The following is a 63,437-nucleotide window of genomic DNA, read 5'->3' on the forward strand; positions in this document are numbered from 1 at the left end:
CGTGCTTAGGTCCCGAGTAACAAAAATGCAGACAAAGAAATCAGAAATTATCTTGAGTACAGTTTATCCTACATTTGACTTAAATACACAACTTTTAGGAATTTGCTAATATTTGATGGCGTATTCCTTAGTGTTTGCCATACTCACAGATTCCCAAGAATACTCACACGATTAGCCATTTCTGCATGTAGAAATGCCATATAGTGTATTTACACACATAGTTAATTACAACCATTATATGACATGGACCAGATACATGTTCACAGGTGACAATTTTATATCGTAGGAACTATACCTGGTTCGTAGACTCTACATATGTACACAAAGAGCATTAAAATCTCAAGCAAAGAGTGCACTGCAGCAAAGTCTGCATGCCAATAAAGGGCGGGGCGTACTGTACAAAGGAGCAACATCTAAAGTGCTGACTGCTAGCTGAAGTTCATTGGCCACCCTATTATACACATTCAAATTGCTAAAAAGTAAAGAGTCTATACATTTTCTTTCAATAAAAAAGAGATAGATCATATGTGGACTTATAGCCTCAGGGACAATTTGCCTGATATTTGGGCAACACAGCATAATCAAGTTGATTGTGTGGCCTCAATCCCTTCAATAAAAAACATTGACAAATTGGCAAAGTCTATATTGAGGGCTGTGTCAGTGGGTTTCATGGACTCAATAATAGCATGCCTACATTTCCGCACCCCAAGGCTTAGTAACTGTTTCCTCAAATGCAATGCCTAATTTGTAAATAAAAACGTGCCGATGCCCGAAGCTCTCCTCTTACATGCGCGGCTGCTGCAATTAAATGTGCGAGCACTGAATGCTGAGACAGTTTGATCCTGCAGCCTTCTCGGGCCTCTTTAATCTATTTACAGGCACTCCCTGCCCCTTCAGCTCACTCTTGCAGCTTTCTGCTTTCTCCCTTTGTGACGCTTTTTCGTGTTTCTCTTCCTTCGTCTTTCCCATATGTGTAATTTGCTTGCAGTAAATATTTGAGGCAGAAAAATAAGTGCCGGCCCTCAAAAATAAGTGCTGTGCCCCGCACCGGAAACCACTGTCTCAAATTAAGTACTGCTCAAATGACATCTCTGATCGAACAGGAGTATCGGACAAATGCACAGAATATGTATGGCTGTTCTTAGTCTTCCCAAACAACCTACATATTATGGGGTCTGTTGTTCGAAGCCAGGGTGGTAGACTGTTCAATGTCAGTAAGGCACCAAGCCTGTACTGAAGAAACTTGCGTTGTATAAAATGTGAGTAGCAGGTCAACAGATAGGGCCACAAAAAAAGAATAGTTGTTTAAGACTTGTCAGGAACCAGCGAGCTTAGCTTGGTCCCTTCCATCCTCCAACAGGGAGATGAAGTTGAACTGTGTGTTTATCAATCTTTTGAATTCCTTTCCTGGGCAGGCTGTAGCCCAAATATTTGTGACTTGTAGCGGCTGTAAACAGGCCTCTATGTATTCCTTATAGTGTGAATCTATGGGAGCGACGCTAGGCTCTGGTCAAAACAGTTGGTCGAGTGTCTCTTCCTTAGCACCTTTGAAACGATGGCACGCCTATGGGAAAGCGCCTCCTCTCACCAAGTGTTGTTTAGGAAGTCCGAATTCTAGTCGTACCTGCGCTCTGGAGGAAAATCCTGGGAGATCAAAGACAAGTCGATATATTTTAGCACTGAGACATTCCAACATCTGCAAGTCTCTCCCTCTCAAAACGTCACTCCTGTAAAACAGGGTAGGGACCAGTTTAGTGCTTATAACTTGTATTAAGGGGTCATAAGTCGAGCCTTTCAGAGATTTTGAAAGCAGACAAAAGACATGGTTAGGAGACCCTGGCTTGGCATTTATGAGTACTGTATGTTGTTTAAGGGACCACTTACGATCGACGATGAGCCCGAAATATTTGTGATCTCTTTCGATTGAACCAGCTTCCCATTAATACTCCAGGCTCTGGGTTTTTTTTTGTCCTGCCTATTTTGGTTTTATTTACATTAATTTCACTTTACCTAGAAATTGTATAGGTTTGGAATACTTTCAGTAATCTTTGGATCTTATACAAGTTTTACTCATTAATAACAGATCATCAATGTTAGGTGATTTTAAACCAGTTTGCCCCCCGTTTTGGGTAGATGGGTGTTCAAGTTCACCTTCTGCAACAAGTCCGAAGTAAACAGGTTAAAAACTAATGGAGCTAAAACACATCCCTGCTTCAGCCCAGACTGGGTAGACATGTATGTTCCTAGATAGCCTGATCCCATCACCTATCTTAACCTGCAACAAGGTTTCCATGTACAAAATGTTCATGGCCTTCAATAAGGTCAGGGGAATACCCCACTCGTCTAGCTTCCGCCACAGCGGCTCTCTTGGTAAGCTGTCAAACGCCCCTTTGAAGTCTACAAAGCATGTGTAGAGTACAGTTTTTGAATAAATGTGTTGTCCATGCAGATTGGATTGGGCAATGTCCCTTTACGTAGATGTAAGTCACTCTGATTCCAGGGAGCCACTGGGAGTTCTGATGACCACTTTTGTAGACCTTGTAACAGTAGGTGGGTGAAATACTTGGCCTAATTATGCAAAAGGGCTATTATACAGTAATTGCCATGTTGGCCTTTTTGCCTTGCTTGTAGATGGGATGGATTAGCGATCCCTTCCACAAACCAGAGACTTCTCTACTTCCTTCAACAGCCTTGTAAACCAGACATGGGTTGGCTGTCCAGAGGTCAACATGAGCTTTAAAGAAGGCCTGCTGGAGGCAGTTAGGGTCTGCTGCTACACTGGTTTTGGCTTTCTTGATCACCTTCACGAGTTGTTCTTTGGAGTAGGTGAGCTGAACTCCTATCTCAGTGTGATTTGCGAGAACTGCCTCAGTCGCTGAAGCGTCTGTTCCCTCTGCATTTGAGTGAACCTTCACTTGCAAGCTTAAGTGCATTCTTGGGGAGGTTCTTCGAGTGGGCCTGAAATGTATCAACCGTCAGACATGCATTCTTAATGTCAAGGGCTGAACACAGAGGTGGTATGTTGAGACAGATCATGGGCACTAGGTCTGACTGTAAAGGAGCTTGAAAGACCAACTGCTGTGGAGATTCCCACCCAGTGCCAAGTATGCATGCACAACCTTGAGGCCTGTTAACTGTGAATGACCGTGCACTGAAGTGGTTAGAGTCTAAGCGCTGGTATTTTAGCACTTCACAAAAATCAGCACCTTACTCGTCAGTATTCAGGAAGCAATGTTTGTACTTTTAGCTGCGGTGTTGTGATTTTGGGGGATACCCATAAACAAGGATAACTTCAGTGTTAAGAATTACTGGAAGCAATGCCTGATGTCTTGGCAGTCATTCTTCTGAGTCCCAGGTATTTGACTTGGGAGTTTCCCATGTGGAAATTCATGCGGTCCAGCTGTCCCGCGTGGCTGGTGTCAATTATTAGTGAATGTTTGCTGTCAGGCTCCCCGTTTAGTGAATTGGTTGATATCACTCTAGTGGCCTCAGTTGGTTTGAACTGCTTTGGTGGCGTCAAACCAATTTGTTTCAGTCAGTATTTTACTGATTACGTCCAAATGTCAATGTTTGTTCCCTCGCACTTCATTGGTAGACGCCCACAAACCTATACTCTGTGGGTCCAGCAAAAACAATGTCATAATTGGCCTAATGTTTTTTTTTTTTGACTGGGGGCAGCTAGGTTCGACATTTTGGAGTGGAGTGGCGTAACACACAAGGATGCCCCAAACCCCTGCAAAGTGAGATGAGGGGCTCCTGAGCCATCCATATCTCCCAGGTATTTATTGGCTTGTGTTTCTTTGGGGGGGTGGGGAGAGGGGCTGCACTGACCTGCATTGCACCCCTGATTTGGGAGAGGCTGAAAGAGCGGGCCGATTGAAGTGGCGAGGCAACTGTTGCTCGTGCTCTATTCCAAGCACGGAAATTGTCCCCACTTTCAAGCACTTTAAGGTAGTAAAATAGAGCCAACATTAGGTGCGGAAGCCACAAGAGGTCTGTGCGCCCGGTGCTACCGCTCCTGCTGCACCGTTGATAGATGCGACCCTCGTCTCTTGAGTACCTCTGGAATGGAAGCGTTTTGACGTTTAGTTGTATGTCGTTGCCGTTCAGCCTGGGTCAGCAGGGCGTGTGTGGCTGTAGTGACATTCATCTGCACTCCACATCACTCCCAGGTGGGCTGCGGGGCTAAGGTCGGGAGGGAGGGGGGAAAGCCGTTCAACGTTTTTAGCTTCTTTCCAGCGGGACTCAAAATCCCCAAGGATCTAAAATCTCTTTTGAGTGACGTCAGAGGCTCCGAAATCCGTTCACCGTGAGTGATTGGTGTAAAAAGTTTCAACGCATGGGAGACATGAGAGGATTTATCACCCTCTCGGTTACAGCTCTAACTAAAAATAGCAAATGCTGGCTCGGCTGTAAAAGGCGTAACATTGTACTAGCGCTCACGATAGCCGCCGCTCCTAAAGTCAATGCATTGCTACTTCTCGTGTTTTCAACTTACTGCCTCGCGGGAAAGTAATTACGGAAAAAGATAGAACAATGTGCGCTGCCTTAACTTTTCCCCTAATTTACAGCCTGTTTACATTAAGGGTCCTTCAGTTCTCTTCCCAGCAGCGTGGACCCCCTGCCCCCACCCTTCAGGCCTCAGAGGTGCCGATAAGGGAACAATGGGAGCCGGGCCAGGCAGCCTGACTGCCTTCGGTCAGTGTGCGCCAACCAGACAACAATGTGGCCCATCGTAAAACTGCCCCAAACAAGCTCTCGAGCTCAGATAAACGGCCCAAAGTGTGGATTTGTTGACTTCGACGAGGGGCACGGTTGTGCGGCGCATTGTCTGCAGTGTGTTACTAGCGCAGATGCAATACTGTGCGCTTTGTTATACTGTCACATGTATCTCGAATGCTCATTAAGCGCAAAATAAGTACACAATGACATAATGTGCGCCAGTTCACCTGTAGACTATAACATTGGTAATAATGAATGTTTGGATGCGAAGTGTGTGCTCTGCAGTAGAAAGAGACCTGGTGGTGTAAAGATCACAAACGGCTCTGATTTACCCCCAAACATTTACACTCAGCACCTGCAGCCTTGTACCCTTGAATCAAAGCACAACCAGACAGATGGATAGGGCGTGTACCCAAAACCAAGGTGCTCTCTGGATCCCAGGAGAAGGGGATCACCATCATCCAGGCCTTGTATTTCAGTCAACATCTCCTAGGGTGACCAGATTTTGAAAAACAAAAACCAGGACATTTTGCAAACATAGAAGTAGGATCTCATGGCAACGGGCCCACTTGATAGTAATGATGGCCATTAATCGTGCTGTGCCCAGACATGTCAGTGGAGTAAAGGCATGCCTTTATTCGCATGTTCCTCCGCTCCACTGTTAGAACGAGCATTGGCAAAGCCAATAGGTCTCGTCTATGCAAGTTATTGACTTTGCTAATGTGGTTTGGCCATGTTGTTCACCAACGTGGCTGCTGTTCAGCATGGCTAAATGTTAGTGGCATAAAAGAGAGCGGTGGGGAGTGTTGTAGAGTGGAATGGCGAAGAGTGGAGTAGAGCGTTGTAGAGTGGAATGACAGAGAGTGTTATATATTGGAGTGGCATAGTGTGGAGTCGCTTGGAGTGGTATACACTGGAATGGCATAGAGTAGAGTGGACAGGTGTGTAGTGCATTGGCATACACTGTTGCAGAGTATAGTGGCGTAGAGTTCAGTGGCATTGAATTCAGCATTGTACAGTGTAGCGTCGTAGAATGCAGTGACGTAGATTAGAGTTGTGCACAGTAGAGTACAGTGGTACAGAGTGCAGTGGCGTAGAGTGGAGCAGAGTAGAGTGGCGCAGAGTAGAATGGCGCATAGTACAGTAGAGCAGAGTAGAGTAGCATAGAGTGCAGTGAAATAGAGTGCAGTGGCCTAAAGCACAGTGGCCTAAAGTGGTGCCCAGTGGAGTGGTGTAGAGTTGAGTGATGCAGAGGGAAGATGCGCAGAGTCGAATGCAGTGGTGCAGAGTGCAGAGTAGAGTTGAGTGGTTTAGAGTGCAGTGGCGTAGAGTGGCGCAGAGTAGTGTGGTGTAGAGTAGAAAATAGTGCCATAGAGTGCCATAGGATTGAGTGTAGTGGTGTAGAGTGGAGTAGTGCAGTGTAGAGTGGCACAGAGTTCAGTGGCAGAGAGTGTAGTGTCGCAGAGTACAGGGGTCAGAGTGCAGTGATGTAAAGTGGAATAGAGTGACATAGAGAGCAGTGTTTAGAGTACATTAATGCAGAGGAGAGTGCAGTGGTGTAGAGTGCAGTAACAAAACAAAAAAAACAAGCGGTCTCGTATATGTAAGCTATTGGCTTTGTTACTGTTTTTAGCCATGTTGCGCAGCAGCACGGTTCCGTGCAACGTGGGTGAAAGTTTAAAAAAAGCTGTATGTGGCCTACGTTGGCCACGTCATAACGCTTTTGTTGAAAATGTTTGTAGAAGGGTGGAACGGGAGGCATCTTGGAGGGCGTGCAACATAGAGGGTGTAGATGGCTTTTGCCTCACCCTCCACCAGCAATTAAAAAATGCAATGCAACATGGCTAAAAGCATTGACAAAGCCAATTGGTTACATAGGTGAGGCCTATTGGCTTTGCCAATGCTTTTTTTCTGGCAGTGCAAGGGGGCAAGCAACACTGTGGAAGGGGGCAAACAAGAATGTGGGACAGGGTGAGAGGGGACAATCAACAATGTGGGGATGTATATTCTCAGTTTACTTCTGTGAGCTTAAAGCCAATTTATTTGTTCGTGTCAGTGTCATTTAAAAATCCTTGCTTGTATGTGGTCAGTCCTATCTTTTTGTCCCTCATTTTCCTCTCCGAAAGAGCAGTGCCCCCAGTACTTGAACCCTTACACTTATCCCATTGTAGCATCTGTTTGGGACTACTTTTACGTTTCTCTCAGAGCGCTAGATGTTTTCAGTCGCTCTGAGGTCTGTTTCTGTAAGCAGAGCTGTAAATCATGTTCTTCTCTGATTACATGTGCTGTGCATTCAAAGACAGCAGTGCCAATGCTCCAATAAACCTGAGCTTTTCATCGGAGTCAGTATATTTCTTTCATTATAACACAAATCTTAAAAGGCTGTTTTCTGAGGACGCCTGTTTCCGCCCCTCCCCTCCGCCGTTTTCAGCAAAGATACACCCCATGCCACTGTCAGCGTTACGCACGGCACATCGCATATATCTGCTGAACCATTTCAGGTGGTGCAGCTGCTATGGGGCCAGAGATGAGGGGCCAGAAGCTGGAGTAAGTATGTGCAGGATACACGGTTGAGGCGCGACGGAGTAAAATGCCAGCTTTTCATTTTAAACCAGACACCTAGCATGTTTTGTTTACAGCATGTTTTCAGCCCTGCCTGTTCTCTCTCCCTTTCACTGTCTCCCTTTTCTCCCCCGCCCTCCCCCCAGCCTCTTCCTCTGTAGTCTCAGCTACACCTGCCCTCCCTCGCCATTCGTCTACACGACACGGCACCTACTCTCCCATCCCTCCTCCTCCCTACCCTCCTCTCTCTCCATGTTCACACTGCCAGCGCAGCTCCTGTGATCCATCGATTCCCGAGCCCTCACTCCAGCCAAAGAACTGGGCGAGCAGGCAAGCGTAAGGCTGAAGTGCACGCCCCCTCATGATTTAAGTAAGGTGCACAAATCATGCCCACTTGTTTTTCCTGTTACTGTTTTACCCTCCCACTCGCTATTTCTCTGTGTGCTGTCCACTTTGCCTCACCCTTTACCCTCCATCCTTTCTTGCCCATCACTGAGACCGCATCTGGTTTCCTATCCTCGATCGCAACAAACTGTGTTCCCATACTCAGGGCTTGAAGTGGGATGAAAAAACTGGGGGCCTCTCAAAGGGGTGTGGATGATATAATTATGGGCGTGGCTTAAAAACACGTAAGTTACAAATCTATGCTTAGCATAGTGTGCCTCCCAACTGGTATTTTTGCTGCTTTTTTTGTCATTGCATCCAGGTATATAATACAACAAGTAAGCAGGGCCAACTTTAGCGGCGGTGGCACCTGGTGCAGCAATCTTTTTTGGTGCCCCCCCATTCCATGACCACCTTCTCGGATTCCCTCAATACTGCCAGGCAAAAGTACCCCTCATCTTTCCATAGCCCCTCTCACATACATTTCATTCGGTTTAATGCGCTTGTAAAGGCTGACTTTACTAATTCAGTCAGCTATCCACATAAAACATAGTTCTGAACTTTGCAGCAGGCAGTTTAACCATCTGCGCTACTTTATATCGAGTCAAAACTGCCACTGGACAAAACTCCACTCTCTCTCTAGCAAGAACATAAATCACAAGAGTTACCTTGGCATTTTATTTGCTTCCTGAAGGCTGGATGCACAAGGAACTTTTCAGCAGGTGCTTTTAAATCACAAGTTTCGTAAGTCAATGCTAAACACAGTGCCCCCCCCCATCCAAGTCAGCACCCTGTGCGGTCGCACCGCCGTAAAGCCGGCCCTGCAAGTAACATTACACCTACAGAAGCCAGGACTATTGGCTTTGTCAGTGGTTGTTAGTTGCAGGGTTGATCTATTTATCTGGCAAGAAAAGTCTAGTTATGCATTTACAACGGCAATAGCTCTAACTCTCGCAAATGCAAGACATATTGCATTGCAAATGCTTGTTGTGTTGTTGGCTCAGGCTTAGCTAACAACAGGCAGGGAGTTTGAATCAGTCCTGGCATTTCATGAAAAACAGGCTAATCATCCTGCAAGCAGTAGGGTCATGCCTATGCATTGAAAGTGCAACTACAAATTCCAGTAAAGTGGAGGTGGCCGATAAAAATGGACTTGCTAAAAGTGGCATCATAATATGGGACACGTTGACAGCACTGAAAAGGAATTCCCCCAGGTACTAGCTCTCGACCTGCTAGCCTGACCAGTTACACAACTTCCTGATAATTAGCTGTTTTAGTGTGGCCACTCCCGTTTTGCATTGCTTTAGGGCTCTCTTTAGTAGATTCGACAACCACTGTAGCCCATTTGAAAATTTGTAAAGTCCCTTTACTTGTGTGACCTGATGCAGAGTGCAAGCTGTCAATCTATACATCGAAGCGACCATGGACCGTAAGATGGAGGCTAGTCTCTGTGATTTTGTTGTGTACAGTTGTTGAGAACCTGATTTCTGTGCCGTTTCTGAACACGTGGTTGAATGATCTCGGCATACCTGTTGTTGTCTATCCATCTATTCATCTATTCATTATATCGGTATGAGTAACCATCATAGCAGTCGTGTTCACTTAGTGAAATTCACATTGATGTTTTGTGCATTCTTTGGATAACAAATAAACGTTCAAAATGTTTATATAATTATCCACATTAAACCCTAAGTGTGTTTGTATGTATGTGGGCAGTTGTAGAGTGCAAACTGAGCCAGGGCAGTGTATGGCTGTACTCGGCCAGTGGCCAACAGAACAGTCCTCGGTCATTTACACTGTGTGAGGGGCTCCAGTAGTCAGTAAAGGGTCGGGGCCTTCTAAGATGCCAAAGTGTAGTGTACTTCGAAGAGGGGTGTCTCCATCTCTCCTTAATCGGAGAAGGGCTGTGGCAGTTCTTATACTTACAAGGATGCTGTACCACACTCAGGGTGCATAGACAGAGAAGTGCTGCTTTCTGGTATTTAATTATAAAATTCTTTGTCTCCAATCTGGCAGTGTCATTGCTGTGGGTGTGTCATGATCTGGTAGAGATAATTAATGTGGGTGCCAAGTAGGCAGAGGTGCCATTCATGGTCGCCTTGTAAACGATGAAGCTGGTCCTGAAGGAGATGCATCCATGTTAGGGGAGCCAGTGGAAGTATGTCAGGGAGGGGGTGAGAAGGCTGAATTTTCACAAGGCAGAAGTCTTCCAGTTTGCCTTTATCTTTGTGGACATTATATTTTTCTATGGAGATTCTCAGCTGGCACTGTAGCTGACACTTCCTGGCTGCAAAGCTGCTGGAGAAGTGAGAGGGGCAACTGAGCTACCCAAATGTGTGTTATGGACACACTTTAGAAAGGCGTTAAATAGAGACCGAAGATGGTTCCTCATGGGCTAATGTTACTTTCAGTTGTGATGATAAAGAATGGTGACTTCTTAAAGGGATAACGAGGACTACAGGATTGTGCAGGACCATCAGCAGTCCCAATTCTGTTCCAGTTATCAGTGCCCTACGACACCGTAGACTTCAATATACGCCTCAGGCACCTAAGGGAAGGTTTAGGTAAATTGAAAAAGATCTGGATTAGATTAACTCCTTTCTCTCTTACTGAAGTCAGCAAATTACAATCCACCCCATCAGGTCCTTGTGACGTTACAAGGTTCCCAACTGCTCATAGCTATCTCTGCACCTCTCAAGCATCCTCTGACTTGAGTGATTGTAAAACATACTCTTCAGTTCAAAATGTATGTCAGTGAAATCAAGCTCCGACATAAGAAGAGATAGCTATTTAACCCAAACAAAGATCCTTGTGCTGCAAGACACAAACAGAAATATCATACGTTTCTTCGGGACACAAGCCCTAAGAGGGTGACCACGTCCTGGTGCGGATAAGACCTACAATGTGTCTCATTGCTTTCAATTCAAATTGATCAAAAATATATATACAGATAATCTGTCTTGTCTATAAGGTCCAAATGAAGTGACATAAAAAGTGAGAAAAGAAAGAATTAACAAACAAAGTGAGAATAATATAAGGGAGGGAAAAAGAAAGAACAAACATTTTCAATGCAATGGGCCTTGCGTTTGCTCAAGTTACAGCTGTTGGTGTTGTAAATCCCTAATCGGACTTTTCTTGCCACACAAACTGAAAATCAAAAGTAAAACAGCTGACATAAGCGAGCTGATTCAAAGTGCTGGCGTGAGTGCGAAGAGAGAGGCACAATGAGAAAGAAGTTTGTTCACAGTCAAAGTTATCAACAAAAGTGCAAATATCCATGTAACAGGGTCGATGGCCAAGGCGGTAACAAAACCGCCCTAAGGAGGGCAAACGTAAAGCAGTTACCAATGAAAACAAAGGAATTTTGAAAGGCAAGCCCATGAACGAGCCATAGTGCGCTTGCACACTTCTGTGCTCAACCTAAAAAAGGAAAAAGAGAAATTACCCTACAGGCCCTGGCAAAAGCACACGCTCTGGACAGGATTGCTACAATGTCATCATAGATACTCTCCCACCACCAAAGACACACAATTCAGGCAAACTCCATACTAGTAAGGTCCTGATCATATATCTAACTCCAGCTCTGTTGCTGCCTTATACTTTGTCCCTGACTGGCACTTTCCCTAAACCTGCATGGTATGGCAAAGGGAGCCCGTGATACTGCAATGTATATACCCTGAATTCACTAAAACTGAGTGAGTGGTATCACACACTCCTTTATTCATGATGATACAGAATAAAAGCATCAATCTGGACTACAGTTCATTAGTCAACTCACAAAGATATCAACATGCTTCAGCACATCCTAAGGCACTTCTTGTGCTTTCATGAGGGCCTTGAAAGTGATAGAAAGAAATATTACTAAAAAGCCTTTGTGATTATCACAGTGCCTTGCTTCCAAATATTGCAATCCACCTCTGCAATCTGTGCACAACAAAGTTCAATTTGACCATAAAATCATGTTCCTCACACCACACATGTAATTTCTAGATAATTTCCCTTTAATAGTAAGTGTCCCTTCCCAAATTTTTATGATCACTAAATATATACGTCACATACTGAGTGTGCATGCAGAAATTTTTAGATCCAAAAACGTTGCCTCCCGTTTACTGTGTACCCAGGAGATGCCTGTGTTATTCATTAATTTATGTACAAATTGTGTAATTTATTCCTCAGGGCCAGATCACATGTAGTTTTCAGTAAGGGCAATCTTGGCACTAAAAATCCTTTCCAGTTCATGGACAAGACACAAGACAGAGTTTCTGAACATCTAGCAATGAAGCACATTGTAGGTCTTACCAGCAATGGGGACATTATAGGTGCAAAAACTTGTAAAAACACATTCCATTCCGTATTCTGTTTAGTTTGTAGTATAAATACCCGGGGAGTAACCTGGAGTGTGTAGTTTCTACCCTCCTCTGAGCTATGAATGCTTCAAAGTGTGTAGTACACAAAAAGTGATGGATGGAATGTTTTAATTATTCACAGCCACTGGCAATCACTTGTGGCAGCATCCCAATCCATCGCTATTTGCACACCATGCTTGCTCAGTTTCGACCTACCCATACGCAAATAAGTATTGACCCTGCTCCTATAGGAACAGTAGAGCCCGAACTGTCAGGCCAAGTCCTTCCTGAACCAGAACACAGGCAACCCAGGACTGGCTTTGCTGTTTCCTGGAGGCTACTCGACGTCTCCCAGTCAGGATTCCGCAAGAACCACAACACCGAGACCGCCCTTATCACCTGCACTGACGACATCATAAGCAGACTCGACAAAAGAGAAACCGTCGCCCTCATCCTCCTTGACCTTCCTGCAGCCTTCGACACCGTCTGCCACCACACCCTTTGCACATGCCTCTCCGACGCCGGAATTCACCACAGAGCCCTGGACTGGCTCACCTCTCTCCTCTCTGGAAGAACCCAGAGAGTCAGCCTTCCCTCATTCCTGTCCAAAGCCACCAAGACCATTTGTGGAGTTCCCCAGGGATCCTCACTCAGCCCCACCCTCTTCAATGTCTACATGGCTCCGCTCGCCAACATCGTCTGATCCCACAGCCTCAACATCGCCTCCTACGCAGACGACACTCAGCTCATCCTCTCTCTCACGAAGGACCCTGCAGCCGCCAAGAACAACCTCCACACCCGACTCCACGCCTTCACCAGCTGGATGAAAGAAAGCCACCTCAAGTTAAACTCGGAGAAAACTGAGATCATCATCTTCGGCCCCAACAGATCGGCATGGGACGACTCCTGGTGGCCTGCCACCTTGGGGTCGGCTCCAAAGCCCACCACCCACGCACGCAACCTCGGCTTCGTACTGGACTCTTCTCTCTCCATGACTCAGCAAGTCAACGCCATGACATCCTCATGTTACAACACCTTTCGCATGCTCCGCAAGACCTTCAGATTGATCCCCATGGAAACCAGAAAAACAGTCACACACGCCCTCGTCAGCAGTAGACTGGACTACCGCAACACCCTCTACGCGGGAACAATGGCCAAGCTCCAGAAGAAACTCCAGCGCATCCAGAATGACTCAGCACGGCTCATCTTCAACCTCCCTCGACACAACCACATCTCAGCCCACCTCAGAGATCTCCACTGGCTCCCTGTCAACAAAAGGATCATCTTCAAGCTCCTGATCCACCCTCACAAAGCTCTCCACAACGCTGGACCAGCCTATCTTAACGAGCGTCTCAACTTCCACATCCCTACATGCCAACTCCGCTCTGCCAACCTCACCCTTACTACCGTCCTCCGCATTCACCGCACCACGTCTGGCGGTAGATCCCTCTCCCACCTTGCCGGTCTGACCCAGGACCTCCTGACCTTCAGGAAGCACCTCAAGACCTGGCTCTTCGAGGAGTAGAACCCCCGCCCCCCAGCGCCTTGAGACCCTGCTGGGAGAGTAGCACGCTTAACAAATCACTGATTTATTGATTGGTTATTAGGTACACTCCCCACACACCCCCTAAGCCCTCAGAGTTCAAGTTTAGTGTGGATGAAAACTTTCACCATCTTGAAAATTCCTGAAGTGGGTGTGGTTGGCCCAAGAACCTTTACCCCAAGCGCTAGGGAATGCCTAATATTCATTCCCACCCACAAGGTTGTGTCTGGTGTAAATGTGGCATCTCTAGGTACCCACTTGAGAACACTCCAGGACCTGCGGAACAACAGAAGAGAGCAGGACCAGTTGTGTGTGATGTGAGAGGATCCCATTGCATAGCGTGTGCCCAAGAGTCATCCCTGCCCAGTAGTATATGGCAGGCATAAATGCGGCATCTCCAGGCACCCACTTCAGAGTAGTACCAGACCTGAGAAAGGCCAGAAAAGGACTGAACTTGCTGTCTGCGACCCGAGAAGAGCGCTGAAAGATTGGACTGCTCTCACTTGTACCAAGGACAAAGAAGTGGGCTGCAAGGATCATAAGGCTGACCTCCTGATAAAGTTACAGGGATGCATCAAGCTACAAGAGGCCTTTTCCTGCAACTGGACCTTTGGTCTCTTCCTGACACCCGGTGAGTCGCTAAGTGCCTCCCTGAGCTCTGGAGATGTTTTAAAAATATGCTCCTGTGGTGGATTGGGACTTAAAAGACTATAGTCAGAAAGTAAAACCTTTGACCAGGACAAACCTGGTTGGTGTATCCGACCTGCACTTGATCGTGGTCACAATCAAATTGCGTCTAGTTTCTGGTTTACCACTACCATTGACTATCATTGGCACTTTATGCTTCTTGCCACTATTCCTACTTAAAAGTTTAAAAATTCATATCTGTTGTTCTCTTTATTGGATTTTCAGATTGATGTCATTTTGATTAGCAAATCTTACTCTATTTTCTTATTCTGTCTGCGATTTTCATTGTGTTGCATTTCAACTTTATTACTGTTGTGCTACTGCATTAATACTTTACACATTGCCCTAGGTCAAGCCTCTCTGCTCTGTGCCAGGAGGTTGAACTCAGGTTCATTTAGTGTCTTTGAGGCTTCACCCTGATAGGGTTTGTGAATGATCCTTGAGGTGGGTAGTCACCCACCTCAAATAATGATCCAATTTCTTACAACGGGCTAAAAAAGCTATTAGAATTTCTTTGCATTGCACTTAGAAGAGACTTTGGTGTGTAAAAGGGATAAATAATGTATGTTTGTGGTATTTTTATAATGCAATCTTAGCCAAAAGGCAGTGGACCTCTGTACAGAGCCCAAGACAAGCATGAAGTCAGTGAGCACTAACGGAGGGGTAGCTTGGTTGTGAACAGTTAATGCCCTGTGATGTAGTGTTCTTTAAAGAGCTGTCTTCAACTCTTTCTTAAATTGGAGCAGGGTTGGGGCCGTCCTAATGTATACAGGAATGTTGTAAAAGATCCTGGGTGATGCTAGATATAGTGGCTTGCAGTTTCTATATAGGGGCAGGGACACATACCATACAATTGTTATTTAATGGGTCCAGAAATTGTTTTTCAAGTCTAGTCAAATCAAGTTATGATTATTTTGCATATCCCCTACAAAACCATAGATACACAGCAAGCAAAACCTCTTGCATGCATATCATAAGGAAAAACGTTTTCAAATGTCTCCATTCTGCCCAGTGAAGTAACAAAGGCACCTGCATCCCCCGCGGTGCATGAGGGGGCCTGAGCTCCATGGGAGCCTCCTGACACAGCAGACTGGCCTAAGAGCCCCTGAGTGAGTTTGGAGAGGACCCCTCCATGTACTCAAGTTTTGTTATTCCACTGATTGTGCCACTGCATCCAAAAGTTAAAAAACGTAACAATTATCAAATATTATAAAGCAAGGCGACTGATAAATACCACTCTGAGGTACTGCAGCATTGCCTTATTGACCAGACGACTATTAGATACCCGAAGATAACACATTTCTGGAGGTGTCTGTTTTATACATTACCACTAGCCTCTTAGTTTAACTTTTGCTTGCACCCTTTACCATCAGACCAAGCACTTAGTGGCATATTTAACCCCTTCAATGCCAGGCCTTTTCCCCCTCAGGTGCCAAGCCTTTTTTTGGCTGTTTGGGGCAGTTCACGCTTAGGCCCTCATAACTTTTTGTCCACATAAGCTACCCACACCAAATATGCATCTTTTTTTTCCAACATCCTAGGGATTCTAGAGGTACCCAGACTTTGAGAGTTCCCCTGAGGAGACCAAGAAATTAGCCAAAATACAGTGAAAATTTAGTTTTTTTTTTTTAAATGGGGGAAAAGGACTGCAGAAGAAGGCTTGTGGTTTTTCCCTGAAAATGGCATCAACAAAGGGTTTGTGGTGCGAAAATCACCATCTTCCCAGCTTTCAGGAACAGGCAGACTTGAATCAGAAAACCCAATTTTTCAACCCAATTTTGGCATTTTACTAGGACATATCCCATTTTTAGTATTTTTTGTGCTTTCAGCCTCCTTCCAGTTAGTGACAGAAATGGGTGTGAAACCAATGCTGGATCTCAGAAAGCTAAACATTTCTGAAAAGTAGACGAAATTCTGAATTCAGCAACAGGGAATTTGTGTAGATCCTACAAGGGTTTCCTACAGAAAAGAACAGCTGAAATAAAATAATATTGAAATTGAGGTGAAAAAATCAGCCATTTTTCTCCACATGGTACTCTGTAACGTTTGTCAGATTTTTGAAAGCAATATACTGTTACATCTGCTGGCCTCTTGTGGTTGCAGGGATATATAGGGCTTGTAGGTTAATCAAGAACCGTAGGTACCCAGAACCAATAAATGAGCTGCACCTTGCAATGGGTTTTCATTCTATACCGGATATGCATCAACTCATTTGCTGAAATATAAAAAGTGAAAAATAGGTATCAAGAAAACCTTTGTATTTCCAAAATGGGCACAAGATAAGGTGTTGAGAAGCAGTGATTATTTGCACATCTCTGAATTCTGGGGTGCCCATACTAGCATGTGAATTACAGGGCATTTCTCAAATAGACGTCTTTTTTACACACCGTCTTAAATTTGGAAGGAAAAAATTTAGAGAAAAACAAGGGGAAATAACACTTGTTTTTGCTATTCTGTGTTCCCCCAAGTCTCCCGATAAAAATGGTACCTCACTTGTGTAGGTAGACCTAATGCTCGCGACAGGAAACGCAACATGGACACATCACATTTTTACATTGAAATCTGACATGTTTTGTGCAAAGTGCATAGGTGTAGATTTTGGCCTCTAGCTCAGCCGGCACCTAGGGAAACCTACAAAACCTGCACATTTTTGAAAACTAGACACCCAGGGGAATCCAAGATGAGGTGACTTGTGGGGCTCTCACCAGGTTCTGGTACCCAGAATCTTTTACAAACCTCAAAATTTGGCCAAAAACACTTTTTCCTCACATTTCGGTGACAGAAAGTTCTTGAATCTGAGATGAGCCACAAATTTCCTTCCACCCACCATTCCCCCAAGTCTACTGATAAAAATGGTATCTCACTTGCATGGGTAGGCCTAGCGCCTGCAACAGGAAATGCCCCAAAACACAACGTGGACACATTACATTCTCCCAAAGAAAACAGACCTGTTGTTTGCAAAGTGCCTAGCTGTGGATTTTGGCCTCTAGCTCAGCCGACACCCAGGGAAACCTACCAAACCTGCACACTTTTGAAAACTAGACACCTAGGGGAATCCAAGATGGGGTGACTTGTGGGGGCTCTCACCAGGATCTGTTACACAGACTCCTTTGCAAACCTCAAAATGTGGCCAAAAAACACTTTTTCCTCACATTTCGGTGACAGAAAGTTCTGGAAATTTGAGAGGAGCCACAAATTTCCTTCCACCCAGCATTCCCCCAAGTCTCCTGATAAAAACTGGTACCTTACTTGTGTGGGTAGGCCTAGTGCCCGTGAAAGGAAATGCCCCAAAACACTATGGCCCTCATTCTGACCTTGGCGGTCTTTTCGCAAGACCGCTGAGTTACCGCCGCGGTGAAGACCGCCGACCGCGGCGGTGTGCCGCTGTGCGCATTCTGACCGCTGGGAGCGTTCCGCCGGAAAACCGCCAGCAGCCACACTGGCGGTCGGCGGGAAAGTGGAGACTGGTCAACCTCCACCGCCACGCCAGCAGAACACCGCCCACAGAATTACGACCCACATTTCTGTGTGGCGGTCTTCTGTTGGCGGTCTTCTGTTGGCGGTCACGTCCCTATGGCTCCCGTCGCCTCCCGGAGGACCAACGCACAAGGTAAGTTGATCGTCCGTGAGGGGAGGGGGTGGGGGGTGTTGTGTGATGTGGGCGTGCATGGGGGTGTGCGTGTGAGTGTGTAGAGGGGGTGTGTGAGTGCGTGTATGCGGGCGGGGGGTGCTGCTGTGTCTATGGGTAATGTGTGCTGTTCGGCAGGTGCGCATGTCGGCATGTATGTGTGCGGGTATGTGTCCCCGTTGTGTATGTGTGTGTAGGGGGTGTGTATATGTGCATGTTGGGGGTGTGTGCATGTCGGGGTACATGTATGTGCATGTCGGGGTGGGGGTGGGGAGGGGGTTCGTACCACCTCTGGGGGGTGGCAGGGGGGTGGAGGGTGTGGGGGGAGGACTCGGGTGGGTAGTGGGGGGTGGGGGAGACCCCTATCAGTGCCAGGGAAGGAATTCCCTGGCCCCGATAGTGCTTACCGCCATGGTTCGCACGGCGGTTCCCGCCCGCAAGAAACCGCGGCGGTAGGCAGGGTCATAATACCCTTGGCGGTCTTGGGACGACCGCCGGGCCGGAGTGCGCAAACTCCAGCCCCGCGGTCATGACCGCCGTGGCGGTCGGAGTGGAGAAGTAGCGGTCGGTCGCGGCGGGGACCGCCGCGGTCAGAATGCCATTTTTAATACCGCCGGTCTGTTCGCGGTCCGACCGCCGTCTCTCCGCCGACCGCCAGGGTCAGAATGAGGGCCTATGTGGACATATCACATTTTCCCAAAGAAAACAGAGCTGTTTTTTGTAAAGTGCCAAGCTGTGGGATTTGGCCTCTAGCTCAGCCGGCACCTAGGGAAGCCTACCAAACCTGTGCATTTTTTAAAGCTAAATACCCAGGAGAATCGAGGATGGGGTGACTTGTGGGGCTCTCACCAGGTTCTATTACCCAGAATCCTTTGCAAACCTCAAATTTTAGCCAAAAAAACAAGTTTTCCTCACATTTCGGTGAAACGCCACGGGGGGCAGGAGGGGTTGGGGTGAAGGGAAAGTGATTCCCCTACCATCCCTGCAGTGGGGGCGCCGAGGTGAGGCTCATGGGGGGAGCGCTAGCCAGTCCAAGGATGTAAAGGTTACATCCTTGGTGCCTCAGTGCCACAGCCAAGGGCGTAACCGCTACGTCCTTGGCTGCCAAGGGGTTAGCAAAGAGTTGCGTTGCTCTTACACCAAGCAATGGGGCACAATAGCGATGCAACTCTTAAGTTAGATTTATCAAGCCTCGCAAGGCCACCTTGCATGGGATTGCTTGGCTTGATAAATCTAGAGTAACGCAATGCAGCACAATCCCAGCACACACAGAAAAAGGATAATGCCTCTCAGGATTATTTTTGTGCAGAAAGGTGCAATCACACTTACAACGCAGGCACCATGTTGCAAGGGTGACTGCGTTGGCGCTAGGACACACATTGTGAACCAGCGCAGGGAAAAGACTTGAATGCAGCGTACAATGTTAATTACAGCTCTTTCCAGCCCTTTCCCTATCATCAGGGCAACAAGGTGACTTGCTGTGCTGCGCTGCATGATGTTTTGTTAAATACGCCCCTTTTTCCTTGCCATAGCATGTTGGGGACAGAGAAACAAAACATGGCTGTCACCCTTGGTTTGATCAGTACAACTGTAGCAATACCTGGCCCTCTCAAAGGAAGTATTCCATTTTCACATGAAGGTATTTAAGGGTAAATACAAATGCAAATTTGATATTCAAAGTTCTCATTAATGTAAGTTTAATTTCGTCCAGGTAAATATCAAATTTAGGTGTGCACATCCTTTGACATATATACATGGGTCAATGAACCCTCTTGTATACAGCATCCATTTTAGGACATCCTCATTCCTCACTCCTCATCCCTACTTCTCATCCATCATACATCATCCCTACTGCTCATCCATCATCCCTGCTTCTCTTGCATCATCCCTGCTTCTCACCCATCATACATCATCCCTACTTCTCATCCATCAACCCTACATCTTATCCTTATTTCTCATCCATCATCCCTACTTCTCATCCATCATCCCTACTTCTCATCCATCATACAGCATCCCTACTTCGCATCCATCACCCCTACTTTTCTTCCATTATCCCTGATTCTCATACATCCATCTTTTCCATCATCCATACTTCTCTTCCATCATTCCTACTTCTCATGCCTCAGCCATCATCCCTACTCCTCATCCATCATCCCTACACCTCATTCCTCATCCCTCAGTCATACCAACACATTTTCAGTTTTGTGAAACACACCTTTACACTGATTGGTTGGCAACAGCCAATCGGAGTTATGAGAGAGAGTTGTTGATAATTTCCATTTTATTTGCAAGAGTGGTATTGGCTAATTTGTAATCGTGGGTGGAAGAAAAAAACACCATTTCTCCTTGTCAAAGCCGGATTGAGGAGAAAGACCAATACTGTGGATCAGTCATTTAGGTTTTTAGAAAAATATATATCACTTAGCCTGACATAGTTGTAAGTGGTATTTGTCGATCTTCTACGTGGTTTTGCTAACATCCCCAGGTGCCTTATTTGGGTATCCATGGTGAAGCAGGCATTTCACCAGTTGTATGAAAGCTGTGGTAAAACCATAAAACAATATTTATGCTTTTGAGCAGTGGGGGCCTGATTGCAAACATTCCTCCGCACATGCGCTATGGTTGCTCACTCATTTTATGTGTCAGCACTATCTCTTAGTATCGGAGATCCCTTTAGAAAAGGAAGACGATATGGCATTATGATCAGGGCTGTTGACTTTGGAACAAGGGAACCAGGTCTGAGTCCCAGAGTCGGCTCAACATCCTGTAATTCTAGGTACATCACTTAATCTCCTAGTGACTAAAAAAAATAAGCACTGGCAAAGCCAATAGGTCTCACCTATGGGAACAATGGGTTTGCCAATGGTTTTAGTGATTCTTTGCAGCATGGCTAAATTAAAAAAAAAATCTTTTTATTTACTTATCCAGGTTGGGCTGGTAATTCTTTTAAAAAAAAGGTAGTACCAAGGCATTTTTTAAGTGGGTGGTAGAAGTAACAAGGAGAGCAGGTGTTAAAACAACATGGAGGAAGTGGGTGGGCGAAAGGATCATGGAAGACAGGATTGAAAGCAACACGTGGGGTGGCAGAAGTACACAACACAAGGACAGAGAGCAAGGTGGAGCCTGGGGAAACAGAAGCAAATGGGTGAGAGAAAGAGAGCACAAAGTGAAACATGGGACAATGGCACAGGTGAGAAAGTAATGTGGAGTGAAATCACACAAGGGCAAGCACAGCACCCAGGGGCATCGAGGCACATGGGCGACAGCAACATGGCGCTTGGTGGAGGGGTGAACAGAAGTACAAGAGGAAGACAGCTGGAAAATGCATGCACTCTCATGGAGTGTTGAACCAAAAAGAAAAAGGTGTGCCTGAAAAGTAAGCAGCGTTATTTTGTAGACGTAGATTATCACCAATGAGTTTATCCAGGTGCTGGAGCAGGAGTATAGGTCTGGCTGTGCTCCTAGTTGAACAGCCAGGCTTCAGCTTCTTCTGGAAGATGAGGAGTGAACTGGTGGCCCTGATGTGTCTAGGAAGTTTGTTACAACTGCACGCCCTTCTGTTTTGCTTCTGCAGATGCAAGGGGTTTGTGCACAGGAGCGAGAGGTGGAGTGTAGCTGTCTGGAGGGTTGGTAGAGTTGGAGTCAGTCATTGAGGTAGGATGGTCTGCATTGTGGAGAGCTTTGTGGGTGTGGATGAGAAGTTTGAATATGCAGCATTTCTGGATGGGTAGCCAGTGTGATTCCACAAGGTGGGTAGTAAAATCTGTGCTTCTAGGAAGAGTCTGGTGACGGTGTTCTAGATGGTTTGCAGTCTTTGCATGAGTTAGTTGGAGATGCCGACATAGAGTATGAGGACACAAGTAATGATGCCAAGAAGAAGAAGGAAAGCCCACACAACCAGTGTTTGAAGTATTTGTAGGCTGCTTTATAAAGATTATTTAGTAGGGTGGTGGTGGCAGTTAGGGTAGTGGTTGGTAGCTGATGGTGTTGCTAAGGTAGGGTAGTGGTTAGGGTGGTTGTGGTGATGGTTCAGTGTGGGGCTAAGAGAGTGGTGTTTAGTATGGTGGTGGTGGTTAGGATGGTGCTTGTAGGGTGATGGTGGTAGGGTGGTGTGTGTTGGAGGTACAGTGGTGAGGCTGGAGGTGTAGGTTAGGGTAGCAGTGGTTATCGTAGTGGTTGGGGTGGTTAAGATGGTGGTAAGGGTGGTAGTAGGGTGGTGATGATGGATGGTGGTACTAGGGTAGTATTCATGGTTTGGGTGATGGTGGTTACGGTGTTGGATAGTGTGGTAGTGGTTAGGGTAGGGTGATTGTGGTTAGGAAAAAGCAGTGGTGGTTAAGGTGGTCGTTGTGATGGTGGTAGGGTGGTGGTGGTTAGGGTGATGGTGTTTAGGGTGTAGGTGGTTAGAGTGTGGGTGGTAGGGTGGTGTTACAGTGGTAGGGTAGTGGTAGTATGGTGGTGGAAGGGTGAGGTTAAGGTGGTTTGGGGTGGTGGTGGGGTGGTTTGGTGGTGGTAAGGTAGTATGTGGTGGTGGCAAGGTGATGTATTGGTGGTAGATCCGATGTAATGTAAGTGGTTCTCATGTAATCTGCTCCAGTGCAACTGGACTGAGTTTGCACTATTTAAAAAATGCATAGCTGACAAGCAAGCTCTTATTTCTATAGGTCTGCCAAGACTTTATCTATGCCCGGAGCCTTCCCATTTTTTGGTCTATTGATTGCTACTATAGCATCCAGGAGTGTAAAGGACTCTAAGGCCCATATTTATACTTTTTGATGCAAAACTGTGCAAACGCAGTTTTGCGTAAAAAATTTTAATGCCGGCTAACACCATTTCATTGCGCCACCCGGGTGTCAAATTTATACTTTGACGCACGGCGGCACAATCCACTGGTGAGAGTCATTTTTTTTTTACCCAAACCAATGCGCCACGTCGGAAAGAAAAACAACGTTAACGCGGCAAAAATGACTTTAATCGAGTTTACGACGGCGCAAACACTGCAAAATGTGCAAAGGTGCCCCAAAATGGATTCCAGAGGCTATGAGAGAATCCAGGAAAATGACAACCGACCAGGAACTAGCCAGGAGGAGCCACACAAGACCCAGGAGAGGGAAAAGAAGAAAAGGAAGTGTCGGTTCAGTGCAGAGGAGCATGAAATACGGGTGAAAGAGGTGACGGAACAACAGCACCAACTGTTTGTCACTTCTAAATTGCCAATTGGTAGGAGAGAGGCAATTTGGCAACAAATTGTCGATAAGATCAACAGTGTGGCAGAAGTACAGAGAACAGTCACTGAGTGCAAGAAACGCTGGCATGACTGGAAGCGCAGGACCGAGGAAAAGATGGCCAGGAACAGGAAGGCAGCACTGCAGACTGGAGGTGGGAGTCCAGCACCGCAGGAGGCCCTGGACCACATGGAGGAGATGGTGTCAGCCATCATCCCTGAGGAGATTGTCACAGGGATTCAAGGACAGGACAGCGCAGACTACCAGGAAACAACACAGATGCAGGGTAAGTGGCATGGGGAACTAAAATACCTAATTGTAAACTGCAAGCGGGGGGCGTACCTACTACACAATGCATGTAAGCCATGATAATCAGGTAGTGGAAAGGGCAAAGGGGCATGGCACGGGGGCATGGGCTATGCAGGGCAAACCTGGGGCACAGCAAACACTACACCAACAACCTTTGCATGGGGGTACTCTGCCATGCCAAGGATGTTGGAAAAGCAAAGCCAGTCCAGGAGGGTAGGGTACAATGTAAAACTGGCATGTTGTCACACGACAGCTGGTATTGTCGCTACACGAACTAGGGCTCAATTAACAGTCTCAGGCCATATCTGCAAGTGGAATTTAACATTGACAACAGTTGCCACTACCGCCTCTGCGTGTGTGCAGGTCAAGTAGCTAATGGCAGTCACGTGCCCATGGATCAAACACACCCAAATTAGAGGGTTCAGGATGACAACGTTATCAATCCCCTGTAATCAATATAAATAGGCTAATCCTGTCAAATGTTAATGTCCATAGTCGCTACAAACATCAGGCATTGTCATAAACATTATGAGGTACACAGCAGTAATGTGATACCCATGCTGCACATGTCAGGGTCTACCCTGTGCCTGGGCCACAATACAACATCTCAAGTGTCATAGTACTAAGACAACAGCATTGAGGGGGAGGACATATGTTTCCGGCTAGTGAAACACACCCGCACAGTCAGAAGAGGAATTGGAACACTGCTAAGACCATCAGTGCAATCCAATGTAGCACACATTCCCCAACATCAACATTACACACTACCAATGCTGACACCTGTATTGTGCCATGCCAATGCTATACGTAGTATATGCTAGGTCTCAGCAACATATAGCTGGATATGAAATATCTGAGACTGGGTCAGTTCCAGATTGTTAAGTGTGGTGCAAGTGCCATCAGAACACCCACAGCCATTGCAAGGCCACACCATTATAATGGAAGTAGACGCAGGGTTGGATAGGACAAGAAGGTGGCAACATACAATTTAGGCAGAACCTACACCTAGAGAATGTGATGCAGACATTTCTCCAAACTGCCCACACTACATGTGACATGCAGGTGGGGCATAGGCCTGGGAGAATGCTAATATTGATGACAGTAACAATGAACAGGAACCATGATCCCTATGTGCAACTAACAGGAAGTCAGGAAACTCACATTACAAATGCCACAACACAGACACACTAATTGTACAATATCTCATTGCAGAGGACGAAGGCTCTCCTGGGGATATGCCTATCCTGGACTTCCCTGATGACATGGATGACGAGCTGACAAACATCAGTCAGCAGACCCTCCAAGATGTCCTTGGAACCCTCCAGACCCCACCTTCAGTCGCAAGGAGGAGCACAGAAGTAGCAGCCATCACAGAGGAACCACCCACCACCCCAATTGTACAACCTGCCAGCTCCAACCCAGCTGAGGACTCTGACGACACTGGCACCAGCTTTGAGAGGATTGTAGTTGGAGTACAGCGGGAGCTGGCCAAGGAGGTGCGGTGGGGATGCAAAATATGGCAGCCAGCCTAGAGGGGGTGCGTTTGTGCATGATGTCATCTGCAGAACAGGCAGCAGCCATGCAAGGGCAAACATCTATCTTGCAAGAACTTCAACAAAGTGTGAAGGAAATCAGCACAGCAGTAAGGGAGTTGCCACAACATCTCGCGCACCAAACCTTTCACTGCATGCACTAATGCAATATTGACCCCCCTCAGGGCCGACCTGGCTGCCTACCACAGTGATGTAGCTGCTATACTTAGGAACTAGCAGCTCTTTGCTGCAGTACTGCCCTTAATAGCCCCACAGTTGGCAGCTACCGGGATTTCTGACTCCACGTCTTTAAACACTGAAGTGTGTGTTGCCCCTTCAAGCCCACCACCACCAAGGGCAGAGGAGGCGACACACACATCAGAAGATGAAGATGTGGAACAGATTACCTTCACCCGTAAGAGTACCCGGTAGCACCAGTCCATGCCAAATGAGCACTTATAACCAAGGTCCTGTGCTTTGTAATATGCAGGTCTTGCAACAGCTGCTCACATGCACTGTTCTCCAGCCCACTGTTTACGTTAACACTATGCTCTGTGATTGTCTCTCACTACCTCATTGGCAATTCATGTTCCTTTGCACTGTATGACACTTCACCCCAGCATGTCCAATGACATGGCCTTTTGCACTTGTGTAGTATCACAATAGAAGGCGTCACACTAATGGACTCACAATCCTGGACTATATAAATATAGCACTACAGCACTTTAAAATAAATAGCACTTACACAACCACTTTGTCTCTGTGTAATGTGACACATCAACCGTGTAGGAGATTAGTGATGTTTGCCTCATGTCAATGGCCATAGAATGTCAATACAACTGCCTTGAAAGATTGTGGGCAGATATATATGCACTGGGGTCTGGATTGTACCATCATCTGCCCTTCCTGAGGGTTATTTCTGAAGTAAATAGAAAAATTACAGCATAATGCGATGGACAGAATAAGTCTGCTTCGAGGGATGTCTAAGCAGAAAATCAATGTCTTCAAATTTGTCTTCTAGACAATCTTTGGGTATGTGACATTTGATTCAAAATGTCATCACACACACACCATACAGCAGGAATGGATGTGTACGAGTGTATGGACAAATAAGTAACCTGGCAGTATAATGTAAGGAATGATAGGTGTGAGTTTTGTATACTATACTACATAAGATTATACCATCATTCACCTTATCAGGGTTCACGTGAACATCAGGCTGAAGGCAGACGTACCACAGTGTCCCAGAGACAAAATCTGGTCTAAAAGTATGACAGATTGAAAACATACATCCAAACTTAACAACACATTGGGAACCATAGTAACCTTGAGTAGTGGGTGCAATGGATGGCAAATGCATAGAGAAGTAGCTATAGTGTAGCTGCCAATGTGGCAGCTCAATTGGGATTTGAATGCACGATGGAACACAAATGCAAATACTAAATTGACACTGTTCACCCATGCCAAGGCCCTGATCCCAAGCATATGACACATACTGTAAAGGAGTACCTATATATTTATTTAACTGTAAAAAAGGATAATAAAACTAGGGGAAACACCTCAACTAACCTAACCTATCCTAACTACACATTACCCACAACTGGCCCTAACTACCCTAAGCTAAACTTACTTATCACATTTAACTAAACAGTCTGAACATCAACCCCTCCAGCCCCCTTGTATGACGGAACACATGGAGGACAACATTTACTAACCTAACCACATACTATCTTATCCTAAACAATGATATATTTTTTTGTATTTTTTTATATATTTGTTGTATTTGTTTATTTTTTAATACACAAAACCCCAACATCATCCCCCACCCACCCACAAAAAAACACTAAGCCCCCTAAACCCACTAAATATAAGAACCAGGAAAGAGGAGGGAGGGGAGGGAATAATGGCTGAGGTCCAATAGTTATAAGTTTGCCCTCCGCATGATCTTTTTTATCCCACCACTCTCTTGTTAATCTGGGACACCTCCTGCTGCAGCCTGTCCATTCTGCGCAACATCCATTGTATGTCACGTTGCATGTTCCTAAAATCAACATTGTCAACGACTGCAGCAGGGGTGGTCTGTGTGCCAGTTGTGTAGGGTTGTGCTGTTGCCGGTGCCATTCTTGGAGGGGGAGGTGCAGGGGCTGCTGTCAGTGGTCCAGGAACGGATGATGTTGATGGACCTGCAGTGGTGGCTGTCATCCTTGGTGCCACTTGGGTCGGAGTGGTGGTGCTGGTGGTGGTGGCTGTTGTAGACAGGAATGGGCCCCCTTGGTCAAATGCCATCCAGACCCCTGTGGCTCTCTCATGGCGATAATGCCGTGCCATGTGGCAGAACCCAGACTCAACATCCAGAATGTGGTGGTAACACATCGCCCTCCTCTGGAATTCGTGGATCTGATTGACATCCATATTGGCTGCTGTGAAAAAAGATGAAACCAAACATTAGTTACATATTTGTGTGATACAGCTATTGATGATATTAAAAAAAAATCATCAAAATTAGCTTAAACAGGCCAAATCACAGTACAGATCACAGATTGTCCCTGAGGAAGTACATGCCAATGCAGCCTACAGATGTCCTATCTAACAGCATAGCAATGCTTTAAAAGAGGTGTACCTACTTAAATGATCTAAGCATCATTGTTCTGCCATTAGTCACATAACAAATGCTGCAAGTCCTCCACATGTGACAGGCCAACTAATGACTATCTTCTGGATGACAAGCAAGGGCCACAAGATCTGTGATTTGTAAATGGAATTCCCAGGATGGTATGCAGTTGCTAATCATGAGTGGGTATCCTAGGTTGGAACAAATGAATTTCTGAATTACATGTATGTGTACTACACTTGGATCCTCAGACCTAGGTACACATATTTCATAACCCTAAGCCTGTGCCTCAGGGGGGATGGATATGCAACACATACTTTCAAACATCAAGGACAGCCAGGAAGCTTTGGACAGCTGTCCATGGGTTTAGTCAGTCCACCACAGGTAAGGAGGGTGTCCTACTAGGGTAGACACAAATATTGTACAATCACATCCACATTTACGTTCCTAATTGCGGACAATTGTCAACATCATTTGATATCACCAATACCTGTCCTACAACAAGCACATAGATGCAAACACCCATCTTGGCTCGAGCTGCATGCACACCTATGACGTTGTACTCAAGTGCCACATAAACGTAGCACAACATGTGAAGCTAGATGCTGCTAGGAAGTCAAACATACAGTCCTAGATGTTCATTAGTTAACAGGGAGGCTCAAGTCTGTGGGTAATACTTCAGCATCCCTGCTCAGTGTGATTCAGGGTATGACTTGCTGACTAAATCATGAAAATGGCTACCTCCAAATTATTCATTACAAGAACTGTAACAACAAATGTCACACTGCTCACCTGCCCATGCCTACAGCGCTGCACTACAATCCCAAATGATGACTTTACGTCACTGATTGTCCAGCTAAATATGGGAAAAAAGTCAAACTCCAGTCAAGTCACATATCAGATCGTGTGCCAGCACATCATACCTTGCTATGTGTCCAACACAGAGGAGTCAATCACACAACAGCTGCAAACACAACACAGAACTGAAATATCAACACTTACTGGAAATGTCTGGGTCCGAAAATTGAGCCACTTCTCCAATTGTGTAGGGGGCAGGTCCACCTGCAAAGCATGGAAGGGCGAAATGTGCTGAATGTCTGTGCACTGTACAACACTTTGAAGAAAAAAATTACTGTGTGTGACATTATATCTGATAGTCCAGCCCCTCTGGCATGATTACACTCCAACAGACATACCACTGCAGACATGTATTGACCCTGTCACTGCAGTGAGTGATACACACAAATATGCACACATGCAATAGCCCTAACAATCATGTGGTGACAAACATGAGTCCTCAATTGGTTGCAGATTAATTTATAGAGGGTATTCCATTTATTCATTTGTTGTTATGAGAGACATGCAAAGCCACGTTCCTGGTGCACTGCAATACCAGTCACTCAGGTACTGTGGCTTGTGCATCAAGGGACAATCAGTTACTGTGTGATTCTCATGTGGGTTGAGTTTAGCTCATGAATTATTATGCTTTCCTTGGTCCATTACATGTGGGCCTGTGTTGTCTGTAGGTTACATATGCTACATTGACAGTGTACCCTGAGCCAGATATGCCCCCTATGACACCATAATGGCAGGGAACCTGTGTCTTACTTGATGACAATCTGATGCTACACATGGATTGGCCATTTATCTAAATTAATACAACAAAGAAATATATGCTGACAGTGTCTATTTTGGTCATCTGTGACAGAATGCATGGGCACAGGTGTAGTCATTGCACCTGAAATGTGTCACTCATTCCCCTGTGTACCCATATCGGGTATTGGAATTCACAGTTAGCCACATTCATCATCTTACATTAGCCAAGTTGGGTGATCTGCGGGTATACAACAAACTGACACTGTCCCATTATTGAAACATGGTTCAGCAAATATCCTGCTGTGGCAATCTTGATGATGAAGGTTTCAATTTGTATGCACCTTGGGAATGGAAGCAGTCAAAGGAATGCTGGTCTTCTGATCTTAGCATACACCCATGTCTGTGATAGCCTTCATACTGGAAAGTTAGCTGTTGTATATATGCTGCACTAGATCAGCAGGGGTGTACCAAACGTAAAGTAGCAAAGTATTTGGGCACTTTATATGTATGATGGAATCGGTCAGGGGTCCCTTTCAAAACATCATGCAAGGAATAAATTGTGACCAGGCAATCACAAACTTCAGGTTTCCCATGATGACCCAATAACTTATGAGAATTGCATGGTTTTAAAGTAACACAGATGACAAGTGCATCAGCTCTGTTTCAGCTATTGTGCCCAAGGCAAATTAAAACACACAGGAACAATGAACAGAGGGCCAGATATTTTTTGTATTCCTCAATTTGTAGCATTTGCTTCATGGTTTACTCTACAGCTATGGAAAGTAGCACCCAAACGTTTAGATATGAACCCGTGTGTATATTACTTTGGCATCCATTTCTAATTTAATTGAGGCACAAACCAAGTCAAAGTATCAGCCTAAGATATCACCAGAGGTTAGGAAGAACTTTGTACGTATGGCCAGGAATACAGTTCAGACATGTATTTCAAATAATTGGGGACCACATTAATTCCTAGCTTGAGAAATACATCTCTTTCCTGGTACACTCACAGATCATGAATAAAACATATGTTTGAGCCGCATTACTATTATCTATTGACACCAAAGCGGCACTAATTTACAAGATCAATTTGTGTTTTGTAAGTTTGTACAGCTGTTGCGTCAACAAATGATGGTAATGTGTAGCAAATATTGTATAAATTAGGGCCACTGTATATTTAACTTGCATTCCACATGCCAAAAACATTGCATGCAGCATATCAACAAATCTGCTACTGTCACTACAGAGCATTTCAATGTGCACATTACTCTGAATTGTACTCACCAACAAGGCCACCAATCACCACACCCAGGTGGTCTTGCTCTCTGGCAACAAGGTCAGCCAGCGATGCTTGAGTTGGTGCTTGTTGCGCGGTGTGTTGAAAATTCTCCTCAGATGGTACAGCACCTTGGACCACCTGAGCCTCCTCGCCTCCATGTGATACCCCTGTATCACCCTGCCACCAGCCTTAATCATCAGGGGGAGGAAGTGGCACACCAGCCAAATGAATGCCCCTAGCTCCTCCTTACCCATTCTCCCCAGAAGTGGCCTACCCAACATGACCAAAATAATAGTTAACGGAAAAGGTACAGAGGAAAATACAGGGAAAGGAGGGAGGAAAATGAAAGTTAAGTAACCCACAAACAGCCCAACAATCCCCAAACTAACAATACCCACTACACACTCCCACCAGTACAAAGACAAAATTAGACAACAAATATGACAAAAACACACTTACATTGAACAACTGAGACAATTACTAAAACAACAGATGACAAATTGGATGGGACACAGGAGACAAAAGCACAATTTGGACAGACAAAACTCTCAGCACAGCCACACAGTCTAGAAAAATCACAGACTGCAAAGTCAAAGTGAAAGTACATCGACTGTACCATTTCTGTAAACAGGATATCCTATTACATCACATCCTGTCTCAAATGTGGTGCATTTTTATTATGATGCGTCAAAATTTTATGATGCTTACGGGCTGTGCGTCAATTTTTTTTATGCAAATGCTTCAAAATTCCCCCGCATTCACAGTTCCAGATATTTTTCATTGGTATCCAATTACATGGGGTACAGCGTAGGAATTACCGCTCGGGCCCAATGGATGTATAATGGCTGTGAGTGTCATTTTTCAACGCAAATGCAGCAAATTTTGAAGCGTCTTTTTTGATGCGTTTGCATCAAAATATCTGTCTTTAACTGTGTTTGTGTCATTTCTCTCATTTTTAACATACATGAAAGCTGTAACTGTACAGAGATGGGCTGTCTGCGTCTGCATTGTAAGTTCCAGTGTTTGGGCACATGTTGCAGACCACACTACTGCGGACCATAATACTCATGTTGGTGTACCGGATGAGCACTCTTCACTGGCGTAACAGCTACCCAAACATTTTAAAAAAAAATTGGTATTACCTAGTTTGAGCAGGTGGTGTGTCAATAGAGGATAGCAAGACTACACAACTTAATACATTCACTCGTGGCCTCTGTGTTTATGTCTGTGAATTGGCTATTTCAATTGTTGTTGGGCCTCTGTGTGAACGTCACAAGACGTGCTTTCCTTAATGTGCTTTTATGCATTTTCTGTAAATGTGGCTAACCATCAGTTGCTATTCAGTGTGGAAATGAGTCAGGATATGTGTTTGTCATACACGTAGCATCTAATGCTGTGTGAGCTTCCCTGACTTTTGTGACAAAACATTGCCCATGACAAACTATGCACAGGATTGCTAGAGTACGGTTGATAATGGCAATGTTACAAGAGTAAGCCATCACATCTACTGGAATGTTGGATACCACTTCCTGGTAACTTGTTTGTATACTACCCATGAGTCAGGCATTTGAAAATGCTATGTAGGTACAGTGTCCCAAAACCAATCCAAAAATGTAATGTCACTCCACAGTTTGAGTCATATAAATGACTTATGTTTCTCTTGTGGCAGTGGAGGACCAGCAGACCAAGCTGCATGTGTTCACATATTTCCAGTGGTTAATTGCACAAAGGTGTCCAGTTCAAGTGTGTGGCCATGTGTACCCGGTGTCATTATTGTCCTCCATGTTGTCACAGTTACGTGCAGGTATAGTCATGAGTCTGTGGAGTCATTTCCTGCATTAACAGAGTATCCTTCAAAGCAGAATTGACCGAAAGCCAAAGAGGAATTGACAACACACATGGGGATAGTCCAGCTATGGCACTGCAGAAGTTTTATGAGGCTGACAGCAGGGCAACCTTGGTATGCTCACAAACTTAATGGATCAGTAAATAGAAACCGGCAGGTTTCATCACAACATTTGTACACAGGGTGGCCTCTAAAATTCCCCTGCAACAGGGAACATCAGTGCTTCTGTGCTGATTAATCTCACAGCTAGTCCCCAGGCAAGCACCATCATTGGGTTGCAGCCAATGTGAATCTGTGTGTGGACCGTCAGGGCACAAATATGTTTTGTCCTTTCATGCACATTAGCAAACATTGTTTGTTGTGCTGGAGGCACCATACCCAATCCATGCATACAACCATGGTACACTGTCACAGTTTGTCACTCATGCATACATGAAACCCAGACCATGGATAGGGCGGGAATTAGACTATTTGAATACATGTCCCAGACCACGATACGATAAGTAAACTGATTACACTATACAATCTATTTGAGGATTCATCGTAGACCTACCAGGCACAATACCCCATGAGGAAAGTGAGGGCATGGAAAGCAACTATGAGACAAATGTAGCCACAGGGAACCTTTATGGTAACACAAAGACAGGAACCAATCAGGCTAACAGGATGCAGCCTCTGTCGGGAACTAACATGAACATGGCAAATGCACAGTGAGCAGACTCTGACTGGGAAAAGCTGGAACAACACTGTGGAAAATAATAACTGCATTTGTGCTGTGGGCTGCAATGTTACACAATAACCCAAGGCCTGTGTTACACAAGTGATTTATACGGCAATGCGCAACAAGGATATAGATAAAATAGCAGCTTCTAAGCTGTTCCAGGCAGCAGCAATGGCAGTGCAGGTTCGAATGTCTGGTCTGCATGGAAGTGCTCACAGGTGTGTGCAGCTTCAGTCTCTCACAAGTCCTGTAGGTGAGAATCAAGTTCACAGGGCCAACAGTACCTTTCACATGGGAAGCAATGGACAGGTGATTACAGGTCCTACAGACTACCAGGCAGTGCATTATTGGACCTGAAGTCCATGCAGAGAGATGAACTAGGACTATGGCATGCCATACTAAAGAGGGAAACACACTGGACTCAGAATGTGAATCTGGGTGTGTGTAGATAAAGGATTATCAGGCGTACAAATAGTCCAGTTACAGGGCCCCCTAGAGAAAGGTGGGGAGAGACTGAAAATATGCCTGGGGCAGGACTTAAAACCTGGGATGGCTTGCGCAGGGCATGTCTTGTGAGCAATGCTTGTCATACCTGGGGCACTCGTGCTATCCATTTGCAAATTAAATGGACGCCTTGTCACACATGCTCCTTGCAGAGATAGCTGATGTCACACTTACTGCTGTCAAGGGTCTGGTCATACATTCCTGTTACCAGTGCAATAGCACATCCACTGCCTCATGCATGAAGCAGTTTTTTAACTTATGATTGATGGTGTCTTAGTTGTGTGCCATATGCTGCAATGAACCATGTTGCCAACATGGATGTGTGCCATAGCTGTGCTACTCTGATATTGCCCTTCTAATGTGAAATGGACAGGATATATGTCATGTACACTGTGTGTGAAGTTAGGTGTACATTCATACCCATCAAATGTGATGTGGCTTTTTCAGTATCCTAATCTGTATATCTGCAATGCTCCATGAAGCTAAACTCTGATTATTGTATTGTATTGTAATAGTATTTATATAGCGCTTACTACCCCTGATGAGGCGTCAAAGCACTTTTTGGCGAGTAGCACGCTACTCCGGAACCCAACAAGAATTAGTGATGGATTAGTATCGGGAAATATGAGTACAGTTTTAGTATTATTATGAGCTAATTTGAGCCACGGATATGGGAGTTTGTTAGTTAGATTGACTGGAGTAATGGAGGGGTGGCGGAGGAAAGAAATCCAGAAGTGTTAATTGGGAGTATATAGTAATACGATTTAGGCTTGGGATGAGTAAAGGAGGATGGAGGAGGGAAGAGTCTGTGGAAGGGGTTAGGGAGATCATATTAGCAGGGTGAGATAAATGAGGGCGAATTTAGTAGTGTTGTTTGGGAGGCCATGGTAGTAAAGTGAGGTTTGGTGAGTTAGATGTGAAAGCGGAGGGAAGAGCTTAGGCAGAGTTATTTAGGAGATGAAAGTAGTAGAATGGATTTGGGATGAGTCAGAGTGGGAATGGAGGATAGATTGATAGAGACATGACATATGATGATGGGTAGATAAGTGTGATAAGATGAGAGCAGGGATTCATAGATATCTAGTATAACAACCCACCCAGGAGCCATGCAATGACCCACAAACATGGCAAGGACAGAACAACATACACACATACATACAAATATATATATATATATATATACACACACCCATACATACACACATGAATACACACACATATGCACACATATAAGTACATACAATACATATTTAGAACCATAGGTAAATATACTTAGTTAAACAGGTCTAAAGAGTGTGTGTGTATTTTATTGTTATGACATAGTAGTGATACATATTTTCTAAAGAACTATACATAACTAGAAATATACACATAATCAGAAAAAATATTTATCAACATAGGCATATGCAGTCCATAGCAGTTTGAATATGGTGGTTATGAAGGAAAGAGCCAACTCTTGAGTAGTTTTCTGAAGACAAGAAAGTTATCTGTGGCTCTTATAGTTGGGGGTAATGAATTCAAAACAAAAATACTCATATGTGGTGACTGGAAAAGTTATGGCCCTCTGTGCGTCTGGCCTGACGATCTCAGACCACCTCCTCAATTATCCAAGGAAGTTAAAAACCTTGGAATCACCATGGACTCCAAGTTAACTATGAATGCCCAAGTGGACAAATTAGCACAAACAAGCTTCATCACCTTGAAGACTCTACAACGCATCTTCCCCCACCTCGGATTTCCACAGAAGGTGCAAGCTACTATCTCGCTTGTACTATCCAAACTGGATTATGCCAATGGCCTCTACCATGGATCATCTCTATCTATTATGAAAAAACTACAACGTATTCAGAACTCCACAGCCAGGCTACTATTACATGTAAAGCTGCAAGCCCACATCTCCCCTGCCTTGAGAGCACTACACTGGTTACCCTTTGCCAGAAGATGCATTTTCAAGCTGCTTTGTATCACCCACAAAGCTATACATGGAACAGGACTGCTTTTTATCAGAAACAAAATGACCAAATACATCCAACAAAGAAACCTCCGCTCAAGATTGGCACCCCACCTTAGAACACCACCATACAAGAAAAAGACTATAGGTGGTACATCCTTCTCTGTTCCAGCAGCCAAACTATGGAATTATGATTCCTAGGGGTCATGTGATGCATAAATAATTACCCAGACCCTGATTTAGTGATGAAGTGAGGTGTTTAATGTCATATGGTAAGACAGTGTTGATGGTGACTAGAGTTAAAAGACGTTTTGTACAATGTGTTGTCTCCGACGCAATCTTGCTGCAGGGTTTGGATGGTCCCCCTCATGTTGATGGACAACATCCTCCTCTTCCTCCTCTTCATGAATTTGTGGCTCTGATTCATAGAGGGGAATGTTCCTCCTTACACATATGTTGTGCGAGATGGCACAGGTCAAAATGATCTTGCAGACCATTTCAGGTGAATATAAGAGGCTGCCTCCGGTGATGTCGAGGCACCTGAATTGTGACTTCAGGATGCCAAAAGTCCTCTCTACTATGGTGCATGTCCTCTGATTTGCCTCATTATAGGCATGCTCTGCTGCTGTGCTTGGGTTGGCAAATGGGGTCATGATCCATGGCTGGATCCCATACCCTGATCAGCTGAAAGAGAAAATGAGTGGATAAATGTTGATGTAGCTTGCACCATGATTATCACTTTGCATGGCAGGTATTATCTTGTGTTGGCTGTGGCTCATCTGTGTTGACCGTCTTGAGAAGAGACTTGCTTAACTTTACTGCTTAAAGAGACTTTGCCTTTCTGAACTTTGATGCTGTATCCTGATGTCTTGCTGACCAGGCTGATGTCCTGATGATGAAGACTATCTTAGCGTGCCGATCCAATTGAGGAGAGTTATACTATCACTGATGTTGTTTGCTATGTCTATTTGCTTTTGTTTCTAGGTACCAACTTCTAATTTTGATAGAGCCATAGTTAGATGTTTTTTCAAATTTGTGTTGACTAAATCATTTTGCATGAAGCCCAAACATGCTAATTCTAATCTAATGTTTGTTAGGGAGCTCACTGATGAAGTCCGCTATATGAAATAACAGCTGATGTCTTTTCTTTGCTGAATATAAATGTATGTAATATCATTTGTGCAGGTGTTCTTGTTATTAATTTGCACTGTGATCTTAGAATGTGTAGTCGCTCAAGCCTTGATTAGATTGTGTTTCTTTCGCCACTTCCGACAGCCAGTGTTGTTTCTGTATGTTTATCAATTGATTTTGAGATTATCCTGCGTAATATTAGCGTAACATTAGCTTTGTTAATATAGGGAAATAAATATTCTAACTTTTACATAAAGGTGTGGTTATTCATGAATGCAAGGTCATGGTGTGTGACAGTTACTGACTCCTATTGATTACTAATGTTATTGATTGTTATTGATTATCAATCTGTGCACATACAGGATATATGGTAGGAAAACCTTGAAGCGAGTCAAAAGGTTCATCAACCTATGTTTGTCTCCCATGTAAGTTTCCTTATTAAGGTCTGACGCGCTAACAGAGATGGTAGCAGAGGATGGTTTGTCTCCTTAAAAACCCATCATAGATGCCCGGTACAGGTTTGTCTCCTTAAAAGCCCATCATAGATGCCTGGTACAGGTTTGTCTCCTTAAAAGCCCATGATACAGTCCAGAAAGGGAGGTAGCAGAGTATGTGGTCCTGGAGATAGTAGCAGAGAAATAACAGATGTCCTTAGAGATGGTAGTAGGGTAAGAGTTAATACCCTACAGAGAGCAAAATAATTTGCAGGTTTGGAGAAATTGGTGAAATTTGAATGTATTCGTCAATAATACAAATTGGAGAGAAAATGTGCCCCTAAGAACCTAAAATGACTTTCCCAGTATCTCAGAGCTTGCCAATGGTTGTTTGAGGATATTCTCGGCGTTCTAGTGACGGTGTGAATGAAGTAGATTTTGTGGTTGGACAACTTATGCAAATCGCAGGTGAATTGTGATGTTTGTGAGAGCTTAGGGAGTTTGCGTACTCCAAATTAAGTCGTAGAATGAGTGTGCGTACTTCGAAGTATGAGAGTAGGGAAGTCATCGAACTTCACATGTGTGTGGCACATTGTTTTCACAAATTGTCCATGTGTTTGATGTACGGACCCTGCATGGTCCAAGACTCCGGAGTATATTGAAAAGTGTATGAGACACTTGGGCCAATATTTATACTTTGTTAGCGCCACATTTGCATAATTTTTTGACGCAAAAACGGCACAAACTTGCAAAATACAATTGTATTTTGTAAGTTTGCCCAGTTTTTGCGTCAAAAAGCAGCCCAAATGCGGCGCTAAAAAAGTATAAAAATGGGCCTTGGTTTTTGTTGTAAGTTTTCTAGTTGAATAGGTCGATCGGCGTGTTCGAGAAGTCAAAGTGTGAGTCAAAGTGAGTGAAAGAATTTTCGATTGAGATCTGGCGAGTCCTATGTGCACCAGGACAGATCCACTGATCAGTTGAGAGTGAAATTTGTGGGTTGAATTTTGCTTGCAAATCAGAGAAACTGAGAAAGAAGGGATGGCTGCTAGAGTGAAACGCCGTCACTGAAAAATCCATAAAGTTTCTGAAGTGATTGTGTTACCTTACCTGTAGTAAACAGACAGATTGGGTTTTGATTTTGTTTAGTGCTTACAATAATTTGCATTAGTTTAGTGTGAATCTGAGTTGGGAGGACAAGCCGCAAGACTTTGTCAGCTGCAGTACGTGTGAGTGTAACGTTATTGGAGCCGCACTGGGATAGATTGGTTAGTGGGAAGGGTCGCGCACAGATTGGCAGCCATCCATGAAGCTCAATTGGTTGAGAAGGTGGGTGAAGAGAATTCTGGGATTAAAAGTCACTTCCTGATTTGATTTAGAATAAAATAAAGGTCGAAAGGGTGACATTTTTCAAAGCTTTTAAGAGTGCTTTTGGGGGAGATACGTACATTACAACGAGTATAGGGGATATTGCACCGCTAGAGGGTACACCAGCTTATATTGTAATTGAAGAAAAGGACTTAGCGCCATGTCTTTGGTTGAAGCAGTGGTACAAGGTGACAGAGAAAGATGGGAGCCTAGCGTTTCCTGCCAATGGAACATTTAGGCCCGTATTTATACTTTTTGACGCTAAACTGCGCTAACGCAGTTTAGCGTCAAAAAATTTTGCGCCGGCTAACGCCATTCTGAAGCGCCATGCGGGCGCCGTATTTATTGAATGGCGTTAGCCGGCGCAAGCAGACCGGCGCTGCCTGGTGTGCGTGGAAAAAAACCACGTACACCAGGCAGCGCCGGCGTTGGGAAAAATGGCGTTAGGGCGTCTTAAAATGGCGCAAGTCAGGTTGACGCTAAAAAATCGTCTTAACCCGATTTGCGCCATTTTAAACGACGCCCAGACGCCATTTACATGACTCCTGTCTTAGTAAAGACAGGAGTCATGCCCCCTTGCCCAATGGCCATGCCCAGGGGACTTCTGTCCCCTGGGCATGGTCATTGGGCATTGTGGCATGTAGGGGGGCACAAATCAGGCCCCCCTATGCCAAAAAAAATATATAAAAAAAAAAAAATGTATACTTACCTGAACTTACCTGAATGTCCCTGGGGTGGGTCCCTCCATCCTCAGGTGTCCTCCTGGGGTGGGCAAGGGTGGCAGGGGGGGTCCCTGGGGGCAGGGGAGGGCACCTGTGGGCTCATTTTGAGCCCACAGGCCCCTTAACGCCTACCCTGACCCAGGCGTTAAAAAGTGGCGCAAATGCTGGTTTTTTTGACCCGACCACTCCCGGCGTGATTTTTGCCCGGGAGTATAAATACCACGCATTTGCGTCGCGTCATTTTTTTAGACGGGAACGCCTTCCTTGCATCTCATTAACGCAAGGAAGGCGTTCACGCAAAAAAATTACGCTATTTGCCCATACTTTGGCGCTAGACGCGTCTAACGCCAAAGTATAAATATGGCGTTAGTTTTGCGCCGAATTTGCGTCGAAAAAAATGACGCTAATTCGGCGCAAACGGAGTATAAATATGCCCCTTAATTTGAGGAGTTTATAGCATTTGAGGAGGGTGCTGTATGATCTGAAACCCCATTAGAAACCAGCACAGTTCGAGGCATTGGCAATCTGGGAGTTAGTGGCCAGACAGCAACAGCAACAGAAATTTGAGAGGAGAATGAGAGAGGCAGAAAAGACACTAGCAGAGGCTAGATGGGACCATGCTCAGAAATTTCGGAGAACCGAGACTTAACAGGGGATTAAGTTACTCCCTAAGATCACTCACAACAGCAAGAGAAAAGGAAGGAAAGCTACCAGAAAAACAAATAGGAGCCAAGAATGGAAGGAGTATTTTATTAACTATATATCCACATTTGGCAACGGAGAATGTACACCAGAAAGGAAAAATACATTTTTGCTACTTTACTTAGGCCCTGAGGTTTTAAAGGTGTATAATCATATGGGAAAGACACCCAGATCAAGTGAGTAGAGGGATGTTTTTACATACACACTTGAGGAACTTGATGCTTATTGTTCTCCTACTGTGCATATAGCTACAGACTGTTAAACCTGATAGCCTTATGGTGGTTTTCCCCCAACTTTTTGCCGGCTTGCTTCACTGTTTTGCTGATTTCTTTTCATCGGCCTAAGGACTCTGAGCACTTTACCACTGCTGACCAGTGCTAAAGTGCATGTGCTGTCTCCCTAAAACATGGTCTAATTGGTATACATCTAATTGGCATATTTAATTTACTATAAGTCTCTAGTAAAGTGTACTACATGTGCCCAGGGCATATAAATTAAATGTTACTAGTGGGCCTGCAGCATTGCTTGTGCCATCCACATAAGTAGCCATTTTAAACATGTCCCAGGCCTGTCATTGTAGCCTCAATTCAGTAGTATACTGTCACGTCGACTTGGCATTTAAAATCCCTTGCCATGCCTTAAACTCCCCATTTATTACATAAAAGTCACCCCAAAGGTAGGCCCTAGGTAGCCCATAGGGCAGGGTGCTATGTAATTAACAGGCAGGACGTATACTTTTAAGTTTTACATGTCGTGGTAGTGAAAAACTTTCAAACTTGTTTTTTACTACTGTGAGGCCTAACCCTCTCATAGGGTAACATTGGGGATTCCTTATTACAGTTAATATGTTGCAATTCCTGATTGAAAAGGAGTAGACCAGTCCTATTTAGTACCTATGTAAAGTTGGATTTATTATTACAATTTCGAAAATGCTACTTTTAGAAAGTTGCAATTTTCCTGCTCTTAGCCCTGTGTGCCTGAAGCCTGTCTCCAATTCACATCTGACAGTCGGGTGGCAGCTGGACTTGTGTATTCCCTCTACACAGCTACACACAAAGGGAGCTCAGTTGTGATTGATGGGCCATCAATATCCTGAAGGGCCATCTTGGCAGGGATGGATGACTGACACACCTGAATAGGCAGTGTCCTGTACCCACTCAAAGGGTTGCATACCCCCCTGATGAGAGTTTGTAGCCAGGGCAGGGAGGGAGGACACCTGTGCACTTCAAAGCCCTTCTTTGAAGTCCTGTCCAGTTCAGAGGCACCACTGGGTATAAGAACTGGACTTCTGACCCTACTAACTCAGTACACTTCTGGACCTGTGGATAATCTGCAAGGCAGACAGACTGTTGTGCTGCTTCAAGGACTGCTACTCTGCTGGACTGCTCTGGAAGAACTGCTTTCTTGCTGTGCTGACCTGCTGATCTTCTTGCCTAGGTGAGAAGGACTGGATCCACAACTCTTGAACCCAGAACCAGAATGACTTCAAGAGCATGTTGGCTTGCCTCCTGTTCTTCTGGAGTCTCAGGGACACAAAGGAGTTTCGACCCATCGCTGTTTGCTGCAAGTGTGTCCCTGCCAAGTGTTGCCAATCTAGCCCTGAGCCTTGGAGGTGGGTCCAGTCCAAATTCCATGCATCAATGCTACTCGGAACTGGTGCATCTCCATTGACGTCAAAAGATCGCCCTTGCTGCGTGGATCGAGGATACTGCCTCGCCATTGACCCTAACACATCACTGATGCTGTGGGAATTGGGAAAAACCTCACTGCTGACTGTGTGATGCATCGCCTCCATTAAAGACGCATCTCTGACTTTGAAAGTCACAGAGGTGATGCATTGCCTACATCTTGGGGATTGATGTCAGCGCCCCCTTTGCTCCTCGCATCTTGTTCTTGATATCGACAAAACTCCAAACCAAGGTACTGTTTCAGTTGGAAAAGGGTGGTCTCTATATCCGACCCCTACTCCATTGCATTCAGCCTGACTTTTCAAATTTGACCCGTCTAGCATGACCCCGGTCGGCGCTTTATGCTTTTAAGCACTACACCTAACTTTATTCTTTAAAAACTTCGTATCTCAAATTCTACTTACCGGATTTTTTTCATTTTGGTCTTGTTTTGTTCATTAAAATAAAATGATTTTTCTAACCAGGTGTTGTATTTTTGTGTGTGATGTTTTATTGTTTGAAGCGTAGCACAAATACTTAATCATTTGCCTCTTAAGTTAAGCCTGACGGCTCTGCCCAGAGCTACCAGGAGTGAGCCTAAATTAATTTAGGGGTGTGTTAGACTTACCCTGACTTGGATTGTGGTTCCTGCTTGGACAGGGTGCATACCTCTGCCAACCAGAAACCCAATTTCTAACATAGACCATTATGATTTATTTCACAGGAAACAGGGTGACACAGAGAAAAAATAAAATGTGTAGCTACATTCAGAAAATTGGTTGTTGCTTGTATATTTGGTTTGTTACATGCCAAACTAATTTAGAGATCAGATCATTATGCTATGTAATACTTCTAGTCTATATAATAGGTTGTATATTCATGGAGACTCAACCTTACAGGAGGTTGTATCCATTGTTAGCAAGCCTGAGCTCACTTCTAGGTATGAGAAAGCTGTGGTATCCTCAGGAAAGAATAAGACTGTAGGGGATTAATTAAAAGCAGTCGCCAAGAAACTAAATACTATGGAAGACTGCAAAAGTGACTAAGAAAAAAAATGTAGACAAAAGATTGGATAATCATTAAGCCCATGATAAGAGATATCCAGCTGTAAACCAAAAATGTTCTAAGTGTGGGGTTAAAGGACATTTGTGCGAGGGTGTGTCACTACTCAAAATCAGTGAAATGTATTGTTGATGATATGAATCAGGAAGGAGATTAGTCAGGTTCTGAGAAGGAATATCCTCAAGTTTTGAGTATCCATGACAATGTGGTGGAAATTAGTGGGCTTGGAAAGAGAAAATCTGTGTGTGACATTGTAGCAGATTGGGTAAGTGTAAAATTGGTAGCTGACATCTGGTTATTAAACCACAAAGATTTATGGGGTTCTGTAAATTGAAACTGGATTTCAAGGACAGATCGGCAGAGTGCAAATTGTATGTTGCTGTAAGGGGTCCATTATTCTTAGGGTGGTGGGATCAAGGAGAGTTTGGAATGTTATTTGATCCTAGTAGTCCAGACCCTGTGTTAATTGTGGAAGATGAGGTACATGTTGGGAAAGGTTTTACTAATGAATTTCCTTCTGTGTTTTTTGGTGAGATTCCAGAATTGAAAGGGTTTATGCATAAGATAAGACTCTAAGATATTGCACAATCCTGCATTCACAATGTTAGGAATATTCCAGTAAGTATAAAAGAGGAAGTAATTGTGGAATTGAGTAAGCTGGAGAAATCAGGGTGTTTTGAAAAAACTGAATCATCTGATTGGGATGTCCCCTTTGTTTTGGCATGTAAGATTAATGGACATGCCAGGCTTCGTGTGGATTTCAGAGAGCTAAACAAATCTACTTTTGCTAATCAGTTTCTTTTGCCCTACATTAATGAGGTATTGTCACTGACCGAACATAGACCTTACTGCCCAATACAATCAGGCACCGTTACACCATGAGAGCAAACACCTGACTGCATTGATTAGATACTTAGGCTGTTATCATTTTAGATGGCTACCATTTAGTTTATCTTTGGCTGCAGTAATGTTCCAACATCTTATGTATCAATTGTTTATGGATAGGAGTAAGGTCACTTTATTTCAAGATGACATCCTGGTGATGGGAAAGAACAAGAAGGAACATGACAAAGAACTGAAGGTCGTGCTAGGGATTCTGGATAGTATAGATTGACTGTTAAAGCACCTAAATGTAAGTTTGAGAGGAAAAGGGTAACCTGTTTAGAGCATGAAATCAGTTTCAAAAGTTTTACTCCGAGCGCAGAATTAGTTGAAGCAATAAAGCTTGCTCCTCCACCCCAAAATAAGGATGAAGTGTATGCTTTCTTAGTACTAGCAGAATTCTATTGCAAATTTGTGCACACTTTTTCAGGGAAAAATGTATTCCATCAGACAGTTGTTGCAGAAGATGGGAAAATGTGTGTGGTCAGGAGAGCGCCAGGAAGCTTTTGACAACATCAAGAGAAACATTTGGGAAGTGCCTGCTCTACATGGGTTGTATACCAGTTGGAAAAATGTAATTACCATTACTGCTCGTGGAAAAGAGTTGGGGCAGTTTTATCTTAATTTGATAATAATGGAACGGAACATGTCATTGTTTTTGCTTGACACCCACAGAGTAAAAATACTCCATTTTAGAAAGGTGGACCTTAGGGTGTGTGGGGGTCATCAAACACTTTTGACAGTTCTTTTGGGATACTAAAGTGATCTTGAGGTGTGATCACAAGCCTTTAATCAAAATACTCACTTCACAAGGCTTCAATAGTGTTTCATCTAGAATAACGAGTATTTCAATGCATCTTCTGAATTATGTTAATCAAGTCCAGTATGTACTGGATGCTCTAATAAAATCGCAGACTTCCTCAAGTGATTACCATTATCTACTAAGAAAGATACCAGAAGTGAGTAGGATGATTCTGCTGCTTAATTTACAGGGCATACAGGTGAAAGTATGGAACACAGAGTTGGAACGAGATGAGATTTTGTCCAAGGTGAAGAAATGTGTCATTGATGGATGGCCAGAGAAAAGAAACCTTGAGAAAGAATTAAACGCATTTTGGGATGTTTGGAACAAATTATCTGTGGAAAATGATTGTTTATTGAGGAGTGGGAGTTTAGTTCCACCAGGAGGTTTACATGGTAAGTTTGTGTAACCTTGTATCACAATTTATCTTCTTGGCATAGTGAAGATGAAAAGCAGGATCAAAGAATTATATTGATAGTCGGGTATTGATAAAGAAATTGAGAATGTGATAAGTGCATTAATTCTGATAAGTTGTTAGTCACATTTAAACCACAGTTACATCCCATAGAGGCATCACAGATGCCTTAGGAAAGAATTGGTGTGGACATTTTTGCTCCTGTGCAAGAGGGAGAAGATCTGCCCAAGTTCGCACTGGTGGTCATTGATCACTTCTCTAAATGCACAATACATATAGGTACACTGTTCCGAGACGTGAGGTCTTATTTGGACCCAACTAGAAAAGCAAACAACCAGATCAATACTTTTAAGTTAGAAACAAGAGCACTCGCACACCCAAATGGGTGTCATGCTTCATCATTGGGCCTAGTCCTCGCAGGGCCGGCTCTGCAATACCTGACGGGCCGCACAAGGGGTCTCTATGCCAAAAGTGTTGTTGTCAGACACAGGAAAGTTCTTGATCCCACATGCGAGTATGGCAAAGGACTGGAAAGTGTGAGTTAAAATTAACTATAGGACCTAAGATCAACAAGTGTATTTTTCCCTAAAGGATCTATGTCAATGTTAAAAGCAGATGAGGGGAGTGACAAGGAGAATGATGTTCCTACACTCACCAAAAATAATCTATCTAACTGACCAGAAGTCACAGTTGAAAGTAAAGCAGATGCTAAGAGTGTAGTGGAGTTTCTGGAAGAAATTTGTTGCAGGTAAGGGTTTCCCAAAATTGCCATTAGTGACAATTGGTTCCATTTTGTGTCTGATGTTTTCAAAGAAGTCATGTTAAGATGGGTTAAGATGGGTGTGGAGCATAAGACAACCAATAATACTTTCAGTAACACTTCTGTACTTCTGGTTCACCTCCCTTCCTTCTTTTGAATAAAAACAGCCTACTAGCCTGCCCAACCTTCCCATCACTCAACAATGCAGAGTTACAGGAATCTTTTCAGCACAAAACGATTTAGAGCATTTTGTCATACCCTTCCTCACCAGTCTTTGTTTTTTAATTTTAACTAAATCTCGCACTTTGAGTTTGACCTTTTTTGCCCCATTTAATGAATTATACCTATTCTCATACTTCTCCTGTGCATTTTTCTCTCGTCCCTTACCACTTAGGATGATTAACCTTCCATAGTTTGTGGCATACATGTATACACGAGTTAAGTATTGTTGTTTTAGGATTGTCCTATATGCACATGGTTGAGTAATGGTTAAGTAATTATTATATTCATTTCTCTTCCTGTGTTCTTAAGTGTCACCATTTGCATTATAATTATATTGTACTTTATGTTATTATTTTTTTACATTTATTTATTATTTTGAAGGGGGCGATGTGTTGGGTTATTGGAGTGTCAGTAGCCCGTGTTGAGTTATTGGGATGTCAGTAGCCTATGTGTTCTCAGAATGTCGGATATAGATTGTAAGTGTGATGAATGGAATGTAAAGCCCAGTGAGATGGTTGGCGCTGACATGGAAGGCTGAGCTGTGCTGCATGATGGAGGGCTTGTGAACTGAGCGGAAAACCTGAAGAAGGAACGACAAATGAAGTGTCATTTATGCTGCAAAGCAACCTAACAACTCTAACTCACTTGTTACTAGTTTTGTGAGAAATATAGAATTTGATTAGAGATAACTTGGTGCAATACAATAATTTAATTTGGGTTGTGTCCAGGAGTTTGATCTGTCCCATTATTCCCATGACGTGATCATTAATCATAGGCAATCTGGCACCCACTTCAACAAAATCTAGTTTTAGGTGGCGGTGTATGTTTGTGATCTTTGTGCTGTCACAACCCCCTGTTGGCAAGCTTTTGAATTTTAATGCTCTAGCAATGAGATGTGAAACAAGGGACTCCTGGTCTCTTTCTGGGCGTTCCTGTACTGCCATGTCACTCATGAGGTTCCAGCTAGACATATTGACCATAATTTAGTCTGCTCTCTTTTTATGTTTGCCAGAAGTGAGTCCAGAAATTGTTTTTGTTTGATCTTGTTTTTAAAAACGATTTTGGAGAGTTTTGCATTTTACATCCCGTAACTATAATATATTGAAGATTTCATAGGTGAGACCTATTGGCCTTGCCAATGCTTGTGATTTCATTTCAATTCTTTAGGAGGTTTGTTTTTGTTTTTCGTTTATGTCTTATCTCGAAAGGTACTGTCTGTCATATTTATTTTCACTTCATTCTATGTTATGTTTTTGCTCTTGAAATGCATATTAGCTTTGTCAGTGAGCGTTAATTTCATTGCAGATGTGTTGTGGCTAAACTGATCTTAGGTTTCTGTTGCTGTCTCAGAGTTGTAAGTAAACACAGATTGTTACAACTGGCTCTCAAAAACAGGTTCTAATGTATTTGTAACTACAATTGTATTTTAATAGAGCTTAATACCCTTGACGAAGCGTTGAAGCGCTTTTCGACAAGCAGCACGCTACTCCGGAACCCAAAAAGGATTAGTGGTGGATTAGTATAGGGAAATATGAGTTAATTTGAGAGGTAACTGATAGTTAGATTGAATAGATAATGGAGGTATAGAAGAGGGTAGAGCCTGAAAGGTGTTATTTGGGAGATCATAGTAGTAGGATGAGGTTTGGGATGAGTAAAAGGAGACATAAGGGAGGAAAGAGTCTCCAGAAATGGATTAGGGAGATTATACTAGTAAAATGAGGCTTGGGATGAGTCAATGGAGGAATACATGAGGGAAGAATTTAGAGAGGCTTGTTTGGAGGATCATAACAGTAAAATGAGGTTTGGGGTGATCAAAGGAGGGCTAGAGGAGAGAAAAGTCTAAAAAGGTTTATTGTGGAGATCACAGTAGTAGAGTGAGGTTTGGGACGAGTCACAGAGTGAAAATAGAGAGAATATTGAGAGGGGCATAGGGTGAGACATAGAGTAGTGCATTGTATAGAATCAACGTTCTTTTTCCTATAGTATGAGTAAAGTAATACATACATAGATATATAAGCACATAGAGAAGGTATACATGTGTAAGAAAGATAATAAATATATCAAGATTTAAAGTAGTATTTTATAAACACAGACTTACAAGTGTTGCTGTACTTTAAGATAATTTATTTGTGAGTTTTTATAACTACATTTTTTTAATGGTATATGTTCCTCAATATTTAAATAGTGAAGCATTTGTAGAAAAAATAGTTATACTATTTACATACTGTAATAGATAAATAAAACAGAGACCCATAGGCATCTATTCAAATAACTTATATGAAAGCTATTCAGTAACCTAGATACATGTTAAGCATAGAATAATATATATATATATTTAAACGTAAGTAATATATCCATTTGTTAAGCAGTCCCAGAGTATAAATATACTTTAAAACATATAATAATTATTATACTTATTTGTGCAAAGAAATGTAAGTATCTATATGCATGCATATAATCAGACTATGGTTGTTTATTTACACAGGGATATGCTGTACATTAGTGTTTTAGTATGGTGGTTATGTAGGAAAGAGACAACTCTTGAGTAGTCTTCTGAAGATAAGATAGTTATCTGTGGATCTTAAATTTTTGGGGTAATGAGTTCCATAGTTCGGCTGTTTGGACAGAGAAGCCTGTGCCACCTATGGTTTCTGTCTTGTATGGTAGGATTTTGAGGCGAGGTGTCAATCTGGAGCGAAGGTTTCTTTGTTGTATGTATTTGATGATTTTATTCCTGATGAAAAGTGGTCCTGTTCCTTGTTTTGCCTTGTGGTTGATACAAAGCAGCTTGAAGGTGGATCTTCTGCCAACTGGTAACCAATGCAGGGCCCTCATGCAGGGGAGATGTGGGATTGTGGCTTTACATGTAGGAGTAGTCTGGCAGCAGAGTTATGAATCCGTTGTAGTCTTTTCATAGTTGATAAAGATGATTTGTGGTAGAGGCCATTGGCATAATCAAGTTTAGACAGTACAAGAGAGATAGTAGCCTGGAACTTGAGTGGAAATCCGAGGTGGGAAAAGATGCGTCGCAGAGTTTTAGTAGTAATGAAGCTTGATCTTGCTAATTTGTCCACTTGGGTATTTATTGATAAGTTGACGTCCTTGATAATTCAAAGGTTTCTTTCTTCCTTAGATACTTTAGAAGGTGATCCCAGATCACCAGGCCAGGTGCATAGTGTGTCATAATTTTTCCAACCGCCACATGTAAGTATTTCAGTATTGGAAGCCTTCTATTTGAGATGGCTCCATGTCATCCACTAACCAACGGCTCTGAGGCAACTGAAGATTTTTGACGTTCCAATGTTTTTTGGGTTTTTCAGTTCAAGCAATAGTTGTGTGTCATCTGCATAGTTATAGCATGTTAGCGGAAATGCATGGATCATTGTTGGTAATGACTTAATGTAAATGTTCAAAAGCATTGGTAAGATAATTGAGCCTTGAGAGACCTCTGCTTTTGTGAAGTACGGTTTGTTTGAGAAAGGTGGAGAATAGATGATATTTGTTCTGTTTTGAAGGTAGGATGTGATCCATTCGAGAGCAGGCACCTCTATTCCAGCTTCGTAGAGTCTTTGTATTAGACAGTCATGGTTAACTGCGTTGAAGGCAGCTGAGAGGCCCAAGACAAGTAGTACAGTGAGCCCGATGCGGTCTACTGTGTTTTTAAGATCATCCCAGATTCTGTCCCTCTTCCAGGACAAAATGCTTTCTAGTAGTCTGAAAGTATAGAGTTATCTTCAATGAATTGTGATGTGGGCTAATGCTGCTCTTTGTAACAGTTTGCCCAGGAAAGGCCCATTTGTAATTGGTCTATTGTTTTCTTTAATATTGGGTATATATCGCTATATATATATATATATATATACATATATATATATATATATATATATATATATATATATATATATATATATATATGTTAAGAATGGACCATTTCAGCATGGTTAACAGGCGGTTTATTATCCAAAGAAGAGGCATATAAATATATATATGTCTTTTTTAGGTCTTTCGTTTCTTTATTTCAAATAATTTATAAACAATTAAATCCTTTATGTTGTTTGATATTTTTTTATGCTCACATTTCTTTTATTCTACAATCATACTATGAAAGCTAACTAATTAGAAAAGGAACAACGTCTTATTTCTTTTGCAAACTGCTGTTACTCCGGCACAAAACTCAAAGCCTGAAGGCGAGTGGTGATGTTATCAGCTGGAGGGTATTTCATCCTGATTGTACAGGGATCTCCACACTGCAGCCCCCTTCCTGCTTTTTGACAGCACAGAAATGCAAACTGAAACACAGATTAGGGTGCTTTTACAAAACAGCGGCCCTGTGTGATGATGGGGAACTACATCAGCCCGGGCCTGGGCTGATCTGATCAGGTCAGAGGGAACACCTGCTTCCTATTTATTTACATACACACTTTTTTATAACTAGAGCCACGGGAGGGGTGAGGGAGCGCTTTACACTTCAACTAACATACCGGCGCGTGGCACATAATATTGAACATAGCATGCAGTCGGTGAAGGGAGATTAGGAGAGTATCATAAATTCTGTGATCACATGGGAGATGGCAAGAGGGGTATGGGGACGTAGAGGGGGGCGGAGGTATAGTAACAGATAAGTGCAGGTTAGTTGCAGGGGAGAGAGAATTGTAGAAGAATAGTTGTGAGGTGAATTGGGGAATTATGGTGAAAACCGGGACTACAAAGGCACAAGAAAAAGCATTAGCTTCGCAGAAGAGCTCACCGTTTTGTGGCGCTGTAAAGAACTAGTGTTACTGTTATCCAACCTACTAGTACTCTTTTCATCAACTTCAGACGGATGAAAGGCATATAAGGCCGGTTTCTAATTTTTACATTGCCAGTCACACAGATGTCATTGTTGATTCTTAGCTGGCAGAGATACCTGATCAGCTAGGATAGGGAGATATGGACAGACACAAAGGGCGAAGTTGTCGACTGGACTATCTGGTATCGTGTTATTAAAAATGACCAAAATTGTAGTGTGCATGCTTTATCAACTGTTAGCTGTCTCTCTGGGGTCGGGCTTCAGAAAGGGATGGCACACAATTATTACCGACCTGTGGGGCTTATTTACAAACGGAAAAGACAGAAATGTGCTGTATTTTTTAGATACGGCACATTTCTACCCTTTTCCCGTAGCGCTGCTACACTGCCCTGTGCCACAAGGCTTGTAAAAAAGCCCCCTGGTGGCAGACTGAAATATATACAGAGGGCTTTAAGTGGGATGAAACAGGTGGGTGGGGGGCCTCTCAAAGAATTGTGGCCTAGAAAACTTAACTAGGAATCCTTTCCAAGAGTTGTGGCATGTATCATCAAGGATGTGGCTTTAAATATGTAAACTAAAATCTTGTGCCATATAGTACACTACACGACCAGTTTTGTGGTGCTTCTCTTTGAACTTTATCTTATTGAATCCAGACACACTCTAAACGACATGCACCTAAAACGGGCAAAAACCGGTGGCTTTGCTAATGCTTGTTAACAGATAAATAAGCAACAATTATTTTATCGTGAATAATCACAATTGTAAATGTTTCAGTTCTGAAAATATGACACTACGAGTTAAACATTACTAAGGTATGTGGAAAGAATAGTGGTCTACAAGATGTCTCAATTACTTCCACTCTTTCCTACACACCACATTCCTCTGCAATCTCTCCTAGAGAGCTATTAACTTGTTTGTCCTCACATGTTTCTGAAATCCTCTATATGCATATTTCACACCTTATCTCTTTCCTCTTTTCCTCTTTAGCACCCTTCTTTCACTCCCCACTTCAAGTGCTTCCTTGCATCTCAATCACTTCACCATCCCCCAACCCATACAAAGCATCCACTCACCTGTAAGCACTGCATTTTTATATCATTTTGCCCTTCTTTAAGTACCTTCTCATATTCTCATTAAATCACTATTAAAGTTATATGTGACCATTGCTTCCTGCAATCTGTAGAGAAAGAACTGAATGATCATGTACTCAGTGACAGGCATTGTGAGAAACTTGCACTGCCTTCACCCTCAGCTCCAGAAGTCTCAGTCGTGGCCTGTTATAAACATGCTCCCACAACAAGATGTCCACAGACACCTAGAGGCCAGTTCATCCTACACACTATACTAGAGTAATATGCAGCACAGAAAAAAAACTATAAAAGCACAACATCCTGGAAAACTAAAACACTCTTAGGGAATGCATGACAAAGTAAATCATGTGAAATGTAAACAGCAACTATATTGCTGACATGGATTACCTAACATGTTTTGCATCAATTGTTCCAAACTTAAACAGTGTTTGCCTGAAAAGTTAAGAAATGATTATAAGGCCCAATAGGGACTTTAGGAAAGTGCCCCTTTTTGGCATGGTTACCATCCCCCCCCCCACCACCACCACCAGAGACACATTTTGCCTGATGTTGATACTAACTTGACTGAATGTGTGCTGGGACCCTGCTAACCAGGCCCCAGCACCAGTGTTCTTTCTCTAAACTGTACCATTGTTTCCACAATTGGCACACCCCTGGCACACCGCTAAGTACCTTGTATTAGGTACCAGTGGTACCAAGAGCTCTGTGACCAGGAAGGGTCCTTAAGGACTGCAACATGTATTGTGGCATGCTAAGGGACCCCTCACCAAGCATATGCACACTGTCATTGCAGATTGTGTGTGATGGTGGGGAGAAAAAGGTAAACTCAACATGCCACAAACCACTGGCTGTGGCATAGGTAAGTTACCCCTCTAGCAGGCCTTACAGCCTTAAGGCAGGGTGCACTATACCACAGGTGAGGGCATAGCTGCATGAGCAATATGCCCCTACAGTGTCTAAATCCATTCATACACAGTGTAAGTGCAGTGTGGCCATATTAAGTACCTGGGCTGGGAGTTGGTTATTATGAACTTCACAGCTCCATGGTGGCTTCACTGAAGGCTGGGTAGCTTGGTATCAAACTTCTCAGCACAATAAACCCACACTGATGCCACTGTTGGATATGTTGTACAATGCATACAGAGGGCATGTTAGAGTTGCCTCCTGTATTTTACTCAACCCTTTAGTGCAGGACTGACCAGTCTGTGCCACCCTGCCACTAAACAGACAAGTTTCTGATCCTATGGGGTGAGAGCCTTTGTGCGCTCCGGGGTCAGAAACAAAGCCTGCTCTGGGTGGAGGTGCTTCACACCTCCCTCCTGCAGGAACTGTAACACTTGGCGGTGAGCCTCAAAGGCTCAGGCCTCCTGTTATAGTGCCCCACTGTACTCCAGCTAGTGGAGAGGGCTGCCCCTCAGACCAAGACCCACTTTTGGTGGCAGGTCCGGCAGAAAAATTAGGAAAAACAAGGAGGAGTGATCACTTCAGCTAGGACCACCCCTAAGGTGTCCAGAGCTAAGGTGACCCCCTCCTTTCAGAATTCTCCATCTTGGCTTGGAGGAGAGGGCCCATTAGGGATAGGAATGTGCCCCCCACCCCAAAGGGTGTGGGCACAGACAGGGTGTATCCACTCTCAGGGACAGTATCCATTGGCTACTGCCCACTGACCCCTGTAACACCACTAAATCTAGTACTTAAGGGCACCCCGGAACCTTACTCACCACATTCCCGGTGACCTCAAGAAGAAAGAAGAAGGACTGCCAAGCCGTCCCCAGCAGCAAAGACTCCTGGTGACAACTGACTTGGCCCCAGCCGTACAGGCCTGTCTGCAGCTTCAAAGACCCCTGCTCCATGAAGGCGACGCATCCTGCATCCTGCAGGACCAGCTACCTCTACAAACCCCCAGAGGACTGCCTGCCCCAGCAGAGGACCAAGACCTCCAAGGACAGCGGTCCTGTCCAGAAGAAACCCTCCAGAACCGCCCCGGATCCACGAGCCCTGCCTACTTTGCACCTGATGCCCACGGCCGTGTCCAGGTGGCCCACCAGTCCAGAGAAGGTCCCCAGGCGATTCCAACCTTGAGTCCACCCTGGATTGACCCCTCGTAGCCAACACAGCAACACCTGCAGCCTGACTTCAGAGGACCCCGCGACCACGACCAGATCCAATAAAGATACCCACCTCCCAAGGAGACACCCGCAGCCCCCTGGCCTTGTGGAATCTGACCGACAGTCCAGGAAGATCCAGTGGGTGCCTCCCCTATCTGTCCAACCTTTGGTTTCCCGGAACTGACCGCCTGGACCCAGCCTGCAGCATCTTTTGTGATCCTCGGGTTTCCCCTTTTGAAAATCATTAGGTGCTCAGCTCTGTGTTTGAACCCTGCACCCGGCCGCCCCTGAGCCGCTGACAGTGTGTGTTTGATGTGAACCTGTGGCCTCCTGGTGCTGACCTAAACCCCCCAGCTCGGTGTCCTGGACCCACGGGTCCTTACCTGCAGTCTGCTTTCTACCGAGCACCCCCAGTTCTCGTAGGATTCCATTGTAAACCCAACGCCAACTTTGACCTCTGCATCCAGCCTGCCTAGTGTCGCTGGTGATGCACTTTTGAGGTCAGCCTAAACTTTGACCTGTGGACGTCCTAACCCCCAAAGTCTGGAATCGTAAGTTCTGTACTTACCTGTTAACCATGTTAACACTTTTCCCGCCGTAGGACTCTATTGACTCCTATGAACAATTGCAGTGTCAGCTTTTGAAACAGAAAAGTGTTACTTACTTGTAAACTGCTTAATCTGAAAAAAAGAAACATAGTACATTTGATACATATGCTTGATACCAATTGACAACTGTACTTACCTGCAACAAAGACCTTCTGGTTCTAGAAAGAAAGTAACAAAATATATTTTTGCTATATAAAACAATTGGATTTAGTCATTGAGCGTGTGCTTCATTTCTTGACTGTGTGTGTATAACAAATGCTTTGCACTACTCTCTGATAAGCCTAACTGCTCGACCACACTACCACAAGAGAGAGCATTAGTGTTATCTACTTTAGCTTCTGGTAGCCTCAGGGGAACCCCTGGGCTCTATGCACACTATACCTCATTTTGGTGTAATATACAGAACCATTTACCTACAACCAGTGCATTTGAAGTTGATTTCTCCAATTTCTCCAGAAAATGTAGAATGCAACCTCTAACTCTGGCATGCAAATCAGAATGTTCAGGAATGAGGACTTTTCCCAGAAGGATCCTGTTTTGCTCATTGGAATATCATCCAACAAAGTTAATTTGTTTGGATTTGTTTAACTGTAGAGGTAGATGCTGTGTTCTGAATGGCTGGAAACGGAGGACTTGTTCTTAGAAGACAAACGTGATTTAGAATGCTGACATCTGAAGGAAGAGGAATGTATCCTTTCTTGGATAGTTGATGCACCTTATCCTTAAACGTTTAACCAAAAATATGAGCAGCATCAAATACCAAGCAGAAAGCTCTAGAGCTCTATGATACATCTGTATTCCAATCTCTTAATAATAAATTGTGCAATGATTCTACTGCCACTTCAGAAGCTGAAGCAGAAGCAGAAGCTCTCAACACGTCAAATGATTTTTTAGAGAGAAGTTCTATTTGGAGTTCTATCCCGTCTAAAAACTCAGAGCATGTAGTACCATCTGCAATGACATTGAAAAACCTATTGACATCTGAAATTAACAACTATGAAGTATGAAGGCTCATATAGGAGAGGATGAATTATCTTTTTTATCTACTGAATCTTCACAGTATTTTCTTCAGTCATTAAAGTTCTTCCCACATGACTAGCCACAACTATAGTTGACAGAAGTAACTTGGCATCCATGTCCTCTAAAGGATAGAATTGGGATTATTACACCCTCTGAGGATGCCATCCAGTACAAAAGATGTATTGGGACTCCTAAAAAAGAATCAGTGGTACCATATCTTTAGAAATATATTTCCGTTTTTGTTTGTGAGGAGGTACTGCATGATCATTATCACTGAATACTGATACACTAAACTGAATCACTTCAGCTTCCAGAATTGTCTTATTGGAAGAAACATCATTTTTTTCTTATCTAAAGAGATCAGTATCTCTAGAATCAGACTCATAATTCTGTATTTATTGTCACTTCTTCCACCATACCGAGATTTCATAGGCAAGGGAGAGCTGTAGAAATCAAAAGGAGTAGAGGCATGCTTTCGATTTGCTGTATGCTAGCCAATCACATAGAAATAAAGGGTAATACAGCTCAGCAATCACCAAAGATTGCACCAAAAGTTATCTTTCAGACGTATGCCTACTTGGCCAGGGCTCTATTTGAAATATTCCAGAAGACACTGCTCGCCTAACAGACCACCGTCTCCACCAAGTCCATCAGGGAAGAAGCATCCAGTGATCAAGATAGAGGCAAAAGTTGTTCGGGGACCTATATTTCTGACATCCTTGTTTTGGTCCAGATAGGTAACATAATAATAATAATAATAAAGCAATTTATAAATTGCATGGCTATGGCTGCTTCATACAAAGTGTCCCAGCGCTGGGATACTGAGTTTGGAGAGAGAATATGATGTCCTTACAGCGGAAGAGAATTTAACTGGATCCAAAGAGCTAGGTCGTCAATTTGTTCCTGAAAAAGGTTTGGAGAAGCTAACCAAATTCCAGCCGGAAGAGAATTCCAGATTTTTGGTGCCAGATAACTGAAGCCACTGCCTCCAGTTGTGGCTCTTTTACATTTTGGGACAAAAGCGTGTTGTGCGCTGGCCGATCTTAGGTTCCTGGTCGTAACATAGGGAGTTGACTGCAAGTAGCTGGGGCCTTGAGAGGCAAGAGCTCTATAGGAGAAGCATAGGGCCTTGAGCATAACTCTGTGCTTTACTGGCAGCCAGCGCAGTTTCCTCAGATCTGTGACAATGGAGGCATGCATGCTGAGTATGAGCAGTGTCCTAGCAGCTGCATTCTGGACCCATTGGATCCTGTTCAAACGGGAGTGAGATGTGCCCAGGTAGAGGGCATTACAGTAGTCTAGCCTGGATACCACCAAATGCCTGCACTACAGTTTTTCGGGCAGATTCCAGTAAGAAATGAAGAATTGTCTTCACGGATCTTAATATTCCAAAACATTTTCTAGACAGATCATTGATCAGGGCATCAAAGGAGAGTTTGTCATGAAACCAGAGGCCCACATTTTTTACCCTGTACTTGGAAGATAGTAAAGGACCAAGGCTGTCAGGCCACCATCTGTTAGAACAGACATTTATATGCTTGCCCAGTACCACTACCTCTGTCTTCCCTGCATTCAGCTTGAAGGATTTCAGGTCCATCCAGGCAGCAACCTCTGGCAAGCAAGAGCTAAGAGGGGAGGCCATGAGCTCGCTGCTCTGAGAAATGGTAATGACAAGTTGTGTGTCATCAGCGCATTAAATAAGGGTGAAACCATGTCCCTCAATGACCTCTGCCAGAGGGCAGACCTAAACATTGAAAAGGGTAGGGCTCACTGAAGCCCTGCAGGGAGTGCACCCTTGAGTGAAATGGCTTTTGTGAGACCTGAAAGGTGCGTCCCTGTAGAAATTAGGTCAGCCAGAGCGGCGCCTTGCTGCCAATATCGCAGTGCCCAGAGCCTTTCAATCAAAATGTTATGGGATACGGTATCAAAAGCAGCACAGAGGTCCAACATAAGTATTGCCGCAGTGTTGCCCTCATCTATAATCCACCTTGCAGATTCGGAGGCAAGCAGCAAAGCGAACTCAGTGCTGTAAGAGAAGCAAAAGCCTGATTGTGTCCTGGGCAGGAGCTCATTCTCCTCCGGGAAATTGGAAAGTTACTTGCTTGTTCACATGTTTTCCTGCTATTTTGGACAAGAAAAGCAGCAATTATATAGACCAGTGATTTTCAAGTTTGAATGGATCAAATAATATATATATTTTTTAGGACGTGGACCACCAAGGCGTGTTTCCACTGCTGAAGGACATGGCCAGAGGACATGGAGCGATTAATTAATTCATACAGAAGCAGTTGAATTATCTTGCAGCCCTTCTCCAAGATGGAAGGGGAAATTGGGTCTGCTGGAGAACCAGATTTAATGGCAGAGCATATGGAAGGAAATTCCATTGGTTGGGTTGGGCAAAATTACCAGAGGTTAATGCTGTCGGCTGAAGAAACAAACCATGCCTCCGGCACTGGATGATTTCTAACCTCCACTGGAAAGGAGGCATAGATGTTCTCTACTTTTCCACAAAAAAAGAGGCCAGAACATTACAGCTCTCTACAGAGGGAGTAGAAGAAGGTGAAACAGAAGAAAGTGAAGTGCCAGATTTAACGATCTGGAAAATTTCACAGGAGGAGTTATTGTGGGCTTAGATTTTCTGAGCATAGTAGTCTCGGTGGGACAGATTAATGGGCTGGTGGTATGCTTTTAATGCCATCTTGTAGTCCTCTCTACAACAAGGTTCGTAGTTTCAGCACCAGAGATGCTCAAGTCTCTTGCATTTCTTTTTTGGGCAGAAAGTACGTCCTTTAACCATCTTACTGATGGCTTTTATCTCCATGTGACTTGTTTGGTTGAAATAGCGACTTGGTCTAAGGCTACTTTGAGCCCGTTATCTAATTGTGAGCTGGCCTCATCCACACAGTGACCCAGGACTGGTCGATGAGTTTCAAGTGCTTGATTTAGCCTCTCAGGGGTCACTTTGGACCATTTGTGGGACCATATGGGGGCAGAAGCGAGATTCATTGACCTCTTATCGTGATGTTTATAGGGATGGCTAGATGATCTGTCCAGGCCAGTGGGATAGGAGGCCGAGTTTCGATATATACCAGGTTAGTGAGCACAGAGTCAAGGTTATACCCCATTCTGTGCGTGGGAGTAAGCACTAGTTGGAAGAGTTGCAGACTCTCCAGTTCACCAAGTACGGCTTTAGCTGCAATGCAGGTGGTGTCATCTAAATGAATGTTGAAGTCACCTAATAACAGCTGCTTAGAATAGCGCTTAGCTAGAGGGAACGATGTGTCAGCTAATAGAGTGGAGAAATTTGACACAGGAACTTGGGGGCAATAGATGAGATCACCTGACACAGTAAAGCTTTTTGAAAGAGCAAGAAAGAAAAAAGAAGCTTTGAACCCCTCAACTAAGAGTTTAGAGAGGGAGCAATGGAGAGCTCTTTTAAAAATTATGGCAATTCCTCCCCCATCTCCGTGCCTGCCTATCCTGCCTGACAATAGTGTAGCCATGCGGAATGGCTTGCAGTATATCTGGAGAAGTGTCACAAGTCTCCGTCAGTAATACAGCATCTGGCATATGTTCCTCGAGAAAGTCATGCATTTCAACTTTGTGCTTCAACAATGATCTGCAACTGAGGGATAGCAATTTCGAAGGTTGGTGGGGGCGTGATGCAGGGTATGTTCTAGTTGCCAGTGGGGTAGGTGTTGGTAGCAAAAAAAACGTAGTGGCTACATCTAGAAATCACGTTGCCAGGGTTAAGAGGTTGACAGCAGGCTGTGGGCACAGTAGGGCGGAAGCCCAGTAGATCATGTCTGGTGTATGAAATAGGAACGGAACTAAAAAGATCAGGGGTCCTGCCCCTGGCACCGTCTGGGCACGGACAGGTGTAGACGGCCTGCCTTTGGCACGCCTTCGGTGCTCCAGCAGCGCGTCTGCACAGCGCCCTTGCCTGTGTAGAAAGTTCTCATGAACACTAGACCCGTAATCTAAGACAGTGGCCTGAACCAGGACAGCCAGGAGGATGCTAGCCATACCAGCCTCATTATGGCACCCAGCTTAGGGTGGGAGGGTCATTTTCTGGTATTTTATGTTTCTGGAAGTAGGATTTAACTTGAAAGTAATGACGAAGATAATTTTCTGGTATTTTATGTTTCTGGAAGTAGGATTTAACTGGAAAGTAATGACGAAGATGAGGACGAGGGACATAGAAGTAATGCCACTTTGGCTCATTGCATTTGCATAACTGCCTAAAAAGACCACTTCAGTGCTAGGGCTGGTGGGCTAATACTTTACTTTGCCAGTTCTATTCCCTTTGAATTTCTTAATGTTTTAAATCCTTATTGCTTAAACAAGGTTTCTGGGTTACAGTAATTAAAAAGCAATAGCACCTGTTCCTTGTGCAAAGAAGCACTACATTTTCTTGTGATGTGCATTAAAACTAAAAAAAAGGTGTTGGTGGCTAAACAAACCATCGTGGGGCTTTGGGGGGGAGGCATTATTCTTAAAACCTCTACGTGGCTGCAGAGAATTTGGCAGCTTTTAGCCAATGAAGAAATAGCATATGGCATGCAATGGGCCTCTGACAAATTCTCAAGACGAGGGGCCCTATTCTTGAGAGCCTCAGCCCAGCAATAGAGACCTCACATGTCTGGGCTGCCTTGCGGCACTAGGTCAATTGCGTCACTATAGGTGAGGCATGATTGTAATGGGGCTGGAGCACACTAAGCTACTGCTTCTCTTACTCATTACAAAGGCATGGTGGCGACATGGGGGGCGGTGGATAATGTTGGGGATCACTCATACCACAAGGTGTGGATTGTATGCCCCCCTTATTGTTGTATATGGAAAACACAATAAAAATGATTGAAACACAAAAAAGGGTTTAGATGTACAACTGCCTTCTAGGAAGCATCTATACTGTACTATTAAAATTAAATGTCACATTTTGTATTGCAAGCATATGGTCCCCCTTTTAGGCGATGGCAGGTTTTCTTTTTTTCTTCTTTTTGTTTTTGTGACGTCTGCAATTTGCAGTTGCATTTGCTTTTAATCATTTTCAAGACAAACAAAAAAAAGAAAACCAACGTACCAGCTTGCCAAGGTCAAACTTGCTGTCTTCCCAAATGCTTTTGTAAAAGTCTGAAAGCTCAGAAAAGAACAGAATTCCTGGAAACGAGTAATTCAACTTTGAGGCCTTTCCATGCAGCTTGAACTGCTCATGCGTATCAGGCATTTGAACTGCAGCTCATTTGTTAGTTCGTGCTCCACTGAGCTTCGCGGTTTGAAGGTAATTAAATCAGCTCACGCTGCTTTGGAGCTGTGCAGATTCCTGAAGTTCTATATTGTAGTACAAGGGGATGTCAGAACAACTTGAAAATGAACGAACAATATAAAAGCGTTAATTCAGCTTTGATACAAGTGACTCAGGCCAGTACAATTCACAAGACACAGTAAATCTGCTGGAAAACATGGCCATGGCGGGCAGCACATTCTTGGAGTATTACTTAATACCGCGCGTGCTTTTATCTGAGGTAGGTCAAAGGGCAATTCGTTCCAGACTCACCAAAGCACCATAATCCCTTAGTCATGCGCCGCCTTCCGTGGTCATGGCAATGTCGTCAGCCTGAGTTTAAAGCTGTGCAGGGGATTTTCGTGTCATCTCGTGTTTGATTTCGGCAGTGGGGATGTGCACGTGACACGAGATCAACCTCTCAGTAAATCACTTTTGGAGTGTAATACTAAATAAAATGTTCACTGTCATCTATGAATGTGGATTATGATAAAATGCCCTTACCTGAGGTCGTTTTCTAAATAATGTATTAGGCTGTATTTTCAAAGCAAGGCCACTGCCAACCCAATTTGCAGTAAATGTCCAGGAGAGATCCATGACAGGATCTAGCTGGCTTCTTCCATTGTAATCCATTAGTAACAGTACACGAATCTATCCCTAGCCAGCTACTATACGGCAGGGCTTGCCCTAATACAGTTCGGAACACAACCAAAGCACATGTCAATGGACCACTTGAGCGTGAAACTCAGAACAAGAAGGGTGCTCCGTTCTAAAACCATCGCGGCGCCGTGCAAAAACGGATCTTCCGTTATACAAATGAACTAACATAAAATTAAGCATTTCCCTAATCTGGATGAGAGGCATCCAATTTGTGGACATTTACCTTCTAAGACTTCAGATAATACTTTCAGCAGGGTAATAACGAATAACACATGCCTCCCAGTCACAATAAACTTGAGATGCAGCTCATCAGAGGATCAGCAACAACTTTTCCAACTTTGGGCTTTCTTTTTACCAATCAAGTGTGATGCTTCTATGCTATCCCTTCTATTTCCCCAAGAGCTCTAATTCCAGATTGCATTGATGTGGTAAATGAAACCCTATGGGCCGATGCAGATAGTCTTGTAAAATGGATGGTCCCATAGTCACATTACCATTAGCCGAAAGTTTGCCAGTAAAGTCTGGAATCCTGCAAAGATCTGAGTTGTCCTCTCACACCCTTAACACTTATGCTAGGCCTTAATAAGAAGGTTGGTTGAGAGAGGTTGCTGACTGCATAACCATTCAGATTCGCAGATTTTGCTTTGGCTCGGTGGACACACCTCATTTTAAGAAGGCTTTCAAAATACTACACATTTTACTTGCGGATGAATGAGAAACTATCACCTAAAACTGAAAGCATATAAGAAGCAATCAGCAAGAAGCTTGGAGGTGGCCATTGACAAGCATCTCTCAATGAAGCCCAAATAGACTCTATGGTGTCAGAGTGTATTTTTCTGTTGCAAAGAACAAGAAGGCTACTATTCTATTTATGGAGGCATTGAAAATAAAATGGCAGTCATTATTGACTCTAAACTTGATTATGTGAATGCCATCTATCTAGGTACTCCCCAAGAATGACCTACATGAATTACAACTGGTACAAAATGCAGCAGTAAGGCTTATTTTTATAGCTTCTAACAAAAAACACATTACCCTTCTCCTGAAGCTATGGCCTTGACTGCCAGTAAAATAAATCATTCAGTTTACAACCTGCTGCCTGTTTTTTTAAATACAAAACTACATTGCACAGTCGGGAACCAAATTAAATAACATATACATCTGTAAAAATCACATGCAGCATTGATATATAATCATTTAGAACCTCCTTTATTCTACATATATAATATTAAACATATATTTTATATTTATAAAAAATTCCTATCAATGCATTGAATCATTCCATGTTTATAAAATTATCAAATCCCCAATAGAGACCTTCAATCCTGTATATAAAAAACACATCCAGGCATAACCATCATCGTCTGCGTAAAAGGATCAACCAGCAGGCAATTGTTAAAAATTATTGTTTCTTTTTTGGTTTGATAGGTTTGTGATTCATGCTCTTTTTCAATTTTTCCTTATATCACGAGCACTTGATCTTTTTGCACTTCTTTATGTCCTTCTACTTTGGTGGTTTAATAGGGGTTATTAGATAGGAATTTTTATAAATAGAGAATATATGTTTAATTTTATATATGTAGAATAAAGGAGGTTTTCTAAATGATTATATATCAATGCTGCATGTGATTTTTACAGATGTATGTGTTATTTAATTTGGTTCCCGAGTGGGCAATGTAGTTCTGTATTTATAATTTACCCAGCCCCTTGGGTTTTTGTTGGGGTCGCCCTCTGTGGTTTGTAATTTCTTGTTTTTTTAAGGCCTTACAAAGAAGCAACACGGAGAGCTAGGGTTGGGGAGGAGAAGCAAAGGGTTAGAAAGCCACAAGGGCAGGACACGAGAGGGACTGCAGCATTTAGGGGACAGTGAGAAGCACACAGGCAACAGTGAGCAACACAGAATGCAGAGAGAAAGAAGTACACAGGGAGATACAGCTGGAACACACTTGCACTCATGTGCAATAATGTTGTGCTTGAAACGCAAGCAGTGGAAGCATAGAAGCCAGAGAATCAAAAGAGATGGCAAAAAGCAGGCAAATGAGAGTAGCAGGAAAGCCAACCAATGTTAAGCAATTTGCGGGCTACGACCCCTGTATGTTCTTGGTATGTGCATTTTGTGGCAGCCTATATTATTCTGTGTGTAAGGCATGTTGAAAATAATGACTTACACTTTCACAGTGTTTTCAGGGTCCTCATAGTACAAACATGCACTGGGAAAGCCACTAGGTCTCATCTATGCAAGAGCTATTGGTTTTGCCAATGTGTTT

General features: G+C 43.8%; 1 long non-coding RNA gene across 1 annotated transcript; it reads right to left on the reverse strand.

The window, feature by feature from the left end:
* Window positions 1–26,543: 26,543 nt before the first annotated feature.
* LOC138283265 (uncharacterized) lies at window positions 26,544–60,420 on the reverse strand. Its single transcript, XR_011201160.1, has 3 exons — window positions 60,310–60,420; window positions 28,552–28,611; window positions 26,544–27,358 (listed from the first exon to the last, which is right to left on the reverse strand). It is a non-coding gene; the product is annotated as an uncharacterized lncRNA (long non-coding RNA).
* Window positions 60,421–63,437: the final 3,017 nt, after the last annotated feature.

Source organism: Pleurodeles waltl, chromosome 3_1 (genome assembly GCF_031143425.1).
Source record: "Pleurodeles waltl isolate 20211129_DDA chromosome 3_1, aPleWal1.hap1.20221129, whole genome shotgun sequence".
In the NCBI taxonomy this organism is placed as follows: Eukaryota; Metazoa; Chordata; class Amphibia; order Caudata; family Salamandridae; genus Pleurodeles; species Pleurodeles waltl.